The 72089-nt window shown below is 37.9% G+C and overlaps 1 long non-coding RNA gene and 1 pseudogene across 1 annotated transcript; both read right to left on the bottom strand.

The window, feature by feature from the left end:
* Window positions 1-18827: 18827 nt before the first annotated feature.
* LOC140835885 (uncharacterized) lies at window positions 18828-27713 on the bottom strand (annotated as a pseudogene).
* A 10249-nt stretch (window positions 27714-37962) lies between these two features.
* LOC140836218 (uncharacterized) lies at window positions 37963-39434 on the bottom strand. Its single transcript, XR_012119033.1, has 3 exons — window positions 39298-39434; window positions 38870-38927; window positions 37963-38169 (listed from the first exon to the last, which is right to left on the bottom strand). It is a non-coding gene; the product is annotated as an uncharacterized lncRNA (long non-coding RNA).
* Window positions 39435-72089: the final 32655 nt, after the last annotated feature.

The following is a 72089-nucleotide window of genomic DNA, read 5'->3' as shown; positions in this document are numbered from 1 at the left end:
ATTGTGTTTTTTGCCCCTTAAATTTCGATAATTATGTTTTGGCCCCTTAATTTTGGAAAATTTCACTTTGGTCCTTATATGCTCGAAATTTTTCTTTATAGCCCCAAATGTTTTGGAAATTATGATTTAGTCCCTGAATTTTGGTTATATGCAATTTAGACCCTTAATTTTTTGGAATTTTACATTTTGGTCCCCATAAATCTCGAAAATCACAATTATACCCTCATCCTTGATTATTTCTCAATTTTAAGCCTTAAATTCTTATTTGGATTTAATCATCTCCTTCGTATAATTAAGGCTCATAATTCATTCTCAATTTTCCATAATTTCTAATGTCACCCCTTAAATCCATCTATTGTATAGCATGCATCCTATTTTTCTTCTAGGTTCTTCTTGATCCCAAATCAATTATCATAACAATTTAATATTTCATGCAATAAACATAATATAAAAACATTAAATAACTAGGTTACCGGTGATTAGGGTCGTGTATGTCTCCTCCTCACTTTCCTCAACATGCATAATGTAGAGCCCAAAATCATTACACGTATAACCCATGCATTTATTAAAATTGCTAAATTATTTATTTCAGTTTAAAATGATTTTTAGCAATGCATGACTTATTTCTTTGCATTATTTTAAATTATTTATGTATGTGTGATGCACGTTAAAATATTTCTCGATTTTCATGTTTAAGTCGATTATTCGATGCGGGATTGAAGAAAAGAGACCAACGACGAGTTTGGAGATTTAAAATGTGGTATTTTATTTTAAGTTAAGAATGAGACATTTTAAATGATTTATTTAGTTGTAAGCATTTTTTAAGCCTAATTTAATTATTAGGTGAATTTAACTTTTTAAAACTTTTAGATATTTTCAATTGTGTATTTTAATTTTATTGGCGGTTAATTAGTAAAGTTAATAGTGGGTTCGCAATTTATTAGCATTTTAACTAGCATTTTAAGTGGCAATTTAATTAGCAATTTTAATTAGCATGTTAATAATTTATTGAATCTAATTATTCCCCCTAAATACACTCAACTCACGCACACACCCTTTTTCCCACACACACACTCACGTAAAACACACACACACACACACACATTTCTTTATGTTTCATTCCATTTGTTTGGAAGAAATAATTTAGGGTTCTAAGAAACAATAGCAGCCGCCCCCTCCCCTTCCAAATTTCTAGCAATTTTCGTTGGGTTTCTTCAAGAAAATCGTGCCACGTTTGTCCTGGATCAACCCTCGCATCTTTCCTGCTTCGTTGTCGTCGTTTTGGTAACGTTAAATATCAAAAGGCATGTATATTCTATTATTCCTTCGTCGATCTCGTCATATTATGTGTTGTGATATTTATTATGCGTAAAACTCCATGTATGATGTACAAAGTTTGAGCAGAAATTTGTTGGATCGATTTTTGAAACGTTTTTGCATTTAAACTAGAAATTCGCTTTCATTTTAATTACTACGACTTTTCGGTCGATTTTCTAGGAAAACTTTTAAAATATAAAACGTAGAACATTTTGATACCTTCGATTTGACAGTAAATTCGAAATATTTGGATAAGAAATGAGTGAGTTATTATCTTTTTTGTGGGACCGCTCAAACTGCATTTTTTTTTTAAAAATGCGTTCTTGATATGTTCTTGAAGTTCTATTGTTTCAGGCTTTGTTGAGGATTGACGAGTGTTCGCTGATGCGTTTAAGTATGTTGAGTATGATGTTGGGATGATTTTTGGTGTGTCGGTTTGCTTCGATAAGAATTTGTTTGCATTAGAAGTCGTAGGATGCGTTTTGATGTCAAATTTCGTGTTCACGGATTGGGTTGCGTTGTTTGTGATGCGTAGTTGTTTTGGGGCGTTTGTTTGAGTTTGAATAAGTGTCATAGCATCCTAGGATGGGTCTTGAGGTGTTGGTTCCCGGTCCTTATGATCGAGTGAGTAGGATTAAGTCAAAAGTGTAGGGAATTCCGTTTGTTCAAAATTCCAGCACCTACACGGACCCGAAGCCGGAATCTTACACGGGGTCGTGCCATTTTTCCTTCGAAATTTGAATTTCCAGCACTTACCCGGACCCCTATCCGGGGTACGTGTACTCCTTTAAATTTTTTATTCTGGGATTGTTTTGGGGTTTGATGTAATGATTTAGTACGATGGTTAAACGAAGTAAAATCCCTAGAGATTTAGAACGTCATAAGGAAATTTTTTATTTTGGGTGTGAGCATGACTATTATGTCTAAGTTATGAAAGATAAGTGTTTGAATTCATGTTAGTACGTGCAGGATTGGCCCCAAGCGAGATCCAACGAATCTCTCAATGCCAAGTAAGTATGTTTGACGTGCAAAAGAAAATATTTTATATTTCTTAGGTATGCTAAATGTCTTGTGACCAAATTACGAATGGGTTTGAAATTCAGTAAACGTGGCCAAGGACCTCTCGCCCTGGTAAAGCATGACCAAGGTTAGATAAGGACTGGAAAGTGCTAAAGCATGACCAGGGACCAATCCACCCAGTAAAGCATGACCCGGGATCTCATGTATGTGGCAGTGGATTTTCCCTTCAGCCCAGTACTGTGGTTTTGTCTAATCAGGCGCATTTATGTATGGGTCACTTGCTTTGAAACATATCTCTACGCAAAATGATATTATGTATGCTCAAGTATATATGATGCAAGTATGTTTAAGAAAATTTTTATGATGATGACACGTCTACGTTTATGCTACTACTTTCAATTTTCAAGTATGTTTATGCTATTACGTTCAAGTTTCAAGTATGTAAGCCCTACTTTAAAGATGCATGTGGTTTTATTATGTAGTATTTGCTATTTCCAATTTATACATGTTGAGTATTTAGACTCAATAGACATGATCGATGCAGGTGAGGATGACTTTGAGGAGACGAGGGGTGGGGACCAATGAGCCGATTGGACTGCTCAGGAGGCTAAACTCGAGGACCGCCCATGTTTTTATGAATACTTTTGTGAATGTTGTTTCAAATACTCTGATTTTCATGAAGTGGTTTATGATCTTTAAATGATTATTACTTTTGGCAAACTTGGTTGTGGATGTTTTTATTGCAAATGTTTTTAGACTAGTATGTTATTTTAATGCAAATTTGAAATTTTATTTTGTATTTAAGAAAATTATTATTTTTTCGCAAATATTAAATAATTTAAAAGTACGGTACGTTACAGTTGGTATCAGAGCCGTGTTCTTGTAAAGGATTATGCCTACTGCCAGTTGGGAGAAGCTCACGAAGTCACACCTCAAGTCTGTAAGTTTTGAGGTTTTAAATTATTTTATGTAGTAAGCATCAAGTCACGATTTCAGCATGTCCATGTTTGAGTTCAAATTACGTGAATCTTATGATATTAGTGTTATTTTCATGCATGTTGGGTTTATGTGTGGGGCAAATTTTGGAAAAGTATGCCTCCTAGACGCATGGTTAACCGTGGAGCAAGGGATGAGGATAGAGAACCTCAGGATGGGGCGAGGGCCACTCCTCCTTGTTCACCCCCAGTTATGCAGGCTAAGATGCTTGCAGGATTGACTCAGTTCTTCGCACAGTTTGTGGGGAATCAAGCTGTAGTGGAAACAAGGGCGAGGCCAAGACCGGAGGCAGTCTATGAGAGGTTCAGCATGTAGTGGACCCAAATGAGTTTTCGGGGACCATTGACCTGATGATTTCCGAGGGATGGATTAAATCCATCGAGGTGATTTTTGCATTTATGGAGCTGCAGGATGCAGACAAGGTCAGATGCGCCACCTTTCTACTGACAGGAGACGCTAGATTGTGGTGGGAGAGAGCTTCTGTATCGGTGAATTTGCAGACCCTTTCTTGGGATGGCTTCAAGGAAGTCTTCTACTCCAAGTAATTCACTGAGGAAGTACGCTCCAGATTGGCTAGGGAGTCCATGACTGTAATGACCCGAATCCTTGTTTTGAATGAAGTATTAATTAAGAGATAATTATGAGTTGTTAATTAAGTTTTAAGGAATTGATAAATCAGGATCAAGTTGTTGGTATCCACCGAATTTAAAAAAGGATAAATCGATCTACTTCAGATTACATTATCTCGAGAAATCCAACTAGACCAATGATATTCTGATATGTGGCAGATAAGATTGGTTCGGATTTTCTGAAATAGTTTGGATGCAACCTATAAATGGAAGCCGATTCTTTTTTTTCCTTAACCGCATTCTTCAGAAAGAGTTCTAGTTGTACCATAATTTCTAGTCAGTTTCTAGGGCACTTTGGTGTCGGGAAGTTTCGGAGCTAGTATCGACTCGAGGAGGGGTCGGTGAACTGAGATCGAGACATCATCAGCGGGCTGATGACGGACGTAGGTATAATCCTAAATCCTTAGATAGTGATTTAAGGATCATTAGGGAGATCTTTGTAGCATGTTTGATCTGGTTTGTTAGTGATTTCATTATGTTGGTATTGTATAGGTTCAGAGCTTTCTGTCAGATTGTTTTAGTGAGGTACGTTATGTACTGACTGAGATATCCAAACGTAGTATACACACTTATATGCTGCATATTTATCTGTTGCATGATACATGTTTTACTGCTTTGAAATATTATGCATGATATTGAAAGAGGATCGATTAAGGTGCCCGAAAGCGCAACGGAATTTTTAAAATTTTCGAAAATCATATTTTCAAGGGCAAGAAATACGAACACCTCATATACTAGTGTGTAGAAAATACGAGTACACCAAGATGTCATACATAGAATGTTTAGAAGTTTTTACCTATCAATCTCAAAGATTGATGTTATGGCTCCAACTAAGGTGTAAACACCTTAGCTCTTGAAATTATGACAAATCTACAAGCTCTACTCCTTGTTCTTGGACTCCTTTCTTCAAAATTAGGTCCACCACTAACAAAGTAGAACCACCCTAATTTTGCACTAGAAAAATTGGGGTATTTTTCATTAAGAAGTGTAGGATTTCCTCAACCAAAAATGAAGAAAAATTGGAAGAGGATGATCGTAAAATTTCGGCCATGCTCTTGTCCATGGAGTGAAGGGAGACTTTTCTTGGTTTAGCAAAAAGGTTGTGGTGTCCCAAAAGCATGCTGTAACGTCCGAAAAATCAATCCACGTAAACCACATGCATGCAAAAATATTTTAATTGTTTTATTTAATTGCTTTTAAATGCTAGCATGATGTTTACTATATGATTAAATGTAAAATTGTATGATTAAATGATTATATGACATGATTTCAAGAAAATAAGGATTTTACCCGAATATTCGATAATAGGCAGGGAAAAGGAGACCGGGGACGACCAAGACAAGGATATGTTTTTTTTATTAATTAATGGCAAGGCTTCCTAATATGATTAAAAATGATTTAATTTCTCTAAAAATGTTGGAGTTCGAATTATTTTACGAATCAAACTCGATTTTTTCCAGGGAAGCCGGTTTTGGGCAAACAAGGAGTTTTAAAAGATCAAAAATATTATTTTTGGGAAACTTATTTTATAAACTTTTATTATTTAATTAATTAAGTGTTATTGGGCCCAATTTTATTAGGTCCAATTACCCTTAATCATGCAAGCCCAAACCAAAGCCCATTGACATGTTAAATTAATTATAAATAAGTGTTTTAGGTCTTCAAAACTCCATAATTCAGCCTCCTTTCAGCCGTGCACTCCTCACACACACCACCATATTTTTCAAAAATATTTAGAGGAGAAAAGCTTGTATTCTTCGTCGTCCGGTCGTCCAAACGTCGCACCCTCGCCGAAGATCGAATAATCGAGCGTTATAAACGCAAAGGCATGTTCCTAAACTTTTTTTTAACATCATACAAATCATAATATGCTTAATTTAATTGTTTATGCATGAAAAATATGTGGGTTCGATTATTTTACGGTACTTTGCGTATTTTCAAAGTTTTAACGATTTCGTGCTTAATTTGAAAAACGATTTTTAATCCAACGATACGCTGCCAAGGTAGGATGATATATGATTGGAATATGATCAAAACATGATAAATTAATCAAGAGAATATGGTTTAACCGTAGGATAAATTTCAGGAAAAAAAATTGCCGTGGGTTTTTGGGTGGCTTGTTCAAGGTTCATGGATTGTTTGTATTGCATGGGGGTTTGGGGCTCGACCAGGGCTGGGGGTTGGGTCCTAGGGGTCATGGTTAGGTCATGGGTTGGGTCCTAGGGCGACTAGGGTTCGAGCTAGGGCCTGGGAAAGAGTCCACGCGAAGTGGGACTCTCCCCCATGTGTGGTGCGCTGCAGGGCATTCGGGAGAAGGAGGCTTGTGGCTGGCCTGGGCGCGAGCCAGGCTGGTCCAGTAGGGTCTTAGGGCGATGGGCAGGGGTCGGGCCAAGGGCTGGAGTGGCTGGGACGCTGCTGGCTCGAGGAAGAACGAGAAAACCGTGAGGGAGAGCAAGTGACGCGCAGCTGCTGGTTTTCTGATCAAGGTGGCTCGGGCGCGGGGTTCAGGGCTTGGGCTTGGGCTGGGTCTTGTCGTGGTCCAGGGATGGTGAGGGTTGTGTGGGCTCGGTGGTGGCTCAGCTGTAAGTGTCCTAGTTGGGTTAGGAGTTCTAGAGGCACTAGGAGACTCACGCTCATAACATCCAGAATTTTGGGGTCAAGTTTCAGATAGGTTTGAGCGATCTAGGGGCTGTGCTTGGTCATTAGGGTCCCTAGGTGGGTTGGCTATAGTTTGGCTCAAGGTGGCTCGGGCGTGGCTCGTGTAAATTGGGAGATGGCTCGGGTGGTTCGGTAAGGGATCAATTTCGAAAATTAAAGAACAAAATTGAATCTAAGGGTCCACGGGTGTGGCTCATGACTTGGAAGGGTAGAATAAATCTTAAAAATGCTATGTTTAAAATTTGGGATCAAAATAACGAGTTTGGATTTATTCGGAATTTAATCGCCGCACGAAACGCTAATTAATGCGTTAATTGAAACGCCTAGTTTTAAGCCTTATAAAATTATGAAAAATTAAGTTTAAACTTAAATAATTATTAGAATCATAAGTTTTAAATTTGGGAATTTTATATTAAGGTTTGGTTTAATTCGGGATTAAAACGCGTTAATATGTCTTATTTAAAGATTAATTTAAAAGTCATCGATTTAAGCCAAATAAAAATATGAGAAAATTCAAGTAAGATTAAATAATTATTTAGAATAATACCATGTCATTAAAAGTGAGAAAAAGATAAATTAGAGAATTTTTACGTCCAGGGGCAAAACGGTCTTTTTACACATAGGAAAATACTAAAACGCTTGGCAGCGTCCCGAAGGATCATAATGCTTATAAAATGATATTTTCTGATTTATTAGGATGATTTTGATGATAATATGTATTTTTTATGATTTATGGTAAAGCTGTGCAATTTATACTTTTTAAAATGTTATTTTTGGAAAGCTGTCTTATTTTATGATTTTTAAAGAAAAAGAAAAATATTTGAGGGATGTGAATTGACTGTGACAAAAGTTATGATATATGATATATGATTTGTGGTGGATCCGTTTATGTTGAGGACGGTGAACTTACATTTTTGTGGGGATGTCGTGAGGGGAAAAGACCCCAGAGGGAGCCCATTTACGGGAGAAGGCCCCAGAGGGAGCCCATTAATGGGAAAAGGCCCCAGAGGGAGCCCGTCTATGGGAGAAGGCCCCCGAGGAAGCCCCGACGATCGTATTTCCATGGTGGAGCCTAGTGCACACCCCCATGGGCCATGTGGAGCTAAGACTGCAGTCGACCAAAGGATAAATGCTAGTCACTTTCAAGGATCAAACTTCACCCAAAATGATTGAAAGTTTATGATAAAAATGATTTTTATGATATATGATTTATGATGATGATTAAAGCTATTTTTAAAAGGATTTATTTATGCTTAAGTTATTTTAAAATGATTTCACTATTTATGATTTATTTATGCTCAAATGATTTTTAATGGTTTATTTATGTTCAAAAGATTATTTTAAATAAAAATATGATTTTTAAATACATGGGAGTGTATATGTATTATTTGTTATCCATGTTTAGAACGTGTTGAATCTTTAGACTCACTAGGTTTGTATGATGCAGGATTTGATATTTTTGGAGGCGGTGACGATTGAGTCGATCGAGTGCAGCAGTACACACCCGAGGGCTTTTATGTTCCGCACTAGCTAGATAGATTTATGATTTAAAGATTTTGATAATGATTTTTATTAGAGATATTTTTATGCTTTATTTTTATTGTTAGCCGATCTTTTTAAAGGTCGATTTAGGAATTTTTGGTTAGCCGATGATTTAGAATTTTATTTCATGCACTTGAGATTTAAATTGATACAGTATTATGATTCATGATTATGTTAAATTATTTTATTTAGTAATTTAGAAATTAGGATTTAAGATTAGGAAAAAAAATCGAGGTCGTTTCACATGCCATGCCTTGGACCTTGAAAAAGTTGTCTCCCAACCTTTCAGCTCTCCATGCACATTCTATTTGGTCTTGTAACAATTACAAGGCCCATGGACTTTTATTTAAATGTCTCAAACACATTTGAGACCATTTAAAGTTTACTTGATTTTACTCAAGTCCACTAGTTTAATAATTATTTCTAATTAGGCTCTACAAGGCCCAATGATATTTAATTAATTCAACACTTGAATTAATTTAATTATTTGGACTCTACTAGGTCCACTAGTGTTTAATTAATTCAACACTTGAATTAATTTAATTAAGTCCATAATAATGTTTATGAAAATCACAATTTTCAAATACATTATTTATTTGGCCAACTTTTAATTTAGGAACACTTCCTCAAATTAAAAGTTACATTCTCCTTATAGAAGTCATACTTCTTTTTTTCCTTACGCTTATAAACTCCTTTATAAGCCATTCAACACATTGAACTATTTTACTTCTCAACAGGATCTAAAAAGTTAGCACTTGTGTGATCCTCATTGGTTCAATGATACAACTAGCCGTGAGTCACATCTCCATGTGATTCGGGACTAAACATATCTTTATACGAGCATATCCCAATTGCTCCATTCTTACTTATCAACTCCTTGATAATAAGAACGCCAGAACTCAAGTCTGATAGTACCCAACCAATCATGTTAAATGCCTAGCAGCATCGCTTACATGATTCCCTAGGTATCAAATGATAGTGCCTGCAAGAGCCATTCTATTATGGTTAGTGTATAGTACGGTCCCTTCAACTCATATATCCCGACCGATTCGACAACCATTGGTATATCGAGAGTTGTCAATGAATCGATACTATGTGTCATGTTGTAGTTGCATCGATGGTGTAATCTATGAAACCCCTTTCATAATTACCACCATACTCTGATCATGGATTTCAAACTACATACACATGATATCACATAGGATATCCATACCCGAAGGTAAGCGGTGAATCCCCGACTACAATCCATCGACTCCTATATGTTTCGACAGAACACCCAACCTTGCCACCTGATGACACCATGAGAGTCGGTAAACAAGTCAAAGTGTAATGCAAGCACATAGAGTCTCAATGTTGTCCCGGGTCATAAGGACTAATGGTGTACAACCATAAACTAGGACGTTTCCACTCGATAAGTGAGAACCACTTGGAAAGTCCTTTATGGAGGGTTGTTAAGTGCACTCTACCAGGAGCACCTATCTGCATGTTCGGACATCACAATGTCTCCTACCAATGAAACATGGTACTCACATCGCAGATACTAGTCTCCAACTCGAGCAGCCTATATCATTCTTAGCGGCGGCTGAATCGACTAGGAACTGTTTGGAATATACAGTATTCCAAATATGAGTTTCATGATACTCATCATATGAGCAACTCATATTCTTTCTATTATTTGTATAATCAAAGACTTTATCTATGCAACTAGCATGGGTATACAGATAAAGAAGTGCCAAAACAATAATTTCAAATATTATTAAAATAAAGATTGTTTATACATAGAGTTTCATTGTGAACACTCGGCCAACACTTGGCTCGACTTGCAACTACTCTAACAGACATATCATGTTGAGCTTGATATCTTTTGAGATATCCCTCGTTTGTTGGGGCCGCTCAGCCCTACTCTGTATTGTGGACCATGAGGCATCGAGAGCTACAGTGTCCGACGGGACCCGCGGGCTCTGATGACCTGGACATTGCAGGTCCACATCTTGATGAAGAGTGTGGGAGCCAAAACATGCCTAGGGCAGATCAGAGACTATACATTCAGGCGCCTCTAGACTGAGCATGAGATTCTTGACTTGATCCTTGATATCCGAGCATATTGCATTTCGCATGCATCATATCAGTTTGTATACTCGTACATTCACGTATTGGGCGATTGTCGCTCACATCCTTGTTTTCATCTTGGGCACCCCATTCCACGGGGCAGGTCTTAGGTTGGATGGTTCGGACGACCAGGGCAGTGGCTAGAGCAGTTGGGTTTTCGGTGGTGATCTAGTGGAGGTCTTCTGTGGTTTATCGTTTTCTCGTTCAGAATTATGTATTTGTTATGGTTGTATTAATGTTTAAAACTGTTGTTATTGTTTTGTTTTCATTTGGGTTGTAAGATGATTAAGTATTTGGTTTCCGCATTTTAATTGTTGGTATTAAGTTTAATGTTGCATGTTTATTAGTCTGTTTAGTAGTGGCTCGGGTAAGGGTGCTACATTTGGTGGTATCAGAGCATGCAAAGATTTTTGGGACATTAGTAATTTTGTTTTGAGGATTTAGAGGTTGATTTTGGTTTCCTTTCAGATGTCAAGAGATGGAAGCAGTCACGGTAGTGTGGGACATGGCCGTTATGGCGACGATGAGGCTGGCCGAGAACATCGTCGTAGAGATCGTGACGGAAGGCGTCACCGAGATCATGATGAAAGGAGACGTAGGAACCGTGTCAACATTATGGATTTCATAAAGATTGGACCTCCACCGTTGACCGGAGATGAGAATGCTGATGTTGCTGAAGCTTGGGTTGATATCATGGAGCAGTGTTTTCGAGTGCTGCACTATGACGAGGATGAGAAGATGGAGGTAGCTGATTTCATGATCCAAGGAAAAGCTCGGAAATGGTGGAAACCTGTTTCTGCCATTCTAGCTCAGCAGCATGGGCGGATTTGTTGGGAACATTTCCGTCAAGCCTTCATCAATCACCACTTTCCGCCAGCTCTTCGCCAGGCGAAGGAGATGGAACTGTTGACCATTAAGCAAGGAGATTCGAACATTGAGGATTATCAGAAGCGTTTTACGGATCTGTTGTCGTACGCTCCTCACATCAGTGAGAATTCTGCAGCAAAATATTCTCACTTTTTGAATGGTTTGAACCAGGAGATTTTTGATCGGGTTTCTGTCTGTGATGATCCTACTTCGTACGAAGGATTAGTGAATTGTTTTCGTCAAGCCGAGATCAGTATTGCTAGGAAGAAGGCTATGCAAGCTAGCAAAAGTTCTAGTTCGTTTGGACCAAGGGGTCAGTCTTTCAAGAAGTCTGCATCTTCTTCTTCTTCCGGTTCTGGAGTACACAGGTTTGGTAGGAAAAAGATGCAATGTGGCCACTGCGGAGGTAATCACCCGACGGAGAATTGTCGAAGAGCAACAGGTGCATGTTTCAATTGTGGTGGTTTTGTTCACATGAAGAGGGATTGCCCTAATTTGGAGAATCAGAGTGGAGGCGGAGGTTCTATGACAGAGTCTTATAGTGGAAAACAGTCTAAGGGCACTGTGCAACATAAAGGTTTTCCTGCTCGAGGTCCTCGTCGTGGAGGAATATCCCAAGGATCTCAGCAACGCCCACGAGTTCAAGGGCAAGTGTTTGCCCTAAACCAAGAGTAAGCTGAGGAGCATAACGAGAGAGTCATTGCAGGTAATTTTCTTTTATGTGGTATTCCTGCATATGTATTGATTGACACTGGGGCATCACATTCATTCATAGCATCAACGTTTGTTAAGAAGCGTAAACTACCCTACGTGTCATTAGATGTTTTGTTTCGGTGTCTACACCGATGGGACAAGAGGTTTTAGCTAAGAGACTTGTAGTAGACTGTTTGCTAGAGTTTGAGGGAAATTACTTGTCTGCCAATTTGATGATATTGGCTATGGAAGATTTCGATTGTATTATGGGAATCGACCTATTGACTAAGTATAGAACGGCGGTAGATTGTTATCAACGTCTCGTTCAGTTTCGTCCAGAAGGAGACGAGAATTGGTTCTTCTTCGGTGAGGGGGCTCGACCTCCATTGCCAGTAGTGTCTGCTGTAAAGGCACAACGGGCTTTAGCAAAAGAAGGAGAAGGATACCTCATTTATGCTGTTGACGTATCAAAGGATGTAATCGACATGAAGAACATTCCAGTTGTCGATGAATTTCCTGATGTTTTCCCCGATGAAATTCCTGGATTTCCTCCAGAGAGGGAAGTGGAAGCAGAGATATAGTTGGTACCAGGAACCGCACCTATCTCCAGAGCGCCTTATAGATTGGCACCAACAGAGATGAAAGAGTTGAAACAACAGTTACAAGATCTTCTTGACAAATGGTACATTAGACCCAGTGTGTCTCCTTGGGGAGCACCAGTGTTGTTCGTTATAAATAAGGATGGGTCTATGCGGCTTTGCATAGATTATTGACAGTTGAACCAAGTAACAGTCAAGAATAAATATCCGTTACCACGGATTGATGATTTGTTTGATCAATTGCAACGGACTTTAGTGTACTCGAAGATCGATTTACGGTCTGGATATCATCAACTTCGAGTTCATCAACGTGATATCTCTAAGACTGCATTTCGAACAAGGTATGGGAATTACGAGTTTCTAGTGATGCCGTTTGGTTTGACGAATGCTCCAGCAGTATTTAAGGATTTGATGAACCGAGTATTCCAGGAGTATCTTGACAAGTTTGTCATTGTCTTTATTGATGACATACTGGTATACTCTCGTAGCCTTGAAGAGCATGCACAACATTTAAGGATTGTGTTGCTAACATTAAGGAATCACCAACTGTATGCTAAGTTGAACAAGTGCGAGTTTTTGCTCGACAGAGTTGTCTTCTTAGGACATGTTATATCCAAAGATGGGATATCAGTGGATCCTAGCAAGATCAAAGCAGTGTTGAGTTGGGCACGACCGGAATCAGCTCAAGAGATAAGAAGTTTTCTAGGTTTGGCAGGTTATTACCGAAGATTCATCCCAGGATTTTATCAGATTGCCAAACCATTGACTCAACTGACTTGTAAGAATGTGCAGTTCGAATGGACTCATGATTGTGAAAATAGTTTCAATGAACTGCGTCAACGTTTGACAACTGCACCAGTTTTAGCTATGCCATCTGGATCAAGAGGGTACATGGTGTACACTGATGCATCACTTCAAGGAATTGGGTGTGTTTTAACCCAGAACGGTCATGTGATTGCATATGCATCTAGACAGTTGAAGAAGCATGAAGAGAATTATCCAGTTCATGATCTGGAATTGGCAGAGATTGTGTTTGCTTTGAAGATTTGGCGACATTATCTCTACGGAGAGAGATTTGAGATCTATACAGATCACAAGAGTTTGAAGTATATCTTCACTCAAGCAGAGTTGAATATGCGCCAAAGAAGATGGATGGATTTGTTAAAGGATTATGATTGCGAAATCAAGTATCATTCAGGATCAGCAAATCTTACAGCTGATGCTCTTATTCGCAAGGTGAGATTATCTGCATCAGACAAGTTTCATATCAAGTGTAATCCAAGATTGTTGTTCTCTGGGATTTCACTTCCGTCATAAGAAAGGAATGGAACACATTCGAGTAACGAGCATCTTATCTGAACCGATGTTGTATGCCAAAATCAGAGAAGCTCAGTTTTTTTATCCGAAGGTGGAAAAGTTAGCAAGGTTAGCTAACGGAGACAACGCATCTGGATTTGCGTTCCAAACAGATGGAACCTTGTGTCTGTCCGGAAGAATCGTAGTTCCAGAAGATTCTAAATTGAGGGACGAGATTTTATCTCAAGCTCATAGGAGTAAGTTGAGTATCCACCCTGGAAGCATGAAAATTTACAACGATTTGAAGACCAGGTTTTGGTGGAATGGTATGAAGAGAAGTGTTTACCAGTTTGTAGCCAAGTGTCGGTTTTTCAGCAAGTGAAAGCTGAACATCGACGACGAGGAGGATTACTTCAGAATTTTCCTATCCCTGAGTGGAAGTGGGAGCATGTAACGATGGATTTTGTCACCCATTTGCCGCTGTCTTCTAAGAATTGTGATGCAATTTGGTTTGTTGTGGACCGACTGACTAAGTCAGTACATTTCATTCCATATAGTCGGGAATATAGTTTCGATCGCATGGCAAGACTATACATCCAAGAGATTCTTAAATATCATGGTGTGCCAACAAGTATAGCCAGTGATATAGATCCACGCTTTACCTCAAGGTTTTGGGGAAGTTTTCAAAAAGCGTTGGAAACGACATTGAGTCTGAGTACTGCCTATCATCCATAGACCAATGGCAGTCTGAGAGGATTATTTAGACACTCGAGGACATGTTGCGTGCATGTGCTTTGGATTTTGGACCAGCATGGCATGTTCATCTTCCGCTTGTAGAGTTTGCATATAACAATAACTACTACAGTAGCATTGGTATGGCTCCGTTCAAAGCATTGTACGGTAGACGTTGTCGTACTCCATTATTTTGGGACGAAGTAGGAGAACGACAAGTGCAAGGACCTGAATTAGTGCAACAGGCGATTGATGTAGTGGAATTGATTAAGAAGAGAATTAAAACTGCACAAGATCGTCAATCGAGTTACGCGAATACCAAGCGTAGACCTCTACAGTTTCAGTCAGGGGAAAAAGTTTTCCTTAAAGTTTCACCATTTCGCAGGGTGATGAGATTTGGACTCAAGGGAAAATTAGCCCCAAGATTCATCAGACCTTTTGAGATCTTGGAATGTGTTGGAAATTTGGCGTATCGATTGGCTTTACCGCCGTATCTGTCCAGCATTCATAATGTCTTTCATGTATCGTTGCTACGACGGTATGTAGCAGATGATTCGCACGTGCTTAGTCCGACAGATGTTCAACTTGAAGAAGAATTGAATTATGTCGAGCAGTCGCTTTTAATCCTGGGTAGGATAGAGAAAAAGCTCAGAAACAAGACCATTCCACCTGTTCTAGTGCAATGGCAACGCAGAGATGCTGCAGAAGCGACTTGGGAGTTAGAGAGTCGTATGCCCTCAGAGTATCCACATTTGTTTTAAGATTGTATTTAATCAGTTGTATTGTACTTCAGTTTTGATTTCAAGGACGAAATCTTTGTAAGGAGGGGATGATGTAATGACCCGAATCCTTGTTTTGAATGAAGTATTAATTAAGAGATAATTAACGAGTTGTTAATTAAGTTTTAATGAATTGATAAATCGGGATCAAGTTGGTATCCACCGAATTTAAAAAGGGATAAACCGATCTACTTCAGATTACATTATTTCGAGAAATCCAACTAGACCAATGAGATTCTGACACGTGGCAGATAAGGGATAAACCGATCTACTTCAGATTACATTATTTCGAGAAATCCAACTAGACCAATGAGATTCTGACACGTGGCAGATAAGATTGGTTTGGATTTTCTGAAATATTCCGGATGCAGCCTATAAATGGAAGCCGATTCTTTTGTTTCCTCCACCGCATTCTTCAGAGAGAGTTCTAGTTGTACCATAGTTTCTAGTCAGTTTCTAGGGCACTTTGGTGTCAGGAAGTTTCGGAGCTAGTATCGACTTGAGGAGGGGTCGGTGAACTGAGATCGAGACATCATCAGCGGGCTGACGACGGACGCAGGTATAATCCTAAATCCTTAGATAGTGATTTAAGGATCATTAGGGAGATCTTTGTAGCATGTTTGATCTGGTTTGTTAGTGATTTCATTATGTTGGTATTGTCTAGGTTCAGAGCTTTCTGTCAGATTGTTTTAGTGAGGTACGTGATGTACTGACTGAGATATCGAAGCATAGTATACAAACTTATATGCTGCATATTTATCTGTCGCATGATACATGTTTTACTGCTTTGGCATATTATGCATGACATATCATGTTGAGCCTGATATCTTTTGAGATATACCTCGTTTGTTGGGGCCGCTCAGCCCTATTCTGTATTGTGGACGATGGGGCATCGAGAGCTACAATGTTCGACGGGACCCGCGGGCTCTGATGACCTGGACATTGCAGGTCCACGTCTTGATGATGAGTGTGGGAGCCAAAACATGCCTAAGGCAGATCAGAGACTACACACTCAGGCGCCTCTAGACTGAGCATGAGATTCTTGACTTGATCCTTGATATCAGAGTATATTGCATTTCGCATGGATCATACCAGTTTGTATACTCGTTTATTCTCGAATTGGGCGATTGTCGCTCACGTCCTTGTTTTCATCTTGGGCACCCCATTCTACGGGACATGTCTTAGGTTGGACGGTTCGGACAACCAAGGCTGTTGCGACTTTGATTGTTGCACTCCCAAGAGCAGGTGGTCCACAAGTAGTATAATTTGGTGAGTCCGATATCGTATCCACACGGAAGCTAAGGTAATTACAAGTCAACTACAATGTCTTTTTGTTTTGTTTTTGTTTTTGTTTTTGTTTTTGTTTCTTTTTAATTTTAATTGTTTGAATCTTTAATGGGTAAATTTTAATTGTTCAAATTTTAATTTAAGTAGTTGAGATTAAAGGATCCACTCTTGGTATTTTAATAAAGTTAACATTAACGAACAATATTAAAATCCACTTAATAAAATGATTCCAATATATTAAATAATCATATTTATATTATGTTATATATTATTATCTTATAAGTATATAATATATACTAAAACCTATAAATGTGGTCAAGTATTTATTGTGCTATATATATTTGTAAACACTAAATCAAAGTTTCCACTTTAAATGGTTGGTAAAACCAAACTAACATTTAAATGGTACCAAGAAATTAATATTATGATATATTTATATGTAGTAAATCAAGGTTCCCACTTTAAATGGTTGGTAAAACCAAACAAACATTTAAATGGTTCCAAGAATTTAATATTATAATATATTCATATATAATAAATAGAGACATCCACTTTAAATGGTTGGTAATACCAAACTAACATTTAAGTGGTTCCAAGAATTTAGTGTAACATATAGCAACAATAAATCAAAACTCCCACTTATAAGTAAGGTATAAAAATACTTAAAGAAATAAATATAACATAAACAATAAATAATGATTAAATAATATAAAACATAGATTCTTACTTTTTAGTAACCTTATTATCATGCCAAGAGTTTCACCTTTTCATCTCAACTTTAGGAAGTTAGCTATTCATTATTCAAAGTGTAAAACTTTGAATATGAAATTAACATGCTAATTATATTTAAATGAAGAAATAAAGGAAAAATATAGAGAGAAATATTATGAACTCAAAGGTTTGTTCATAGAATGAGAGATATCTCAATACATTACAATGAACCCCTATTTATAGCCAAATTTGGGGAGACAACCACAAATAAAATATTATTTTTTTACACAAAAGTCTTCATTGGTGTTCCAAGATATTATATTATATTACATATCACTTTTGAAAATCTTCTTCTCCGAATTTGCTTCTTCACATAAAAAGAAACACGTGGATAATTGAGTTGTCTAGTTGTGGTATTTTTTTCAAAACATTTGATCAAGTAATTTGAGAGATATGGTCAAAATACTAGAGCATGGTAAAACTGCCACTCCTTTGGTAACTTTATTTGTTGCTTAATTTGATCCCACTTGTGAGAAGATTTTTATCTCATGCTTGCCATCAATAATGTAGATATTAACATCAACTTTCTACAGGTCCAAGAATCATCGTAATCCCATTTGAAACTCCAAGTTTATTCTTGTTTTGTCGAACCTGTAAAAAATAGTAAAAACTTGTAATTACACAACAACTTATATTTTATACAATTTATTATAAAACATATAATATTTAAACATTTAATAAAACAAAAACTATATATTTATATTATAAAACTTTTAATTAATGTACAATTTTTATGTTTATCAGACCTCCCAACCAGCTTATTGCTAATCCCTCGCAATTTAAGCGTTAATAGCAATACAAAACATATTGATTAATTTAAATAGAAATGCAATCAGAACTATCTAAGTGTTTAAATTAAATTTGAAAACTGTCAAAGTTATATCAAGATCATCATAATTATAATTTATGAAATAATTTGAGATGATCAATTCAAAGCTTATTTCCGGTAGTTAAATGTACACGGCCTTCAGAAATTCCTAGTAAGAGTCTCAACTCCATATCTTCACAGGTTAATAAATGTTTCAATTTATGGCAACGATTTCTCTCATGGAGTTGGAATACTGATAAATGCTCCGAAAATTGGTTTACAGAATGCAGACAGACAGACGAGCCAAACTAATCAAAAGATAGAAAATCCATTGATTCAAAATCTAGTTGTTCTCATTATATATTTTTTTCCTGATATATTTTTTTCTTTTTTTTTTCATAACATCATGGAATCAGACTAAGTTTATGCTTCTTGACCACATATTTATTTAATTTGTACAATAAATTTCTCTCTTTCTTTTTTTTTATTTTTTTATGAGAGATATATGGGTCGTAGCATATAACTTAAAAATTACATAGATCTTCAATATCTTTCTTTTTGTATTTTTCTCCTCTTTTCTTTTTTCAGGAAATATCATTTTTTTTTTCAAAATAAGAACTCAAGAACTAAACAATAGATAGTCTCTCTCATGATCAATAAAGTCTCGAAAGTTGTTTTCTCAGTCCTCTCCACTCACTCACAAAATATGTGTGAGTTTAAAATTTTAGGCACTCTTATAAGGTGTATCTTGGACCATATACTTTAATACCTTATTTTATCACAATGGTTAATCACTCAAAAAGATTTCATAAATCATATTTTTATATTGATCAGAATATTAAAATTGACTTTTTTTTCAAATAAAAATTAAACATCCTTAGATAGATTAATACATTTTCTAATTTAAACCTTTCAAATATGTAATGTATGATATTTTTGTAAAAATTACAAAGATACAAGCAATAAACATGATTTTATTATAAAATAATATATATATTTTTATATATTTTTTTTAATTTTTTTTTAAATTTTTTTTTATAAGTTTGTTCTCCCCCAATCAGAATATGACATTGTCCATAATGTCAAAATAACTATTAATAAAGAGTACATAATGAAAGAGATATCACTTGGAATTTTATTGAAGATAACAAACTGAAACAAACGCAAATCAATCCACGACTTTTGAATCAATTATTCAACTTTCTTTTCTTACTGGTTGATTGCGACCAATTGATCTTTGTTATCATCGGATCATTATTATGAACAAAAGCTTCCAAATTATCAATTAATTGGTCGGCAGTCGAAGTACAGATGAGCATCCGTCGTGAATTTTCTGAAATGAAATTTTGTTCCACAGCTTTATCAAGAAATGTCAACAAACTGTCATAATAATTATTGATATTCAACAAGCCCACAGGTTTATTATGGATATTAAGTTGTGCCCAAGAAACAGTGTGAAAAATTTCTTCTAATGTACCAAAACCACCTGGTAGTGCGATAAAAGCATCAGAATTTTCAATCATTTGAGTGATTCTTTCATACATAGAAGAAACTTTTAATTTCTCCCCAATCGTAACACCTGTAATATTTCCTTCAGCTAAAGCTGTAGGAATAATACCCAAAACCTGACTACCTCCAAGATGAGCAGATGTTGAAACAGATCCCATTAACCCAATATTACCTCCCCCATATACCAAGTGAATTTTTCTCTCAGCCAATATCTTTCCAAGATTATTCGCTGCTTCTACAAACACTTCATTTTTTCCAGGACTCGACCCACAAAATACACAAATATTTTTCAATGTTTGTGTAGAGGATCCAGCCATGTTTTTACTTTCTTTTTTGGTCTGCGAAAATAGAGAGAAATATGAGAGATTTTATAGGGGTAATATGTTATCATAACAAAACTATGGGTCACAGCTGTAAATAGAATAAATATTAAAAACAATAATGACACACATGCATATAAACAGTAGTGTGATTGTGGCTCACAATTTTCCTCTGGTTTTACGTCCAGAAACGGCTTCAACACCTTCTATGAGTCGAGGATATGCTTCCCATCCAATTTTCTTATAAATTGGCAAATATGGTCTTTTTTAGTCGGATTCCCAAGACTATGACGCTCATCTTGGAATTGTATTCATAAACGGAGAAGTCCAATATGCACATGTCCACTAGAATGCGTCTCAAGAGTCAATAAGATGTTATCTAAAGACTCCTTACTCAGCCCATTCTTAATGAAACCAATTTTATCTTCTCTGTTATTGGAAACACATCCCAAATATCTGCATCGTTTGTCACAAGTGCATCTCGCACACTTATGACAAACCCCTAAACTTTTGGCCCTACGTTTTTTCGCATAAGTGCTTTTTCCTAATCCAGACAAATACCGAATGAGCAATGATTGTGGAACTTCTCCTCCTAATCGGACCTTAGCTTCTATCACAAGACGAATATCTTCTGGAATTCCTTTTTGTATTAGCAATCTCAATCTTTCACACCTTCCTGCATAAATTTTTCTTAGAACATTTTCAGAAACAGAGGGAAAATGTTTACAAATTTTTTAGAGAATTTCATCCATTTTGAAAAGAAAAGAAATGATTTTATTTTTAATTTTTTGTATCAGCAATTTTGGGAAACTGATTTAACCGACTATGAGAGTCACGGAGTACCGTTATACGCCATTTAACCGGGAAATAAAAAGATTAAAGAAACCTGAAATAAAAAATAACAAAATTAAATGCAACATAAAAATTTAAGGATCAGAAAGGGAAATAAACTCTTCTTGAAAGATTTCATTTTCCTAAAATGGTTTAAGCCTTTGTCCATTCACTTTAAAAACATCACCATTTTTAGGATTTTCAATATCCACAGCTCCATAAGAATATACATGCTTTACAATATATGGGCATTCCATCTTGATCGTAATTTTCCTGGGAATATGTGAAGTCGAGAATTATAAAGCAAAACTTTTTTACCAATCTCAAAAGATTTTCTAAGAATTGTTTTATCATGAAATGACTTGATTTTTGCTTTATAAATCCTTGAATTCTCATACGCGTCATTTCTGAGTTCATCAAGTTCATTAAGTTGCAATTTACGCAATTTGTTGGCATCATCCATGCTTGAATTTAAAGTTTTGATCGTCCAATAAGCTTTATGTTCCAATTCCACAAGCAAATGACAATGTTTTCCATAAACCAACCTATAGGGAGACATATTCAATGATGTTTTACAAGCTGTTCGATATGCCCAAAGTGCATCACTAAGTCGCAGAGACCAATCTTTTCTATTTGAGTTAACAGTTTTTTCCAAAATTTACTTTATCTCCCTATTAGCTAATTCAACTTGTCCATTTGTTTGAGGATGATAAGGAGTAGTTACTTTATGAGTAATACCATATTTTTTTTATTAATGAAGCAAATGGTTTATTAACAAAGTGAGTTCCCCCATCACTTATCATCGCTCGAGGAATTCCAAATCTGCTAAAAATATTTTCTTTTAAAAATTTGATGACGATTTTATGATCATTTGTTCGACATGGAATTGCCTCTATCCATTTGGAAACATAATCAACTGCAACTAAAATATACAAGTATCCAAACGACGATGGAAAATGTCCCATAAAATCAATTCCCCAACAGTCAAAGATTTCAATTTCAGTGATAGGATTCAAAGGCATCATGTTTCTTTTTGAAATCGCACCCAATTTTTGACAATTTTCACAGATCTTGCAGATTTCGTGGGTGTCTTTAAACAAAGTGGGCCAATAAAATCCACACTGCAAGATTTTTGCAGTCGTTTTCTTTGAAGAAAAATGTCCTCCGCATGCTTCTGAATGACAAAATTTAATGACACTACTTACCTCATTGTCGGGTATGCAACATCGAAAAATTTGATCTAGACAATACTTGAACAGATACGGATCATCCCAATAAAAGTTTTTTACCTCATTCAAAAATTTTCTTTTATCTTGGGAACTCCATTGCGGTGGCATTTTTCCTGTCACAAGAAAATTTACTATGTTAGCAAACCAAGGTGTAGTAGTAACTGAAATTAGATGTTCATCAGGAAAATTATCGTTAATTGGTGTCATTTCACAAGATGATCCTGTTACTAGTCTCGATAAATGATCGGCTACGACATTCTCGGTTCCTTTTTTATCTTTGATCACAATGTCAAATTCTTGGAGCAACAAAATCCATCGTATCAGTCGTGGCTTTGCATCCTGTTTGGTCAACAAATATCTAATAGCAGAATGATCAGTAAACACAATAGTCGTTGATCCAATCAAATAAGAACGAAATTTATCTAATGCAAATATTACAGCAAGTAGTTCTTTTTCAGTTGTGGAGTAATTCATTTGAGCATTGTTTAAAGTTCTACTTGCATAATATATCACATAAGGCTTACCGTTTCTTCTATGACCCAGTACTGCACCGACTGCATAATCACTCGCATCGCACATGATTTCAAATGGTAAAGACCAGTCAGTAGGTTGCATGATAGGAGCTGATGTTAAATGTCGAATGATTTTATCAAAAGCATTTTGACATTCTTGAGTCCACTCAAATGCAGTGTCTTTTGTTAAGAGATTACAAATGGGTTTAGAGATTAAACTAAGTCCTTTATAAACCTCCTATAAAATCCAGCATGTCCCAAAAATCAGCGAATTTCTTTAATGGTTTTTGGAGGGGGTAAATTGGCAATGACATCAACTTTTGCTTTATCAACTTCAATTCCATGAGATGACACGACATGTCCCAAAAAAATTCCAGAAGTAATCATGTAATGACATTTTTCCCAATTTAAAATAAGACCTTTTTCCTCGCATCTTTTTAAAACTTTTTCTAAATTTTCAAGACAATATCAAATGTATTCCCAAAGACAGTTAAATCATCCATGAAAATTTCCAAACAATTTTCAACCATGTCGCAAAAAATGCTTAGCATACATCTTTGAAATGTTGCTGGGGCATTGCATAATCCAAATGGCATCCTTCTAAATGCAAATGTTCCAAAAGGACATGTGAATGTAGTTTTTTCTTGATCTTCGAGTGCAATGGGAATTTGATAATAATCTGAATATCCATCAAGAAAACAGTAGTATGGATGACCTGCTACTCTTTCTAAAATTTGATCCAAAAATGGTAATGGAAAATGATCTTTTCTAGTGGCGTCATTTAATTTTCTATAATCAATACACATCCGCCAACTAGATGGGACTCGACTTGTTAACATTTCACCTTTTTCATTTTTTATCACTGTGATGCCAGATTTTTTTGGAACTACTTGTGTTGGGCTTACCCACTTACTATCAGAAATAGGGTAGATAATCCCAACATCGAGTAGTTTGAGAACTTCAGTTTTCACAACATCTTTCATGTGTGGATTTAATCTCCTTTGTGGTTGTTGAGATATTTTAGCATTTTCTTCTAAGTGAATTTTGTGAGTGCAAATTAGTGGATTAATGTCCTTAAGATCTTTTATTGTCCAACCAATTGCATTTTTATGCCTTTTAAGCATATCAATTAATTTACCTTCTTGATTACTTGATAGTTTGGAAGAAATTACCACCGGATATGTTTTATCTTCTCCAAGAAATGCATACTTCAATTCTTCTGGCAAGGGTTTTAACTCCAATATGGGTAGTTCGTCTTTGTTCTCATATTTTGCCTCAAATTCTTTTTCTGATCCTGGTAACGGGTGATACCTAATAAAATCATCAAGATCAATTTCAATATTTTCTTTAATAGTTTCAATTGAACAAATATCTAATGGATCACGAGTACTCCCTTCTTGAATGTTTTCTTCCACAAGAGTTTCAATAAGATTTTCATCTTCACTTTCATCTCCTTTGTCATGTGGTTTCTTACAAAGATTAAAAACATTGAGCTCCAAGGTCATGTTACCAAATGAAAACTTCATTATTCCATTCCTGAAATTTATAAGAGCATTAGAAGTTGCTAAAAATGGACGACCCAGAATTACAGGAATTGCATAACAAGATTCGATAGGTTGTGTATCTAAGACTATGAAATCGACAGGATATAAAAAGTTATCAACTTGGACCAACACGTCTTCTACTATACCTCTTGGCACTTTAACAGATCTATCAGCAAGTAAAAGTGTTACCGAAGTAGGTTTTAACTCGCCTAGATTGAGTTCTTGATAAACTGAATATGGAAGTAAATTCACACTAGCTCCAAGGTCAAGCAATGCTTTTTAAATTTTTCGTTCTCCAATAATACAAGAAATAGTAGGACAACCTGGGTCTTTATATTTCAAAGTATTATTATTTTGAATGATTGCACTTACTTGTTCGGCTAAAAATGCTTTCTTTTTCACATTCAATTTTCTTTTCACAGTGCACAAGTCTTTCAAAAAATTGGCATATGATGGTACCTGTTTTATTGCATCTAATAAAGGAATATTAACTTTTACTTGTTTAAAAATATCATATATATCAGAATTCAAATTTGATTTTTTTGTATTTTTCAATGCATGAGGGAATGGTGGTGATACTGTCTGTTGAACCTCATCTTCGCAAGTTATGGGTTCCACTTCCTTACCCTTTGAAGTTGATTTATCATCATCTTCACAAGGTTCAAGAATGGATTTTTCCACAACCTTACCACTTCGAAGGGTAATAACAGATTTTAGCTTATCCATCGGTTGAGTTCCAGAAGTTCCAGTTTGTGAATGATGATCCTTGGGATTAGGCAGAGGTTGTGAAGGAAATTTACCTTTTTCATGAACATTAAGTGCATATGAAAATTTAGCAAGAGTATCTTTCAAATCTTTCATTGTTTGAGCAGTTTGAGTATTGATAGACTCTTGCTTTGCAATGAAAGAATTCAATAAATCTTCCAAATTCCTTTTAGGTGGAGGAACATAAGGTGCATAATTTTGAAAATTTTGTTGATTTTGAAAATGTGGTTGCGGAAATTGTCCAGCATTATCATTCCTCCAACTAAAATTTGGATGATTTCGCCAACCTGGATTGTAATTTTGAGAAAATGGTTCAAAATTTGGCCTTTTGAAATTGTTCAAAACATTGGCTTGTTTATGGAGACATTCTTTAAAAGAGGGCAAAGTGGGACAATCTTTTGTAAAATGATCACTTGTATCACAGATGTGACACACAATTTCTTGAACAGATTTTAATTGACCATTCTTTTTCAATTCAAGTGCCTCAACTTTTCTAGCCAAAGAGGTAAATCTAGCTTGAAAATCATGTTCATCTTTGGGAGTGTACATACCTCCACCAGATGTAGGAGATTGAATCTTGTTTGATGGTTCGATTGTACCTATAGTGTCCCAATTTTGAGCATTTTCAGCTAATGAATCGAGATACTCAATTGCCTCGTTTGGATCTTTATCTTCAAATGTTCCATACACATAAATTCAATCATTTGCCTATCTTTAGGTGTTAAGCCTTCATAAAATTGAGAAACAACCCTCCAAATTTCAAAACCATGATGTGGACAAAGATTAAGCAATTCTTTGTATCTATCCCAACACTGATAAAAAGTTTCTCCTTGTTTTTGAGTGAAAGTGATGATTTGCCTTTTGAAAGAATTTGTTCTATGCGATGGAAAAAACTTTTTCAAAAATTGTTGTTGCAATTCATCCCAAGTTCGAATGGATCCCGATCTAAGATTTTGTAGCCAAGTTTTAGCTTTATCTTTTAAAGAAAAAGGAAAAAGCTTAAGTCGAATGGTGTTCATCCTACAATTTAGATCATTATATGTGTTGCACACTTCTTCAAACTCTCGTAAATGCATGTATGGATTTTCAGAATCTAAGCCATGAAAGTTGGGTAAAAGTTGGATAATATCAGGCTTAAATCGAAATGAGATGCATCAGAGGGAAAAACTAGACATGAAGGTGCACTAGTACGTGTAGGATTCATGTGATCTCTAAGTGTTCTTCGTCTATCATGATCATGTTGAGATTGAATTTCATCTTCATTTTCTTGGATGGGTTCTTCCGCCATGTTTTGTAAAAATAAAGGGTTATTTCGAATGAGTCGACCACTAAGTGTACGTGACCAAATGCTCATGCAAATGCAAATGGAAAGGAATAAAAACACGCAAAAGCAATAAAAATTAAAAAATAAAGAAAAATAAAATATAAACAAAATTAAATATACTTGAAATTAAATTATACTTCCCCGGCAACGGCGCCAAAAACTTGTTGCGACTTTGGTTGTTGCACTCCCAAGAGCAGGTTGTCCACAAGTAGTATAATTCGGTGAGTCCGAGATCGTATCCACAGGGAAGCTAAGGTAATTACAAATCCACTACAATGTCTTTTTGTTTTGTTTTTGTTTTGTTTTTGTTTTTTTTTTTTGTTTTTGTTTCTTTTTAATTTTAATTGTTTGAATCTTTAATGGGTAAATTTTAATTGTTCAAATTTTAATTTAAGTAGTTGAGAATAAATAATCCACTCTTGGTATTTTAATAAAGTTAACATTAACGAACAATATTGAAATCCACTTAATAAAATGGTTCCAATATATTAAATAATCATATTTATATTATGTTATATATTATTATCTTATAAGTATATAATATATACTAAAACTTATAAATGTGGTCAAGTATTTATTGTGCTATATATATTTGTAAACACTAAATCAAGGTTCCCACTTTAAATGGTTGGTAAAACCAAACTAACATTTAAATGGTACCAAGAAATTAATATTATGATATATTTATATATAGTAAATCAAGGTTCCCACTTTAAATGGTTGGTAAAACCAAACAAACATTTAAATGGTTCCAAAAATTTAATATTATAATATATTCATATATAATAAATCAAGGCATCCACTTTAAATGGTTGGTAATACCAAACTAACATTTAAGTGGTTCCAAAAATTTAGTGTAACATATAGCAACAATAAATCAAAACTCCCACTTATAAGTAGTGTATAAAAATACTTAAAGAAATAAATATAACATAAACAATAAATAATGATTAAATAATATAAAACATATATTCTTACCTTTTAGTAACCTTATTATCATGCCAAGAGTTTCACTTTTTCATCTCAACTTTAGGAAATTAGCTATTCATTATTCAAAGTGTAAAACTTTGAATATGAAATTAACATACTAATTATATTTAAATGAAGAAATAAAGGAAAAATATAGATATAAATATTATGAACTCAAAGGTTTGTTAATAGAATGAGAGATATCTCAATACATTACAATGCACCCCTATTTATAGCCAAATTTGGGGAGACAACCACAAATAAAATATTATTTTTTTACACAAAAGTTTTCATTGGTGTTTCAAGATATTATATTATATTACACATCACTTTATCACTTTTGAAAATTTTCTTCTCCGAATTTGCTTCCTCACATAAAAAGAAACATGTGGATAATTGAGTTGTCTAGTTGTGGTATTTTTTTCAAAACATTTGACCAAGTAATTTGAGAGATATGGTCAAAATACTAGAGCATGGTAAAACTGCCACTCCTTTGGTAACTTTATTTGTTGCTTAATTTGATCCCACTTGTGAGAAGATTTTTATCTCATGCTTGCCATCAATATTGTAGATATTAACAACAACTTTCTACAAGTCCAAGAATCATCTTAATCCCATTTGAAACTCCAAGTTTATTCTTGTTTTATCGAACCTGTAAAAAATAGTAAAAACTTGTAATTACATAACAACTTATATTTTATACAATTTATTATAAAACATATAATATTTAAACATTTAATAAAACAAAAAATATATATTTATATTATAAAACATTTAATTAATGTACAATTTTTATGTTTATCGAAGGCAGTGGCTAGAGTAGTTGGGTTTTCGGTGGTGATCCAGTGAAGGTTTTCTGTGGTTTATCGTTTTCTCGTTCAGAATTATGTATTTGTTATGGTTGTTTTAATGTTTAAGACTGCTGTTATTGTTTTGTTTTCATTTGGGTTGTAAGATGATCAGTATTTGGTTTCCGCTGTTTAATTGTTGGTATTAAGTTTAATGTTGCATGTTTATTACTCTGTTTAGTAGTGGCTTGGGTAAGGGCGCTACAATGACGCTGCAACAGGGAGACAACACGTTGCAGAGTTTGTGAGGAAGTTCGAGAGAGGGTGTCAGTTTGTGCCCCTAATTGCAAATGATGCCCGGGAGAAGCTGATGCATTTTATGGATGGTTCGCGGCCAATCTTGCGCCGCGATGTGAGAGTTGCTGGTTCAACTACCTATGTCGTTGCTGTGTCTAGAGCCTTGGCGGCAGAGCAGTAACAAAGGGACATAGAGGTTGATAGGTAGGGCATGAGGCCCTATCAGGCACCTCAGCAGCAGCAGCAACAGCAAACTCAGTTTAAGAGGCCTTTCTGAGGACAGTAGGGGAAGAGACCATTCCATGACTGCCGAAAGGGAAGGGCCCAATTCCTCAACAGAAGGCTCCTCAGCGGCCCGGTGAGTACTAAATGTGCCCGAAGTTCAACTGTCAGCATCCGTGACAATGTTTAATTGGATCAGGCAAATGCTTCAAATGCAGAGCCAGCGATCATATGCTGAAGGACTGCCCACAGTGGAGGCAGCCGACCCAGGGGAGAGTGTTCGCCATGCAGGTAGAGGAGGAAAACCCAGACACGACCCTGTTGACTGGAAATATTTTCATAAAGAGAGTAGCCACGAAGGCCTTGATAGATTCAAGGGCCACTCACTCTTTTATTTCAGAGACGTTTGCTAATCATCTGGACATCAAGTTTATTGGAATCGACGTGAGCTATTTAGTGACAGTCCCATCAGAGGAAGAATTATCAGCTATTAGCCTCGTCAGAGACATCGATCTCGAACTATAAGCCCACCTGGTGTATGCTAATCTGATCGTGTTGCCGATGCCAGATAGATGGAGGAGTTTCCCTCGCATGATCTCTTGCATACAGGCACGGAGACTTATTCACAAGGGTTGTCAGGCTCTCTTGGCCAGCATTGTTTTAGTGCCTGATGCACCCACTCCGTAGATATCTGATGTACCAGTAGTCAGAGACTTTCTCGACGTCTTTCCAGATGACGTCACAAGCCTTCCACTAGAGAGAGAGAGGTGGACATTCCCATTGACCTTGTGCCAGGCACCGTGCCAATCTCTAAGGCATCGTACCGGTTAACTCCAACTAAGATGTTAAAACTCAAACAACATACTCAGGAGCTCCTAGATAAAGTGTTCATCTGCCTAGTTTCTCACCATGGGGCGCACCAGTGCTCTTTTTAAAAAAGAAATATGGGAGCATGAGACTATGTATCGATTACCGAGAATTGAAGAAGGTAATGATCAAGAACAAATGCCTACTTCCAAGGATCGAGGACTTGTTCGATCAGTTGCAGGGAGCCACAGTGCTCTCTGAGATAGATAAGCGATCAGGGTATCATCAGATAAAGGTAAAAGACGCAGATGTTCATAAAACAGCTTTCAGGACCAGATATGGCCACTATGAGTTCTTAGTGGCGTTGTTTGGACTGACGAATGCTCTAGCGATATATATGGACCTCATGAATCGAGTATTTTAGCTCGACCTAGATCAATTCATCATAGTGTTCATTGACGACATTCTCATATACTCGAAGAGCCATAAGGAGCACCGTCAGAATTTGGATACAGTTTTGCAAATTTTGCGGAGTCGCAAGCTGCTTGCAAAATTCAGTAAGTGTGAATTTTGGTTGGATAAGGTAGCATTTTTGGGTCATGTAATTTCTAGCAGTGGCATTGTGGATCCAGCAAATGTAACAACAGTGCAGGAATGGGTTGAGCCTAAGAATGCTTCAGAAGTTCACAGTTTCCTAGGCTTAGCAAGCTGGTATAGGAAATTCATTCGGGGATTTTCTTCGATAGCAGTGCTACTCACTTCATTGACTAAGAAGAATGCTAAATTCATATGGGTTGATTGATGCAAGAAAAGCTTTGATACTTTGAAGCAAGCTCTTGTTACAACACCAGTTTTAGCCATGCCATCATGGCAAGGCGATTTTGTGTTGTACACGGATGCATCTAAGTTCGGGTTAGGGGCAGTTTTGATGCAGCATGGTCGGGTTATAGCTTATACCTCCAGACAGTTGAAGGTGCATGAGAAGAATTATCCGACTCATGATCTTGAGTTAGCTGTCGTTGTCTTTGCGCTGAAGAATTGGAGACATTATTTGTATGGCGAGAAATGCGAGATATTCAATGATCATAAAAGTATCAAGTATTTCTTCACGCGGAAAGAATTGAATATGAGACAAAGATGATGGTTGGAGTTGGTAAAAGACTACGAGTGTGAGATTAGCTACCATCCGGGGAAAGCTAATGTTGTGGCAGACGCCTTGAGCAGAAAATTTGCAGTCGTAGCATAGTTGTCAGTGCAGAGATCTCTTCATTCAGAGATTTGGGTTAAAAGTTTATCCTAAGAGCAGAGCTCCTAAGCTGTCTAATCTGACAGTCCTGCCTACCTTGCTAGACCGAATTCGTAGAGGTCAGCCTTTGGATGAGCAGTTACAGAAATTGAGACTGAAGGATGAAGCCAAAGGCAGTGTACTCTATATTGTGTCTGATGGTATTGTAAAATATAGAGAAAGGATGTGGGTACCTAGTGTTGATTCGATCAGAGGGGATATTCTGACATAGGCACATACATATCCGTATTCTATCTATCCAGGATGTACAAGGGTTTTCAAAACCTATATTGGTGGCCGGGTATGAAGCGGAACATCCGCCGATTTGTGTCTGAATTCCTCACTTGTCAACAAGAAATAGTTCGATTGCACGGGATCCCAGTTACTATAGTGTTCGACATAGACCCGAGATTTACATCGTCCTTCTAGAAGAGTTTGCACGCAGCCATGAGTGATTCAAATTTTGGAGGATTTGTTGAGAGCTTGTGTGATTGATTTCCAAGGGAATTTGGAATCGAAGCTACCTGTTGTGGAGTTTACATACAACAACAGCTTCCAATCACCTATAGGTATGGCTCCCTACGAGGCATTGTATGGGAGGAAGTGCATATCGCCGATTCATTGGGATGAATTCGGTGAGAGATCAGAACTCGGCCCCGAGATTTTTCAGCAGACTATAGATGTGATGGTCAAGATCCGAGACAGGATGAAGATCGCCCAGATTCGTCAAAAGAGTTATGCTGACAAGAGGAGAAGGGATCTTGAGTTTGCCGTAGGCGATCATGTTTTCGTAAAGATAGCACCTATGAAGGGTGTTATGAAGTTTGGGAAGAGAGGCAAGCTTAGTCCGAGATTTATTAGACCGTTTGAGATTCTTGACAGAGTTGGGACACTAGCTTATCGTGTAGCCCCACCGCCAAATCTAGCCGGTGTACACAATGTGTTCCAGGTCTCGATGCTGAGGAAGTACCTAGCCAATCTTTTGCATGTTTTGATCTTTGAGCCATTGCAGTTGGTTCCATCTTTGTCGTATTAGAAAAAACTTGTCCAAATCCTAGACCGACAGGAAAGGGGACTTCGGAACAAAGTGACCAAGTTGGTCAAAGTCCGGTGGCTGAACCAAGTAGTGGCAGAGGCCACTTGGGAGACCGAAGCAGATATGTGGAACTGTTGTCCGGAGCTGTTTGGTAAGACTTAATTTGGAGGCCGAAATTTATTTAAGTGGGGGAGGAACTGTAGATACCAAAATATTGCACGTAAAACCCATGCATTTATTTAAATTGCTAAATTATTTATTTAAGTTTAAAATTATTTTTAGAAATGCATTATTTATTTGTTTGCATTATTTTAATTTATTTATATTTATGTGATGCACGTTAAAACATTTCTCGAGTTTCATGTTTCAGGCGATTATTTGATGCGGGATCGAGGAAAAAAGACCGGCGACGAGTTTGGCGATTCAAAATGTGTTATTTTATTTGAAGCTAAGAATGAGGTATTTTAATTTATTTATTTAGTTGTAAGCATTTTTAAAGCCTAATTTAATTATTAGATGAATTTAAGTTTTTAAAACTTTTAAAGATTTTCAATTGTGCATTTTAATTTTTTTTCGGGTTATTTAGTAAAGTTAATAGTGGGTTAGCAATTTATTTACATTTAACTAGTATTTTAAGTGGCAATTTAATAAGCAATTTTAATTATCATGTGTGGGGACCCGGACGCTAATCATTTCCTTAATCGTCATTGGGACTAATTAATCAATTATAAAACAGGGTCTAAATTTTTTTTCTTTTTAAAGTGCGGAACGTAGTGAAATCAAACTAATATACATATCAGTATAAAATACAATACAAGTCCTGTACTGCATACATTCAACTAAACTAAGGTTTAACAACTAATGTCAAGTGTTCTAACCCTATTATACATCATACTCAAAGTCCGGAATCTCCACTCTAATCACGATCTTTCTTCATCTTCTCAACCCTGTACCTGTCCCACCTGTTGTCATGTACACATACAGACAAGACAACAGCCGGATAACTCCGGTGAGAATATAATCCCAGTATAAATCAACGAAACATGCAATCATATAAACAAATATAAAGCATGTAATCAGGTAACAGATATATGTAACAAAGTCTGAAACATAATCAATATCAAACTGTCGACAATACTCGTAGATCTACAGTTCAGACTAGACTCAATCCTAGTCTAGGGATCCCGGTTTCCAGATGTGGTATTCCTATATCGAATTCCGTAAAGGATGGAACCATAATCTCTATTACTCGATATAACCAGTGCCCCGGTATTCCTATATCGAATTCCGTAATAGAAGAATTCCAACCCCTTTACTCGATATAACCAAATATGGTGTTCCTATATCGAATTCCGTAATAAATTCCATTACTCGATATAACCATACATCCAGTGTCCTGACCTAACCGTCATGGACTGTAGCTCTATCGCTAGCATCCTATCTTGTGTGACATCGTGCAATGTGCCGTGGCGATACCACCACTATCCGTCACAGTGTGTCACAAGACAATTCGACCAATACCTGTTGTCTAAATATCAAGAGAACAAGTATATTAATCAAATCAATGCAATATATCCATGCAATAAAGTAAAGTATGTGATTTAGGGAAACCCAAGTCTAAACCGACTCAAGTCCATCTCCCAATACCACATTGACTTATACCTTCCGTTTCTTCGGGTTTTGAAGCTACGATCTCAAGTCCGAATCTTCTTCACCAATTCTGAACAAGCACAATTCGAACTTCACATTATCAATATCAAACTCAACTCAAGACATGAAATTGATTAACTTCATTCTATATCAAATTCGGCGACATAACTACGACATCCGATAACCAATCCGTTTACGGCGTTATGATCTCTAGCTACTCAAGAATACATATCCATAATAAAATCACAATTCCTCCAACATCTAGATTTTGAAACATGCTGGAATTCAATGAAACTTACATCCTCCAGTAGCTCTTGATGAGAGGAGCGCGAAACTATGCTCGAATCAAAAATCGGATGGCCGGATCTTGCAAAATCAATTTTTTTTAAGATACAAGAAAGCTTGGAGGTGTCAACCATGGAGATTTCGGTTTTCATGGCTTAAAATTGTGACAAGGATGAAGGGTTACACGTTCTCAAGCTTGGCAAGACAAGTGTCCAACCAAAGTTTCCATATTTGCACTTTAGTCCCTCAACTTTCCAATATTTGCAATTTGGCCCCTATTCAATCTTTTCGATTCAATTTCAATCCTAAATACGTTCAAACATCTTGGAATATAATTCAACACTCCATAATTCTCTAATTCAATAATCTCGGTTTAAAATAATATCATTTCTATAATCTCGGACCTTACAATTCTCCCCCTCTAAGATATGATTTCGTCCTCGAAATCACAGGTAATCAAGTCCGATATCAACACGAAACGTATACAAGAGGTAAATCAGAAAACTTATCTCAATGAATCAATTCTGAAATTCAATCTCATATCAGATTCTGTCTTTCAGATATTCTCATTGACCTACTGACAATCTTACTGTGTTTTCAACAACAGGATAATCTTCATTCTGAATTCTCTTACTTCTACTGATTCTGATTCCAATCTGGAATAAGAATTCACTAAGTACAAGGTCATAATACTTCTCCAATCCTTCTGACAGAATCAATCTCGTATTACTGGCTATACAACGTTCGTATAAACCAATCCACAGCTCATCACATATCAGGACCATCAGCTATTATCAAATCTGTTTATCTCAATCAAGGACATATACTGTCTTTAGCTTCAAATACCAATCGTCATCATCCGGCGTTGGTTTCTTAAATCTGTCCATTCTGAACTGTCTTAATAATTATTGTCATACAGGAATTCATACAGTGACAATAATTCATAACAACTAGTGCTAACATCCAGCACTAAAGCTGTATAGTGCTAATATCCAACACAAAGCTGTACCAAAATCTTCCAATATCTGGCTAGTACATTCTGACTGTCTGTCAATCTGTAAAACAATCTAAGAGAAAACTCCTGATATACTCTATTACAAGTACCAAATCAATCAAAAGTCACAATCTGATATAATCTACTGTGGCATTCTGATTTTTCTGACCACTTTTCTGACATCGATCTGTGTCAGTTGGTCATGTTTGTACGTTATCTGGTACAAACTAATAGCTATAGATTGAACAATCTGTCAATCATAATCTTAGCATATCATATCTGGAAAGTATTGAAGTAATCTCATTATGAAATTCATCGAATTATACTCCTCATTTCTCGTCAGAACTATACAATTTCTGTAATAAATCTTCTGATTTCTATCTTTCTGTCTTTTCTGTTATCGATTCAGACATATCAATACAATTTCTGTCAACATTTCAATACAAATTCTGTCATAGCTGATCTAATCTGTCTATATCAACTCTATCTGTTCGAATACCATACATTCTCAATCATCAAACTGAACACTGAATTCATTACTGTAAGTTTCTGACAATATCTGTTCTTTCTGATCCGAACTATTTGATATACACAAATCAGTTAATAACATAAATTAAAGAGGAAATACTTACCTGATATTCGGCTCTGACTATCAATATCAAGATTTGCTGTACAATTCTGATACGTCTGACATCACAGAATAATCAATCTTATACAAAATACAAAATCACATATCTGTTACATTCTGATCACATTCTGAACTGCTGTAATTCTCGAATTTAACTCTGATTCGGTCGAAACTGTATATACTCCCTCAAGTTCACACTAATCTGTAGCATATACGGATTCAAAACACAGTAATATCAACTCAGACACGAAATATCAATATCCTATACAGATCTAGTGAGTTCAGTGAACTCATAAAACAAGGATTTCTGATAAATATCTTCATGTCATTCTGATCAACTGGTATATCTCATCTGCAAATAGAATATGCTCCCCAAAACAATATAAGATGTCTCAAATACTGATTTAGAGTAATCACAATACACAAGTAGATACAAAACAACAGTTGAATGAGGTAATTTGCCAAATCAGACAAAATACATTTCTGCCAATTCTGCACTTTCTGGTTTTTCTGATATCGGTTTCTTATCAATCCCTGATCGAAATCTCAACTGTATCAAGATCAATCGGTATACTAACTGCAGGTATCGCATATTCTGAATACAATCTGTTTCAAGCAGGATTCATATCTGAATAATTTATTTATACAATAATCCTTATTCTCAGAATAATCAATACAGTCTTCCGATAGTCGATTCGATCAATCAAATGCTGCAATTATATCAAAATCTCATAGATATAACAAGCATAGAATTATCAGAACATCTCTGAAGATACTGACACATGCCAAAGAGAAACACTAAATCAGATGTAACTCCTGGTCAGTACTCTTCTACTAATCTTTCAATTTATTCTGTATCATTCTGTACATACAATATTATTCTGTACTGAATTCTAAAACAACAATCAGTATCTGATCTGTATTCAATTCTGAAATCTATCTTTCTGATATAAAGCAAATCTAAAATCTTATCTAGGCAAACATCTGTCAACTCGTATATCACTGGCAAATCTGCCAATTTTAAGCTCGATTTCAGTACATCTACTGAGTACATAAGGAAACCATCTGTTCCTTTCTGTGACAATCGAGTCATATACGAAAATATCAAAGGAATTCTAAATCTAGAATCCTTATTGCAAAATCTCTACTCATTAGCTATCTCTAATCTGAATCTTACCATGTCTGGAACAGATTCTACAATATTTCTGTCTTTCTGTACTTGATCATTATATCACCAATATCAGTAATGCAGTCAAATCAGACAATACAAGTACACCATACTCTGTCTCGATTCTCATTCTCATCTTACTGTAGTATACAATATATCACAGAAATCTCTGAGATCAATCTTTCTTTCCCCAGAAGGTACAAAGATTAATACTACAGCAATACAGACCCAACAGATAATGCATATCTCCATGCAACTCATTCCAGGATAATCTTAAGAAATGCATTAGTATATAGCAATACATATGCAACATAATCATAAAAGATCAGTACCTGTCACTATGTCATCAAGTGTGCCCTGTGTCTGTTCCTCAATCACATATCCAAATGGTCTAGCCCTCTAAGATCTTCGGGGACCTCTTTGTGGACAAACCTTAGAAAAAGGCCCTGGTTGTTTACAGATATTGCAACGACCAAGCACTCCTTGGCAATGTCCTGTGGGATGTCTTCCTCCGCAAGTTCTGCAGTACACTCCAGTGTAACTCGAACTAGAATCACTAGAACTAGAGGAACCACTCCCTAACTTCTTGAATGGCTTCTTTTGAGCTTTCAGAAGATCTTGCTTTCCACTCGTGTTGCCACGATCAACTCGAAGAGGGGATTGCTGTGTCTGGGGTTGCTTCACACACAACCTTGTTAATTGTCTAATCAAACTCGCCTCCGCTCTCTTCGCTCTACTCAAGACATCAGCAAAATGGTGAGGTCGCTGTATGTTCATCAGTGCAACTATCTCCGAATTCAATCCTCTGATGAACTGATCCGCTACAGCTTCATCATTCCCAATTACATTCCGAGCAAAACGCAGTAGAGTAGAGAATTTAGCAACATATTCTTCAATATTAAGTTGACCTTGTCTCAAATTCTCAAACTCTGCTTTCTTGTCCTCTCGGTACGAAAATGAGAAAAATCTTCGATAAAATTCAGTTCTGAATATTTCCCACGAAATCACTGTACCTCTCTGTTCTAACAATCTTTTAATGGTAATCCACCAACTCCTGGCAGTCTCTCGTAACTGGTGAAATATCAGTTTAATTCTCAGTTCATCTGAATAATCAAGTAAACCAAACAGTATTTCTATGTCATCAAATCAGTTCTCACACTCTTCAGACGTCTCGATACCACTCAGAATCGGCGACTGAAATAACTGAAACTCTTTCAACTACATTTCTATCTGAATTTTCTGATGCATCTATCTGTTCAGACGAAGTACTACCCCTTTCTGGAATTCTCCGCGGAGGTATATCTGATTACCAAAACATTAGTAACCCAAATACAACAAATCTGTTGCAATCTTTCTCTGATCATCTTACTGCTGATCATGAATCAGATCTGATTCATACTCAATAATACATAGTACCAATTCAAATCATATACTCAGGTAACATGTATTTTAAAGCAGTAACACATAGTGTCATGCTAGCATACACAATATCAGTCAACATTATAATAAATCTCATGCTAGCAAACTCATGCAAGGTAAGAAAACTCAATCTACCCCGCTCATTCTCTTCTATCTCAGTCTAAAGGATCTATCGCTCTGATACCACCTGTTGTGGGGACCCGGACGCTAATCATTTCCTTAATCGTCATTGGGACTAATTAATCAATTATAAAACAGGGTCTAAAATTTTTTTCTTTTTAAAGTGCGGAACGTAGTGAAATCAAACTAATATACATATCAGTATAAAATACAATACAAGTCCTGTACTGCATACATTCAACTAAACTAAGGTTTAACAACTAATGTCAAGTGTTCCAACCCTATTATACATCATACTCAAAGTCCGGAATCTCCACTCTAATCACGATCTTTCTTCATCTTCTCAACCCTGTACCTGTCCCACCTGTTGTCATGTACACATACAGACAAGACAACAGCCGGATAACTCCGGTGAGAATATAATCCCAGTATAAATCAACGAAACATGCAATCATATAAACAAATATAAAGCATGTAATCAGGTAACAGATATATGTAACAAAGTCTGAAACATAATCAATATCAAACTGTCGACAATACTCGTAGATCTACAGTTCAGACTAGACTCAATCCTAGTCTAGGGATCCCGGTTTCCAGATGTGGTATTCCTATATCGAATTCCGTAAAGGATGGAACCATAATCTCTATTACTCGATATAACCAGTGCCCCGGTATTCCTATATCGAATTCCGTAATAGAAGAATTCCAACCCCTTTACTCGATATAACCAAATATGGTGTTCCTATATCGAATTCCGTAATAAATTCCATTACTCGATATAACCATACATCCAGTGTCCTGACCTAACCGTCATGGACTGTAGCTCTATCGCTAGCATCCTATCTTGTGTGACATCGTGCAATGTGCCGTGGCGATACCACCACTATCCGTCACAGTGTGTCACAAGACAATTCGACCAATACCTGTTGTCTAAATATCAAGAGAACAAGTATATTAATCAAATCAATGCAATATATCCATGCAATAAAGTAAAGTATGTGATTTAGGGAAACCCAAGTCTAAACCGACTCAAGTCCATCTCCCAATACCACATTGACTTATACCTTCCGTTTCTTCGGGTTTTGAAGCTACGATCTCAAGTCCGAATCTTCTTCACCAATTCTGAACAAGCACAATTCGAACTTCACATTATCAATATCAAACTCAACTCAAGACATGAAATTGATTAACTTCATTCTATATCAAATTCGGCGACATAAATACGCAATTTTGGTATCTCGATAACTCAGACAACAATCTACTAACATCAACCACTCAATATCCACAACAATACCAATCCAAAACACAATAATTCAGCACTATATGATTTCGGCCCACATGCTGAATTTTTCAACAATTGCATACGACATCCGATAACCAATCTGTTTACGGCGTTATGATCTCTAGCTACTCAAGAATACATATCCATAATAAAATCACAATTCCTCCAACATCTAGATTTCGAAACATGCTGGAATTCAATGAAACTTACATCCTCCAGTAGCTCTTGATGAGAGGAGCGCGAAACTATGCTCGGATCAAAAATCGGATGGCCGGATCTTGCAAAATCAATTTTTTTTAAGATACAAGAAAGCTTGGAGGTGTCAACCATGGAGATTTCGGTTTTCATGGCTGAAAATTGTGACAAGGATGAAGGGTTACACGTTCTCAAGCTTGGCAAGACAAGTGTCCAACCAAAGTTTCCATATTTGCACTTTAGTCCCTCAACTTTCCAATATTTGCAATTTGGCCCCTATTCAATCTTTTCGATTCAATTTCAATCCTAAATACGTTCAAACATCTTGGAATATAATTCAACACTCCATAATTCTCTAATTCAATAATCTCGGTTTAAAATAATATCATTTCTATAATCTCGGACCTTACATCATGTAAATAATTTATTTATCCTAAATTATTCCCCCTAAATACACTAAACTCACGCACACGCCCTTTTCCCACACACTCACGTAAAACACACACACACACACACATTTGTTTGTGTTTCATTCCATTTGTTTTGAAGAAATAATTTAGGGTTCTTAGAACCAAAAGCAGCCGCCCCCTCCCCTTCAAAACTTCTAGCAATTTTCGTTGGGTTTCTTCAAGAAAATCGTGCCACGTTCGTCCCGGATCGACCCTCGCATCTTTCCCGCTTCGGTATCGTTGTTTCGGTAATGTTAAATATCAAAAGACATGTATATTCTATTATTCCTGAGTCGATATCATCATATTATGTGTTATGATGTTTATTATGCGTAAAAATTTATGTATGATGTACCAAGTTTGAGCAGAAATTTGTTAGATCGGTTTTTGAAACATTTTTGGATCTAAAATCAGAATTTGCTGTCATTTTAATTACTGCAACTTTTCGGTCAATTTTCTGGGAAAAATTTCAACATATAAAATGTAGAACATTTTGATATCTTCGATTTGACGATAAATTCGAAATATTTGGATAAGAAATGAGTGAGTTATGATCATTTTTGTGGGACTGCTCAAACTGGGTTTTTCTGAAAAATGCGTTCTTGAGGTGTTCTTGAAGTACTATTGTTGCATGCTTCTTTAGGGATTGACAGGTGTTCGCTGCTGCGTTTAAGTATGTTGAATATGATGTTGGGATGGTTTTTGGTGCGTCGGTTCGCGTCGATAGGCACTTGTTTTCATTAGAAGTCTAGGATGCATTTTGGTGTCAAATATCGTGTTCACGGATTGGGTTGCGTTGTTTGTGATGCGTAGTTATTTTGGGGCGTTTTTTTGAGTTTGAATAAGTGCCATAGCATCCTATGATGGGTCTTGAGGTGTTGGTTCACGGTCCTTATGATCGATTGAGTAGGATTAACTCACAAGTGTAGGGAATTTCGTTTGTTCACAATTCCAGCACCTACACGGACCCGAAGCCGGATCCTTACAAGGGGTTCGAGCCCTTTTTCCTTTGAAAATGTGAATTTCCAGCACCTACCTAGACGCCTACCTGAACCCTTACACGGGGTCTGTGTACTCCTTTAAAAAAATAATTTTTTTTATGGATTGTTTTGGGGTTTGATGTAATGATTTAGTACAATGATTAAACGAAGTCAAGTCCCGAGTGATTTAGAACGTCATAAAGAAATTGTCATTTTGGGTGTGAGCATGACTAATACGTCTAAGTTATGAAAGATAAGTGCTTGAACTCATGTTAGTACGTGCAGCAGTGGCCCCAAGCGAGATCCAACGAATCCCTCAACGCCAAGTAAGTATGATCGACGTGCAAAAGAAAGTATTTTTATTTTTTTGAGGTATTCTAAATGTCTTGTGACCAAGTTATGAACGGGTTTGGAAGACGGTGAACGTGGCCGATGACCTATCCACCCGGTAAATCATGACCAAGTTTAGATCAGGATTGGAAAACGGTAAAGCATGACCAGAGACCCATCCACCCGGTAAAGCATTACCAGGGATCTCATGTATGTGGTAGTGGATTTTCACTGTCAGTCCAGTACTGTGGTTTAGTCTGATCAGGCGCATTTATGTATGGATCACTTGCTTTGAAACATATCTCTATGCAAAATGATGTTATGTATGCTCAACTATGTATGATGCAAATATGTTTAAGAAAAGTTTTATGATGATGACACGTCTAAGTTTATGCTACTACGTTCAAATTTCAAGTATGTTTATGATATTACATTCAAGTTTCAAATATGTGAGTCCTACTTTAAAGATGCATGTGGTTTATTATGTAGTACTTGCTATCTCCAATTTATACATATTGAGTCTTTAGACTCACTAGACTTGATCGATACAGGTGAGGATGACTTTGAGGAGACGAGGGGTAGGGACCAATGAGCCGGCTTGGACTGCGCAGGAGGCTAAACCCGAGGGCCGCCCATGTTTTTATGAATACTTTAATGCATGTTGTTTCAAATACTCTGATTTTCATGAAGTGGTTTATGATCTTTAAACGAATATTATTTTTGGCAAACTTGGTTGTGGTTGTTTTTATTCCAAATATTTTTAGACGAGCAAGTTATTTTAATGCAAATTTGAAAGTTTATTTTGTATTTAAGAAAATTTTTATTTTCCGCAAATTTTAAATAGTATAAAAGTACGGTACGTTACACATAACATAAGCTCTCCCAACAGTTGGTGCTTTCTTCTTCGGGCAATCCACAGCTCTATGTCCTTCTTCTTTGCATGTGAAGCATTTGTATACCCTCCCCATGCACTTGCCAAAATGTAAGCGATTGTACTCCTTGCATAGCAACCTCTCAACAGGTTTTGGTGTTCCAAGTTGTGGTGGTTTTGGTAGTCCTAATGATAAGTGCAATTTATTGTATTTTTATTACTTGTTTTTAATTTGGAATTTTGTGATTCTTGAGCAGGTTTTATGTGATTTGTTGTTGTTTTTGTTATTGTAGTTTGGAAACTTAGAATGAGAATTTGGAGTAGTAAAGTGATGAATTATAAAGTACAAAGGACAAAACTTGCCGAAGCAAGACCGCACCCGCGGTCTCATCAGCACCGCACCAGCGGTCTCCTTTGCTTGAAGATTATTTTTTCCCCGAAACATGACCGCACCCGCGGTCCATCTTGCACCGCACCCGCGGTCATGCACAGACAGAGTCCGGAAATTCTGAAATTTTGGTGTGCTCGCATGGGAGTTGATGACTTTTGTGTTTTGCGTACAAGACTTGTCTAGGACTATAAAAGGCTTCTATTATTCATCATCTAGGTCATTGGGGAGCAAAAGGAAAGGCTGGAGGCTACAAAGAAAGGATTGAAGCTCAAGTTCATCATCCTTAGGAAATCTTTTGCACACTTTTGGACAAAAGTTTCATTGCACTCCAAATCTCTTGTTCTAAGTTCTTCTTTCTTTATTTTTACTTTTATTTGATATGTTTTGTTTAAGATTTATGTGTTGTTGTGTTATTTTTATTATGAACTAATTCTTATTTCTAGAGGAAAGATGGAACAAAACTAGAAACCATGTGTTAGGATTTATGAATTATACTATATAAGTTTTCCTTATTGTTCATTTGTATTTTTCCAATCTTAATGCTTTCATTTTATTGGCCATATCTTGAATGATTCTTATGTTTATAATTTATCACTTGGAAAAGGAAATTTATAAACAAGAAAGGAAAAAAATACATCGATGGTATTTATATAGTTCGGGAGGACATATATTGCTATTGAAGCCATTAAAAGAATTTATTGCTTATTGTGTTATTTAATTGTAGATTGTTGATGGGAACGTTACAATATTTTGTTAGATAATTAGTATATATCTACTTAGCACTCGGGAGAGGGAGTAGATAATTTAGAATTCTTGGCTAATGTATAATAAGCACATTTATAATATAGCTACACAAAATAACACATGGTGGATAGTTGCGTGAAATCGGACCTCTAGATCTTTTATTCCATAGTTATTTGTTATAAAAAGTTTGGTGTTATAATATAATTAAATTTATTTTCAATCTAGTTATTGGTGCAAACAAATCTGTCAATTGATTTTTCTAAATAAAATTGAGACTATTTTAATTGCAAGTATTAATATACATTTAAATACATACTCCTCGTGGGATCGACACTTGTACTCAAAAATACATTTTATTACATCTTGACGTTGTGCACTTGCAAGCAATTAAGAAAACACGCGACAAGTTTTTGGCATCGTTGCCGGGGAGTGTATATTTTAAATTTATATTAGTATTATTACCAATTAGTCTTTATTTTAATTTAGAGCTGTTTTTATTGTAATACATTAAACATTGATTTGTGTCTTATCTTTGTTTGACAGTGCATGCGAAGATCGCAAAATCTTGACTTGCTTATCTTTGATCCTGAAATCGAAAGAACCGCAAGAAGATTAAGAAATGCAAGAAGATAAGAGATTCGAGCAATGGCTGAAAACAGAGATAATGAAAATCCACCCCCTGCAATACCCATCAGAGATCATTTTAGGCCAGTACTGAATGCTCATTACTCGGGCATAGCACGAGGGACTATTAATGCAAACAACTTTGAGCTTAAGCCAGCATTGATAAACATGGTTCAACAGAATCAGTTTGGGGGAGCCGCTACTGCAGATCCTCATTTACATCTCAGAACATTCCTTGAAATTACTGGCACGGTAAAAATAAACGGTGTTTCTGATGATATAATTCGATTGCGCTTGTTTCCTTTTTCTCTTAGGGACCAAGCAAGATGATGGCTTCAATCGCTTCCTTTGGGGAGTATCACTACATGGCAGGAGTTAGCAACCAAGTTCCTTGCTAAATATTTTCCACCTGTGAAGTCTGCACAGTTGAAGATAGAGATAAGTACTTTTAGGCAGACTGACTTTGAGCAATTATATGAGGCATGGAAACGTTATAAGGTGTTGTTGAGGAGGTGTCCAAACCATGGTTTTGAAGATTGGGTACAGATTAAATTGTTTTATAATGGTTTGAATGGACAAACAAGAGGCACTGTGGATGCAGCAGCTGGTGGCACGATATTTGCAAAATCACCTAATCAAGCATATGATTTGCTTGAACAGATGACCATTAACAGTTATCAGTGGTCGTCTGAGAGGTCAGGAGTAAAGAAGCAAGTTGGAATTTATGCCATAGATCCTATTACATCACTCACCGCTCAAGTTTTAGCTTTAACAACTCAAATTGCAGCAATGAATAAGGCTAGTACATCAGAGGTTGAAAATGCATCGGTTGTTACTGAAGAACCACATATTCCTGATGAGGCTCATTATATCAACAATAGGAATTGTGGTGGCTACGGAGGATATCGAGGTAACCCTCCCCCTAACACTTATCATCCTGGTTTGAGAAATCATGAAAATTTTTCATATGCCAATAATAAGAATGTGTTGAATCCTCCACCGGGGTTCAATACATCAAAGGGGGAAGGAAAACCTTCGCTTGACGATCTAGTTGGGACATTTGTTGTTGAGTCTAGTAAAAGGATGGCTAGGACTGAATCTCGTCTTGATGGCATGGAAACTCACATGGGAAATATGGGTGCCACAATGAAATCATTGGAGACACAGATTTGTCAATTGGCTAATGCATTGAGAGATCAAAATAAAGGTCAATTCCCAAGTAATACTGAAGTGAATCCAAAGGAGCAATGCAAAGCTATAACTTTGAGAAGTGGAAGAGAACTTGAGGTTAAAAATTCCAAAGAGAAGGATGAAAATGAGATGACAGTTGAAGAAGTTGAAACTGAGGGATCTAAAGCTGAAGTTGAAGTTGAACAACCTCCGATATTTAAGCCAATTCTTCCATATCCACAGAGGTTCAAAAAGAAGAAATTGGATGATCAATTTGCAAAATTTTTGGAGATTTTCAAGAAAATTCACATCAACATTCCATTTGCTGATGCTTTAGAGCAAATGCCAAACTATGCAAAGTTCATCAAAGATGTGATGTCAAAGAAGAGTAAGTTGCATGAGTTCGAGACAGTAAAGTTGACCGAAGAGTGTAGTGCCATACTCCAAAGGAAACTACCACAGAAGCTCAAAGATCCAGGGAGTTTTACTATTCCTTGTGTTATTTGTGGTTCTAGAATCAATAAAGCTTTATGTGATTTAGGTGCCAGTATTAATTTAATGTCTTTTTCTATTTACAGGACTTTGGAGTTTGGCGAGGTGAAGCCTAGCACTATAACCCTGCAGCTGGCGGACAGATCACTTACATATCCACGGGGGATAGTGGAGGATGTTCTGGTAAAGGTAGACAAATTTATATTTCTTGCTAATTTTGTCATTCTAGATATGGAAGAAGATCAAGAGACTCCGCTTATCTTTGGAAGGCCGTTCTTGGCCACCGGAAAAGTTTTGATTGATGTGCACAAGGGCGAGCTCACATTGAGAGTAGGTGGAGAAGAAGTCATGTTCAACATCTACAACACAATTAAAGAACCAAATGAGGTAAGTACTTGTAAAAGTATTGATGTAATTGATTCATGTGTATCTCTTGTTGGTGCAGGTAGGATGACGAAAGATTCCTTAGAGAGATGTTTGTTGGAATCGGCATCTGCACTGGATGAAAGTGATTGGGATGTGCAAGAGGAGTTACTTTCTCTCAATACATTGCCTAAAGAAAAGAGTGATGTGCATCATGTAGAACTACTTGAAGATGCAAGTAAAGAGGTACCAAAAGCATCTCCTGAATTGAAGGAACTGCCAGGCCACCTTTGTTATGCATTTTTAGGTGAAAATTCGACATATCCGTTAATCATCTCTTCTTTTCTTACTTGTACTGAAAAAGAGAAATTGTTGAGAGTGTTGAGGAAATTTAAATCTGCTTTGGGATGGACAATTGCCGATATAAAGAGGATTAGCCCTACTGTTTGTATGCATAAAATCTTGATGCAGGAGTCATGTTCACCCTATGTTGATCATCAGAGAAGGCTTAATCCAGAAATGAAAGAAGTTGTGAGGGCTGAGGTATTAAAACTGTTAAATGCTGGTGTTATTTATGCTATATCTGATAGCTCGTGGGTTTCGCTAGTACAAGTAGTGCCTAAGAAGGGGGGAATAACTGTAGTGAGAAATGAGAATAATGAATTGATTTCAACTTGTCCAGTGACTGGCTGGCGAGTATGCATAGACTACAGGAAATTGAATGATGCGACAAGGAAAGATCACTTCTCTCTTCCCTTTATTGACCAGATGCTTGATAGAGTGGGTGGTTATCATTATTATTGCTTTCTAGATGGTTATTCAGGTTACAATCAGATTGTCATAGCACCGGAGGATCAGGAGAAGACTACCTTCACTTGCCCCTATGGTACATTTGCTTTCAGGAGAATGCCATTTGGTTTATGCAATGCACCTGCTAGTTTTCAGAGGTGTATGATGGCCATATTTTCTGACATGGTAGAGGAAATAATGGAGGTTTTTATGGATGATATCTCTGTGTTTGGTTCATCTTTTGATCACTATTTGCAAAATCTAATGCTTGTTTTGCAGAGATGTCAGGCGAAGAATTTAGTTTTGAATTGGGAAAAATGTCACTTCATGATTCCAGAAGGTATTGTGCTTGGGCATAAAATTTCGGCTAAAGGAATAGAAGTTAACAGAGCTAAAGTTGTGGCAATTGAAAATCTCCCACCACCGAAGAATGTGAAAGGGATCAGAAGTTTCTTGGGACATGCCGGGTTCTATCGTCGTTATATCAAAGATTTCTCTAAAATTACTAGACCTTTATGTAATTTGTTAGAGAAAGATTCGACATTTATTTTTGACGATGATTGTTTGCAGGCGTTTAACAGGATCAAGAAAGCACTGATTTCTGCTCCCATTATGATAGTGCCTGATTGGAAGGAGCCCTTTGAGCTCATGTGCGATGCTAGCGACTATGCTGTGGGAGCAGCATTGGGACAGAGGCGAGACAAGATGTTCAAGGCTATATACTATGCAAGTCGTACACTTAATGCAGCCCAACAGAACTATACAACTACTGAGAAAGAGATGCTAGCAGTGGTGTTTGCATTTGACAAGTTCAGAACATATTTTATTGGCACCAAGGTAACTGTTTTCACTGACCATGCAGCTCTTCGTTACTTGTTTGCCAAAAAGGATGCCAAGCCCAGGTTGATACGATGGATACTTCTACTTCAAGAATTTGACTTTGAAGTAAAAGACAAAAAAGGTTGTGAAAACCAGGTGGCAGATCACTTGTCACGACTAGAGCTGGAAGAAAGAACTGACGGTGGAGTTATCAATGAGTCGTTCCCAGACGAACAATTGTTTGAGGTAAATTCTAAACTCCCTTGGTTTGCTGATATAGCTAACTTCTTGTCTTGTGGTACTCTTTCTCCAGATCTAAATCACCATCCGAAAAAGAAGTTCTTCCATTATATCAAATTTTTCTTATGGGATGATCCTTGTGTGTATAAGAGATGTGATGACCAAGTGATTAGGAGATGTATTGATGGTGACGATGCAAACACAATTCTGGAACAATGTCATTCATCACCTTATGGTGGACATTTTGGAGCAACACGAACAGCAGCTAAGGTATTGCAATCAGGTTTTTTTTGGCCTACTTTATTTAAGGATAGCTATACCTTAGTGAAATCATGTGATAAGTGCCAAGGTTAGGAAACATTTCTAGGCGTCACGAATTGCAACTGACAAATATTTTGGAAGTGGAATTTTTTGATATATGGGGCATAGATTTCATGGGATCCTTTCCCCCTTCTTTTGGTCAATCTTATATTTTATTAGCTTTAGATTATGTTTCGAAATGGGTGGAAGCAATTGCCACCAGTACTAATGATGCTCGTGTTGTAGTAAAGTTTGTGCACAAGAACATCTTCACCAGGTTTGGAACACCGAGAGCCATCATAAGTGATGAAGGTACACATTTTTGCAATAAAATTTTCAACTCACTTTTGGCTAAATACAGTGTGAAGCACAAAGTGACACTAGCATATCATCCTCAATCGAATGGACAAGCTGAAATATCCAACCGGGAAATCAAACAAATATTAGAAAAGACTGTCAATACAAACCGGAAGGATTGGGCTATAAAGTTGGATGATGCACTGTGGGCTTATAGGACCGCATTCAAGACGCCTATTGGGATGTCTCCCTATAGGCTGGTTTTTGGTAAAGCCTGTCATTTGCCGCTAGAATTGGAGCATCGAGCATTTTGGGCAGTTAAGAAGTTGAACTTTGATTTGAAAGAATCTGGCGATAGCAGAAAACTACAATTAAATGAAATGGAGAAGTTTCGCAATGATGCATATGAAAATGCCAAGATTTACAAAGAACATATCAAGAAGTGGCATGATAAACTCATTGTACGAAAGGAGCTCAAACCAGGACAACAAGTACTATTGTTCAACTCCCGTCTGAAGTTGTTTCCTGGTAAGTTGAAATCGCGTTCGTCAGGTCCATTTTTGGTGGAGACAGTGTACCCTCATGGGGCGATTGAGCTAAAATGCAGTGATGGGAGAACCTTCAAGGTGAACGGGCAGCGAGTTAAGCCGTACTATGGGACTGAAGTCAGGAATACCAACAGTGTCAAGCTGAGCGAACCAAACTGATCAGACAATTGACAGTCAGGCTGAAGACGTTAAACCAAGCGCTTATTGGGAGGCAACCCAAATTGTTGTTTTTCTTTTGCATTTTGTTTTCGGTTTTGATTTTATTTTTGTATCGTGATTATTTTTGGTTGTGCATTTTTAGTATAGTGTGTGCTTATATCTTCCCAAAACTAATGAATTCCACGTGTTTTATTTTCAGGTATAAAAAAATATATGAAGAAGAAATTTTTTTTTTACCGAAACAAAACCGCACCCGCGGTCAAGAAAATTTTTTTTTTAAGAAAACTTGCCAAAGCAAGACTGCACCCGCGGTACATTGCTTACCGCACCCGCGCTTGTCGAGTATTCAAAATACAAGAACTGCCGAGAGCACACCGCACCCGCGGTCTTGTAAACACCGCACCCGCGGTCTCCCTTATACCGCACCCGCAGTCGAACACTTTTAAACCAGAATTGGGCAGATTTTGACATAAACGAAGAACACATCTCAAATATTTCCTTCTCCATTTCGAAATTCTTCCTCAAAAACACACTTTTCACACTAAATTTTTGTTATTCCTTCAACAAATTTACCACTCCAACATAAATAGCTTCACTCATTCCATCAAATATCACTTTTCTTTCCACAAAAATCAACACCAAACCTAGGGTTTAAAAGGGGGCTCGAAATTTTCTTCAAGATTGGAATGGATCTTTGATTTTGTTCTTCAAGAAACATTTCAACAAACTCAAGGTGAGCAAATCCATTGCATATTTGTTGAAGAATCAAAATTATTGGTGTTAGTTTCTATGGAAGGAAATTACATTTAGTGAAGTCTATTCTTTATCTTGTGGATATTGTTGATTGATTGTTGGGTATATTGTTGAGGTGTGGATATTGTAATACTAAGTTTGGGGGAGTGCTAGAATCATTGAAGTTTGTGAATTGGATTGAGGAGAAGTTGGTAATTGAAAGGTGTTCGATAAAATGCCTCCAAGAAAAAAACAGTCAAAGGGTGCATCTTCATCATCTGTAAATTACGATGCGAGCAGGTTTTGGGACGAGAAGGCGGAGGAGCAATATGGAAAAATTTTGAATAAAAACATTGTAAAAGAGAGGGGATTTGATATGAGTTTTCCTCGATCCGAAAATGGAATAATGCTTACTGCTCGAGATTGGGAGGATTTTGGCAGGCAGCCACAAGATGCTGTCATTTCATTGGTGAGAGAATTTTATGCTAACCTCAAGGTTAGATTTGATCAATTGACGGTGTTTGTGCGAGGAAAATGGGTAGCCTTTGATGCACATACGATTAATATGTTATATGGTATCCCTGAAATAATGCACGATGAATATGAAGAATACCGGAACGAGCATGTTGATTATAATAGTATTCTTCAAACAATTTGCATACATGGAGCAGAGTGGAGAATGAGGGATGATGTGTATGTCAGCTTAGCAAAGTCTGATCTGAAAACTGTTGCAAAAGATTAGTATTCATTTATTTCTGCTAGGATTAAGCCGACCGAACACACCACCACCGTCATCAAGGAGAGAGCTATCCTTACTTTTTGCATTATGACAGGGAAGACAATTGATTTAGGTCAATTGCTTCAGAATTCGATACTTGACTATGCAAGAGGTAACTCTCCTAGTGGACTTCTCCATCCTTCTCTTATCACGGCATTATGCCAAAATGCGGGAGTGAATTGGGCAACGAATGAAGAATTGTTGAAGCCAAAAAATGAAATTATGGTAATTCAACCATATGGGGCAGTCAGAAGTGATCATGCTGCAGCACGTCGAGCTGAAAGGGAATTCAATAGGAGAGCTGCAGAGAGACGTGCCCAGGCTCAAGCTCAAGAACCACAACCGCAACAAAGGAATAGGAGAGATAGGTTGACCCAGTTGGAAGAAGATATGCGAATTCAACGCCAAGAAATGGATGCGTTTCGGTTTAGGACCGACACATTTATGGGATACATGATGGATTTTACATCGGTCTTGGCTCAGCAATTTCCATCGGCTTCAACTTCTGGCAATCCATTTCCACCTCCTCCACAGTGGCCACCCGTATACCACCCGCCGGAGTTCCAACCACCACAGGATAACGAAGATGATGAGGATGGCGATGACCACTGAAGGTCGTTGCCCGAGGTATGTGCATTATCCTAATTTTCATGCTTATTTACATCGAGGACGATGCACATGTTTAAGTTTGGGGGAGATTTGATTTATTTTATTTTATTTTGTGTGTTTATTTATTTATTTAGTTTATTTTGCGTGTTTATTTAATTTTTTAGTTGTTTGCTTGTGTGTTTGTAGTGTTTTAGTCATGAAATTTTTTATTTTAAATTGGCCAATGATGAAAAAAAATAAAAATAAAAAAAATAAAAGAAAGGTCATGCATTACATTCATGTTAATCGAACAATTTGAAAAATTTAGAGAACAATCATGAGATTTGGTAAATTTGAGACTTATAATTTCTATACAACTCGGTGATTTTCATTTGACATCGAAATAAATTTTGCAAACACATAGATGATTGAGGCAATCTTTGATTTTATTTGGGCCATTTATATTGTTCATAAATATTCATTTGAAGCCCTCTTGAGCCTATATGAGAAAAGAATTGCGTTCTTGAAATTTCTTGGAAGCCAAAAACTTTTCTTTTGAATATATATGTATTTGGTTGATGCAATAAGACACCATTTTCATGATGATTAGATTCTACTCTGTGTTGGTGAATTGAGATTTTGTCTAGAACTATCCAAACATCATTCGAGGCGAAATACGGACAAATTATGATTTAGGAATGATTTAGGTGATTTTTGGATCGATTGAGCCTTTCAAGCTACCAAATAAAAAAATAATTTATCATTTGTCACCTCTTTGAGCTTATATGAATTCGAATGGCACACGTAAAAATGTGTAAAAGATCCTCATTCGAATATTCTTTCAAGTATCCCATTTTTACCAACCTTTTGAATATCTTATACAATTAATTTCCTACCTTCTCAAGGGAGTAAGAATTCAAAGGATCAAAGAAATGAAAATTCTCCTACAAAAGAAAAGAAAAAAATGAATGATGTTACATTGATGAAGTTGGAGAAAAAGGGGAGAAAAAGAGATGAAATGAATAAAAAAAAAAATAGAGATAAAAGAAAAAGTGGAGTTTGCAAAAGAGATAAAATTCAAGTTACTCCCTTATTTGAACTCCTACTCTTTATTTGTAGCCATGAACCAAGGCCTAACATTAAAACCATTGAAAATCCTATTAACCTAGTTGTGGGGACCCGGACGCTAATTCATTCATTAATAGTCTTTAGGAATAATTAAACAATTATAATAAACAGGGTCTAAATTTTTTTTTTAAATTACTCAGCGGAAACCATAATGTAATTAAGTTCAAATTACATATTAAACATAAACATACAAATCTGATGTTATCTACAATACTTCAACTAGGTTCAATTACATATCAGTACTGAATCCTAAGTTGCTTCTGAAGCCCGGATCTCCACGCTATCTAGTCCAGCCTCGTTCTCTTCCTGACCCTTATCATGTCCCACCTATTGTCATGCACACATACAAACAAGACAACAGTCGAATAACTCCAGTGAGATATAAATATCCCAGTATAAATCATGTATACATGCAATCATATAAACAATATAAAAGCATATAACAGAAAATCATATCATATATCACAATCATGACATGAATCAATAACAAGAATAAATCTTATTCTAAACCTGAACCCTAATCAGGAACATAAATCAATATCAAGAATAACTCCTATTCTAAGCATGTACCAATATCAGGAATTATACCCCTGTAAGAGCCCGGGTCATGGATGATCCGGAATATCAAATGGATTCCCAAATCCGAGTGAGTCTGCAGATGGATTCTTCTGGAGCCGGGCAGGTGAAGGCCCATGCTCTACTCTCCGGGCAGTCATAGGCCCGGGCTCTTGTAATCTCCCGGGAACTTTCTACCCGGGACACCTCGATATGAGCACCGCACTCGAGTATACTAGCAGAATAGGATGTGGGCGAATGTCCCATCTCTGACACCGTACCGATGAGTTGACATGTCAGAATATAGGGTGTGCTAAGCCGTCCTACTATAATTAGTAGGTAGCACGGAGAACGAGGTCATCATTACTCCTCATACTATAAATACCAGGTTCTCTCTTTACATTTACATTGGATTGGATTGGATTCATTCACACCAATCACCACAACCATCACTTGGTTACATTGGTTTTCTTGCTTGAGTACTCTGCTGACTTAAGCATCGGAGTGGTCACGCCGGACACCCCTCCGACGCCCATTCACGAGTTCCTCTCCTTGTCTGCAGGTCATAGTGGAAGCTATAGCTCACAAGTTCATCTACTTTGCTCATTTTCCTGAACAACATTATAAATTATTGATTCGATCCGGTGGAGCACCCGACCCAGCTCACCCATTTCACTAGGATCGCATCATTGGCGCCGTCTGTGGGACATTGAGCTCAAGACGTAGATATGGTTTCCATTCAAAAATAAGCCCAACTCTGCTTGGCAAACATACAAGTCCGACCAGCTCGGCACTCAAATCTTATATGTGGATTTTATATGGGCTCAAAGTTCAGCAGCTATCCCGGATTGAGGTGGAAGACCATTTGTTGTGCACTCAGCAGCATACATCTATATTAGTCAACTAATATAGCTCAACCAGAGAAGTTTCACTCTACCGAAAATGAATTCGGATTCAGTATTTCCAGGTTAGTGATTTCGTTTTTAATAAAACTAATACAGCAGGAGAAACAAAATCTATTAAATCCGGGAGGTATGAGGCCCCGGCACATTCTATTAAGTCCAGGGATCCGTACCCTGGCCCGGGGACCCGTACCTCGGCCATATATTAAGTCCAGGGATCCGTACCCTGGCTCGGGGCTCCGTACCTCGACCATTCATGAAGGCCAGGGCTCCGCACCCTGGTTATCTATTGAGTCCAGGGATCTGTACCCTGGCTCGGGGCTCCGTACCTCGACCATTCATGAAGGTCAGGGCTCCGCACCCTGGTTATCTATTAAGTCCAGGGATCTGTACCTTGGCTCGGGACTCCGTACCTCGACCATTCATGAAGGCCAGGGCTCCGCACCCTGGTTATCTATTAAGTCCAGGGATCTGTACCCTGGCTCGGGGCTCCGTACCTCGACCATTCATGAAGGCCAGGGCTCCGCACCCTGGTTATCTATAAAGTCCAGGGATCTGTACCCTGGCTCGGGGCTCCGTACCTCGAACATTCATGAAGGCTAGGGCTCCGCACCCTGGTTATCTATTAAGTCCAGGGTTCTAAAACCTGGCTCGGGGCTCCGTACCTCGACCATTCATGAAGGCCAGGGCTCCGCACCCTGGTTATCTATTAAGCCCAGGGTTCTCAAACCTGGCTCGGGGCTCCGTACCTCGACCATTCATGAAGGCCCAGGCTCCGCGCCTTGGTTATTTATAAGCCCAGGGTTCTCAAACCTGGCTCGGGGCTCCGTACCTCGACCATTCATGAAGGCCAGGGCTCCGCACCCTGGTTATCTATTAAGTCCAGGGTTCTCAAACCTGGCTCGGGGCTCCGTACCTCGACCATTTATGAATGCCAAGGCTCCGCACCTTGGTTATTTATAAGCCCAGGGTTCTCAAACCTGGCTCGGGGCTCCGCACCTCGACCATTCCCAAGTCCCGGGACACGCTCCCCGGCCCAAGGCTCCGCACCTTGGTTATTTATAAGCCCAGGGTTCTCAAACCTGGCTCGGGGCTCCGTACTTCGACCATTCCCAAGTCCCGGGACACGCTCCCCGGCCCAAGGCTCGGCACCTTGGTTATTTATAAGCCCAGGGTTCTCAAACCTGGCTCGGGGCTCCGCAACTCGACCATTCCCAAGTCCCGGGACACGCTCCCCGGCCCAAGGCTCCGCGCCTTGGTTATTTATAAGTCCAGGGATCCGTACCCTGGCTCGAGACTCCGCACCTCGACCATTCCCAAGTCCCGGGACACGCTCCCCGGCCCAAGGCTCCGCACCTTGGTTATTTATAAGTCCAGGGATCCGTACCCTGGCTCGGGGCTCCGCACCTCGACCATTCCCAAGTCCCGGGACACGCTCCCCGGCCCAAAGCTCCGCGCCTTGGTTATTTATAAGCCCAGGGTTTCTCAAACCTGGCTCGGAGCTCCGTACCTCGACCATTCCTAAGTCCGAGAGATATGAGGCCCTGGCATCTTATGCAAAGACCGGGAGGCACAAGGCCCCGGCATCTTATCTCAAGTCCATGAGACACGAGACTCCGGCATTTCATCTCATTTCTGGGAGACATGAAGCCTCCGATGCTTTTACAGAACAAGATTGATTATCTCTTTGGGAATCCAAGCATGACTGATCGGGACAGCGAGTATGACTGTAGCCCGACTATTTAAGGGATGTGTGATGATACCCCTGTAAGAGCCCGGGTCATGGATGACCCGGAATATCAAATGGATTCCCAAATCCGAGTGAGTCTGCAGATGGATTCTTCTGGAGCCGGGCAGGTGAAGGCCCATGCTCTACTCTCCGGGCAGTCATAGGCCCGGGCTCTTGTAATCTCCCGGGAACTTTCTACCCGGGACACCTCGATATGAGCACCGCACTCGAGTATACTAGCAGAATAGGATGTGGGCGAATGTCCCATCTCTGACACCGTACCGATGAGTTGACATGTCAGAATATAGGGTGTGCTAAGCCGTCCTACTATAATTAGTAGGTAGCACGGAGAACAAGGTCATCATTACTCCTCATACTATAAATACCAGGTTCTCTCTTTACATTTACATTGGATTGGATTGGATTCATTCACACCAATCACCACAACCATCACTTGGTTACATTGGTTTTCTTGCTTGAGTACTCTGCAGACTTGAGCATCGGAGTGGTCATGCCGGACACCCCTCCGGCGCCCATTCACGAGTTCCTCTCCTTGTCTGCAGGTCATAGTGGAAGCTATAGCTCACAAGTTCATCTACTTTGCTCATTTTCCTGAACAACATTATAAATTATTGATTCGATCCGGTGGAGCACCCGACCCAGCTCACCCATTTCACTAGGATCGCATCAAGGAACATACTCAATATCAAGAATAACTCCTATTCTAAACATGTACAAATATCAGGAACAACAAGGAACATGAACCATATTCAGGAACATAATCAACATCAATAAATATACATCAATATAATTGTCACTCAGACTCGTGACTCCACGTTTTAGACTAGACTCAGTCCTAGCCTAGGGATCCCGATTTCCAGATGTGGCATTCCTATATCGACAAACAGTAATAGAAAAGACTCCAGTTCTATCCAAGTCGATATAACCAAACATCCAGTGTCCAGACGCATCCGTCATAGACTATGGTCTATCACCATATCTTGTGACATCGTGCAATGTACCCGTGGTTACCTGCCACTATCAGGTACTTCTGTCACAAGATTACTCGTCTAATGCATGCTCCTATAACTCCATAGAACAAGCATATCAATCAACTCAATGCAAATATCAATGCAATAAAGTAAAGTATGTGATTTAGGGAAACTCGAGTCAAACCTCACTCGAGTTGTGCAATCCCAACTCAACATTAATTTATACCTTTATCTTCTCGCTCAGAAGAAGAAGAAGTCCCGACTCTATCTCGGTCCATTCTCAATGTCCAATTGTAGATGTCGTCGCTAGGAACACGGTACTGAAGTCAGATTTGAAATCAGACGGACGGATTTCTCGCAAAAAGGCGTAAGGATTTTCAACCCATCTGCATAAGCTTTTCTCAATTTCTTCCGCATGAATTTATCAATGTTTGTACATATATATATCTATATACATACACGTTTGCATGTAAGTGACCAAGTGGAAATTTCTCCTTTTGCATGACTGGCGCTCGGGCGGTTAAAATGTACCGCTCGAGCGCGGAGCTTTCTATGCGGAACTACACTTATAATCTATTGGCGCTCGGGCGGTAATTCTTTACCGCTCGGGCGCCACATGTTCTGTCCCAATTTTCCACTTGTGGGACAATGGCGCTCGGGCGGTAACTTTTTACCGCTCGGGCGCCAGACTTTCTGTCCAACTTTCCCATTTATGATGCCTTGGTGCTCGGGCGGTCTCTTTCTACCGCTCGGGCGCCAACGATTCTGTCTTAATATCTTGGTGTAAAATGCACCAACGCCCGGCTTCTTCATTTGAGTTCATATACCCTTCATCTGTTTTGGCCAATCTGGTCTCGTAATAGCCCGTATATAATTATATCAATTCATAATCAATAATCATCTCAGATTACGATAATTAATTTCTCGGGCATTACACTAGTCATAGTTGTCCAATATACTAGTGGAGAGTGATTGGGAGGATCTAGCTTATGGACAATCGATAAACACTTTCATTGAGTAAGAATCTTGATCAATTTTACACACACCTCATTGCATCAAATATTTATTGGGTATCCCTTTCTTGAATGAATATTGCTTTGAACCCAATCTTTACCGGAAAAGACCTCTTGATGTGTGTTTGTAAAAATTTGAAATCAATTGAGAATGATTTGAAACATGAGTTGAAGAGATTAGAAGTTAAGAGAATTAACCGATAGCATGATTTTATCCGGATGAACAAGTGGTTGGATTGATTTGAATTGTGAATGCATGAAGGGTTGTAAATTTATCTTGAGGCCAAATTCTATAAAATATTTCATGATTTGTTTGTTTGTGTTGTTTTGTTTTGCTCGGGACTAGCAAAATCTTAAGTTTGGGGGAGTTTGATAAGTGCAATTTATTGTACTTTTATTACTTGTTTTTAATTTGGAATTTTGTGATTCTTGAGCAAGTTTTATGTGATTTGTTGTTGTTTTTGTTATTGTAGTTTGGAAACTTAGAATGAGAATTTGGAGTAGTAAAGTGACGAAATTAAAGTGCAATGGACAAAACTTTCCGAAGCAAGACCGCACCCGCGGTCTCATCAGCACCGCACCCGCGGTCTCCTTTGCTTGAAGATTATTTTTTCCCCGAAACATGACCGCACCCGCGGTCCATCTTGCACCGCACCCGCGGTCATGCACAGACAGAGTCCGGAAATTCTGAAATTTTGGTGTGCTCGTATGGGAGTTGATGACTTTTGTGTTTTGCGTACAAGACTTGTCTAGGACTATAAAAGGCTTCTATTATTCATCATCTAGGTCATTGGGGAGCAAAAGGAAAGGGTGGAGGCTACAAAGAAAGGATTGAAGCTCAAGTTCATCATCCTTAGGAAATCTTTTGCGCACTTTTGGACAAAAGTTTCATTGCACTCCAAATCTCTTGTTCTAAGTTCGTCTTTCTTTATTTTTACTTTTATTTGATATGTCTTGTTTAAGATTTATGTGTTTTTGTGTTATTTTTATTATGAACTAATTTTTATTTCTAGAGGAAAGATGGAACAAAACTAGAAACCATGTGTTGGGATTTATGAATTATACTATATAAGTTTTCCTTATTGTTCATTTGTATTTTTCCAATCTTAATACTTTCATTTTATTGGTCATATCTTGAATGATTCTTATGTTTATAATTTTATCACTTGGAAAAGGAAATTTATAAACAAGAAAGGGAAAAATACATCGATGGTATTTATATAGTTCGGGAGGACATATATTGCTATTGAAGCCATTAAAAGAATTTATTGCTTATTGTGTTATTTAATTGTAGATTGTTGATGGGGACGTTACAATCTTTTGTTAGATAATTAGTATCTACTTAGCACTCGAAGAGGGAGTAGATAATTTAGAATTCTTGGCTAATGTATAATAAGCACATTTATAATATAGCTACACAAAATAACACATGGTGGATAGTTGCGTGAAATCGGACCTCTAGATCTTTTATTCCATAGTTATTTGTTATAAAAAGTTTGGTGTTATAATATAATTAAATTTATTTTCAATCTAGTTATTGGTGCAAACAAATCTGTCAATTGATTTTTCTAAATAAAATTGAGACTATTTTAATTGCAAGCATTAATATACATTTAAATACATACTCCTCCTGGGATCGACACTTGTACTCAAAAATACATTTTATTACAACTTTACGTTGTGCACTTGCAAGCAATTAAGAAAACACGCGACACCTGGCTTCTTCACTTGCCCTTGAGGCTTTTACTGCACTTGAGCTCTAGGGGGTCCCATAAATGGCTTCTTATTTGGCTGAGAGCTCTGTTGGTTTTTCTGCCTCTTGTGCTGCATCTCATAATCAATATCTTTCAAGGCTTGCTCTGCTTGGAATGCATAGGCAGTGGTAGCTGCATAGTCCGCCGGTCGCATCATCATAACATCACGGCGTATGGTAGGTCGAAGGCCATCCATGAAGTGCCTTAATTTCTCCGCAGCATCTCTAGCAATGAGGGGCACAAAGTGACAACCTCTATCAAACTTTCTCACAAATTCAGCCACAGTCGTGTCTCCCTGGCAAAGACTCATGAAATCTCTCTTCAGACATCGACAGTAAAGTACTTCTTGTAGAATATTTCCTTGAATTGTGCCCAGATAAGTCTAGGAAAATCAATCTCATGTTCTGCCCCTTCCCAACAAAGGGAAGAATCATCTCTAAGCATATATGTGGCACACCTAACATGGTTAGCGTATTCAATATTCAGATATCGAAAGTGCACTCAAGTGATCAAATCCAACCCTCAACATCAAATGGGTCGGTGGTGCATGAAAATTACTTCGGACCTAGCCTCTGGAACTGATCAAAAACGTCAAGCTCTGGCCGCGGTGCATATTGAAACTGCTACTCAAAGAAACGAGTCATGCCCTCTAGTGCACGAATAGCAGCATCCCCATTAGGAGGTGGGAGTGCATTCCCTTGACGATGCTCAGTATTCTCAGCTTGCCTATCAGTATAGGTGTGCATCTAGGAGACATTATATCTGAACATTTTCCAAATTTCTAAACGTAACCAACATGCATTTAAATATAATTTTTCTAATCATGCAACATATACTAATCCTTTTTTGAGCAACTTTATGCATATATAACATTTTATCCTCAAAAAGTCTATTAAACATGTAACGTAATCGTATAATCCATGTAAACAAGCAGGTATCATCATAAAAATCATGTACAACAATTAAATTTACAGATTTGAGACTTGACGACTAAGCTTTCTGGCACTGACGGTGGCACAACCCTTTGCAGGAACATTACTCTGATACCAACTGAAACGTCCACTACTTTTTTTCTTTAAATATACTAGAAATTTTTTTCCTTATTACACTATTCGGCCGAACTACCATACACATACATATATATTTTAAAAATACTTTTGCACCATTTAAAATAAATTCACCAATTATTATTTGAAAATCCAAAGGAAAATAATTCAAAACATAAAATCGTCAATCGTTTACTAAACCTAAATATAGCAAAATAACAAAATAAACTAACTCTAACATCCTTTTAAAAGCCTCTCAAAAGCATCATAAAAGTCATAAAATCTTTAATGTAAACTTAAATTGTAGTGCCCAAATTCAGTACACGTATAACTCTTGAATTTATTTAATTATTAAAGAATTTATTTAAGTTAAATTGAGTTTTAACTATGCATGATTTATATAAATGCAATAATTTAAATTAATTATGTTTATGTGATACACGTTAAAATGTTTTCGAGTTTCATGTTTCAGGCGTTTATTCGAGACGGATAGAAGAAAAGACCGGTGACGATTTTGGCAATTTAAAACTTGGTATTTTTATTTTAAGATTGAGGATGGGGCATTTTAAAGGATTTACTAAGTTTTAGTATTTTAAAGTCTAATTTTATCACTAGGTGAGTTAATTATTTTTAAAGAATTAGTATTGGGACATTTTATTTTAAAATTATAATGAGTTAGCATTTTATTAGCATTACAAATGACATGTTAGGTGGTATTTTAATTAGCCTTTTTATTAGTAATTTTACTAATTATTTTGCACTAACTATGCCCTAATTGACTACCTATCACACACACACACTTTTACACACACTCCTCACGTAAAACACACAACACACACACACTTTTTATTTTCAGATTTTAGCATTCTTAAAGAGCAAAACCTAGGGCTCTTGATCAAGAGAGCAGCCGCCCCTTCCCTCCCCTTTTTCCATCAGATTCTCGTGAGTTTTATTGCAAGATTTTAGTGCCACAATCGCCCCGGATCAACCTCGCTTCGATCTCCGCTTTGTTGACGCCGTTCAGTAACGTTTAATATCAAAAGGCACTTATAATCTTTCTTTTGCTGCATCGATCATGTCATATTACGTGTTACGCTGTTTTATGCGTAAAAATATATGTGTGATGGAGAAGTTCGAGCGATAAATGCATCGAATGCGTTTTGAAATATTTTTAGATCCAAAATTTCGTAACTTTCTGTTCTGCTGAAAACTGCGACTTTTCGGTCGGGATTTTGAGGAAACATTCAACGCAAAAAATGTAGAACTTTTTGATACCTTCGATTTAATATAAAATTTGAGTTATTTGGAAAAAAATTGAGTGAGTTATGGCATTTTTGTGGGACTGCTCAAACTTCATTTTTCAGAAAATTATGGGTTAGTGCGTTTTTGAGATTTTATTATTGCAGGCTTCGTTGGGCATCGATGGGTGATCGTTGCTGCTTCTAGGTATGATTAGTATGATGTTGGGTTGTTATTCGTTATGTCGTTTGGTGTCGACAGGCACTGGTATGCATTAGAAGTCGTAGGAAGCGAGTTAGTTAGTGTCAGTTGCCACGTTTTTGAATTGTATGTGTCGTAGGGTGGACGTTGTTGCTTTGGGTGGTATGAAGTCGGTTCGATGTTATGGTATGTTAGGCTGGGTCTCGGGGTGTCGGTTCATGGTCCTTACCATTGAGTCTGGAATGATAAGCATCGCGTGTATTGGAATTTCCTGAGTTTGCACTTCTCGAGCCTACACGGACCCCCACACGGACCAGGGCACGGGGTCCGTGTCTTTGTTTCCTTCGCGGTGCCAAATTCTAGAGACTAGACGGACCCTTAGACGGACCCTAGCTCGGGGTCCGTGTCCTCACTTATTTTCGGTGTCTTTTTACAGAGTCTAGACGGACCATTGGACAGACCCTGACACGGGATCCGTGTTCTCCCTTTTCTTCGAGTATACACATACCGTACCTACACGGACCCGGAGGGGTGCACGGGGTCCGTGTACTCCAGTCTTTGGGAATTATCTTAGGGATCAGTTGAGATTTCATGTCATGGTTTAGTGCATTGTTTAACAAGGTCGAGTCATGGGAATTAGAACGTCCTACGGAAAATATTTAACTTGGATTTAAGCCAAAATACCTACGTCTAAGTTATGCTAGTTAAGCAGTTAAATTCATGTTAGTATGCGCAGCAGCGACGGCCCCGATCGAAGTCCAACGAATCCCTCAACGCCAAGTAAGTATGTTCGACGTGCAAAAGAAAATATTTTAAGTTTTTGAGGTATGCTAAATGTCTTGTGACCAAATTACGTTTAGGATTGGAAAGCGTTAAATTATGAACGGGGACCGATCCACCCGTTAAATTATGAACGGGTTTAGATCGTGATTGGAAATCGTTAAATTATGAACGTGGAACGATCAGCCCGTTAAATTATGAACGAGGATCTCATGTATGTGGCAGTGGATACGTCCCTGTCATCTCAGTACTGTGGTTTAGTCTGACCAGACGAATTATGTTATTGGTCACTTGGTTTGAAACATCCTCTACGCAAAATGATGAAGCTATGTATGTTTAAGTATGTTCAAAGTATGCAAGCATGTTTAAGAAAAGTTTATGTGATGGCACGTCTAAGTATGGATGTACGTAAGTTCAGTTTTATTATGCAAGTTCAAGTTTTTCAGTATGTATGCACTTATTTAAAGTTGCATGTGATTTTATTATGTACTACTCGTTACTTCCAGTTTATACGTGTTGAGTCTTTAGACTCACTAGACTTGATCGATGGAGGTGAGGATGATCATGATGAGACGAGGGGTGGGGATCAAGGAGCAGTCTTGGACTGAGGAGAAGGCTAGACCCGAGGACCGCACACGTTATTTTAAGATTTTAAGCAGGAAAATATTAATAATCTGATTTTATGTTTTGATACGAGAGGTTTTGACCAAGCTTTTCTTTCAGCAAAATTTTTATTGGTGATGGATGACTTCAAAGATATAAATTTTATGAACGATGAGTTGACGATCGTATGGATGTTTATATTTAAGAAAATTTTGAATTTTTCCGCAAATTTTAAGTAGCAAAAGTACGGTTCGTTACATTTGGTATCAGAGCGGTGTTCTTGTAAAGGGTTACGCCTACTGCCAGTCGCAAGAAGCTCACGAAGTCACACCTCAAGTCTGTAAGTTTAAACTTTTAAATTCATGTTATGTAGTAAGCATTACGTTTGATTTCAGCATATCTATGTTTTAAGTTCGAGTTACGTGCATCTTGTGATATTAGTAGTATGCTCATGCATGTGGGTTTACGTGTTGGGTAAATTATTGGAACAGTATGCCTCCTAGACATGTGATTGACCGTGAAGCAAGGGACGAGGATAGAGAAGCTCTTGAGGAGAGGAGAGACGCTCCTCCACCTCCACCTCCACCTCCAGACATGCAGGCTCAGATGCTTGTTGGTATGACGCAGTTTTTCGCGCAGATTGCGGGTAACTAGGCTGCAGCAAATGCAGGGGCAAGGACTAGACCAGAAGCGGTGTATGAGAGGTTTCAGAGGATGAATCCTAAGGAGTTTTCGGGATCTACGGACCCAATGGTGTTAGAGGGATGGATTAAGTCCATCGAGGTAATCTTCGACTTCATGGAACTGGCTAATGTAGACAGAGTCAGATGTGCCACGTTCCTTCTGTCAGGGGATGCCAGGCGTTGGTGGGACAGTGCGTCGGTGGCAATTAATTTGCCGACCTTGTCTTGGACTGGATTCAAGGAAGTGTTCTTCGCCAAGTACTTCACTGAGGAAGTACGCTCCTGCCTGACCAGGGAGTTTATGACACTGAGGCAGGGGGACAGCAGCGTGGCAGACTTCGTCCGGAAATTTGTGAGGGGGTGTTACTTCGTACCCCTCATTGCAAATGATGTTCAGGCAAAGCTGAGACATTTCATGGATGGATTGCGGCCAATCTTGCGCCGTGATGTGAGGGTAGCTGGCCCTAATTCTTATGCAATCGCCGTATCTAGGGCTTTGGCGGCAGAACAAGACCAGCGGGATATATAGACGGACAGGCAGGGCAAGAGACCCTACCAGGCACCACCGCACCAACCGCCGCAGCATCAACATCAGTGACCCCAGCACAAGAGGCCTTACCAGGGGCCACCAGGGAAGAAACCTTATCAGGGACCGCCGAAGGGCAAAGGTCCAATTCAGCAGCAAGGGGCACCTCAGAAGCCCGTTATTTTCCCAGTGTGTCCTAAGTGCAACCGCCAGCATCCAGGGCAATGCTTATATGGATCAGGCAAGTGCTTCAAATGTGGAGCCAGTTACCACATGCGAAAGGAGTGCCCGCAGTGGAAGCAACCAACTCAAGGGAGAGTTTTCGCCATGCATTCTTAGGAGACGAACCCAGACACTACACTACTGACCGGTAACTTTTTTTTACCTAAGCTCAGTATCGTTTTGCCTTGCATGTGGAATCTTTATTTGGGATTATTAAGGTGTTAGTATTATTTTATTTTGGGCGACGTGGGATAGTAATTTTTTCTGCTATGCTTGAGGTTAATATTAGTAATTTGGGATGTAAGTTTGTGTTGTGCTAACTACTCTCAGGGAATATCTTCATTAAGAGAGTAGCAACAACGGCACTGATAGATTCAGGAGCCACTCACTCCTTTATCTCAGAGACTTTCGCTAATCATCATGAAATCAAGTCCATTGGCCTAGGTATAAATTTTTCGGTGACAGTCCCATCCGAGGAAGAACTGTTAGCGACTAGCGTGATCAGAGACATTGATCTGGAATTGCAGGGCCATCCAGTATATGCGGATTTGATTCTATTGCCGATGCCAAAGTTCGACATTATTTTAGGAATGGACTGGCTGACGAGGAACAGAGTTCTGATTGACTTTCAGAAGAGGTCAGTATTGGTTAGACCACCGGGCATGGAGAAATTTATTCTTGAACCAGCCAGATGGAGAAGTTTCCCTCGCATGATCTCTTGCATGCAGGCTAGGAGACTTATTTCTAAGGGGTGTCAGGCCTTCTTAGCCAGCATTATTTCTGCACCCGACATACCTACTCCATCTTTATCCGACGTTTTAGTAGTCAGTGAATTCCCAGACGATGTCTCAGGTCTTCCACCAGAGAGAGAGGTGGAGTTAGTTACGATCTTATGCCAGGCACAATGCCAATCTCTAAGGCACCGTACCGATTAGCTCCAGCTGAGATGTTAGAGCTCAAGCAGCAATTCAGGAGCTTCTCGACAAGGAATTCATCCGCCCTAGTTTCTCACCGTGGGGCGGGCCAGTACTCTTTGTGAAAAAGAAGGATGGAAGCACGAGACTTTGCATCGATTATCGAGAACTGAACAAGGTAACGATAAAGAACAAGTACCCACTTCCTAGAATCGAAGACTTGTTTGATCAGTTACAAGGAGCTACAGTGTTCTCTAAGATAGATCTTCGATCAGGGTACCACCAGCTGAAAGTGAAGGATGCAGATGTGCACAAGACAGCCTTTAGGACCAGGTATGGCCATTACGAGTTCTTAGTAATGCCATTTGGGTTGACGAATGCTCCAGCAATTTTCATGGACCTCATGAACCGAGTATTTCAGCCCTTCCTTGACCAGTTCGTAATAGTATTCATTGACGATATTCTCGTATACTCGAAGAGCCATGAGGAGCACAGAACATTTGAGGATAGTGTTGCAGGTCTTGCAGAGTCGCAAGTTGTTTGCGAAGTTCAGTAAGTGCAAGTTTTGGTTGCAGAAAGTAGCGTTTTTGGGACATGTAGTGTCTAGCAGTGGTATTGAAGTGGATCCGGCAAAGGTAGCAGCCATTAAAGAATGGGTTGAGCCAAAGAATGCATCAGAGATCCGCAGTTTTCTGGGCTTAGCCGGTTACTACCGTAAGTTCATTCAGAGATTCTCTTCTATTGCAGTGCCACTCACTTCACTCACCAAGAAAAATGCTAAGTTTGTGTGGAGTGAAGAATGTCAGAAGAGCTTCGACACTTTGAAGCAAGCTCTTATTTCATTGCCAGTGCTAGCCATGCCATCTGGGAAAGGAGATTTTGAGCTTTACACCGATGCATCTAAGCTCAGTTTAGGCGCAGTCTTGATGCAGCAAGGTCGGGTGATAGCTTATGCTTCCAGAGAGTTAAAGGTGCATGAGAAGAATTACCCGACGCATGATTTAGAATTAGCCGCAGTCGTCTTTGCGTTGAAGATTTGGAGACACTACTTGTATGGCGAGAAGTGTCAGATTTTCACTGACCACAAAAGTCTGAAATATTTCTTCACGCAGAAGGAACTGAACATGAGGCAGAGACGGTGGTTAGAGCTAGTGAAAGACTATGATTGCGAAATTAGCTACCACCCAGGAAAAGCTAATGTTGTCGCAGATGCCCTGAGCAGAAAAGTGGCAATTGTAGCACAGTTGTCAACGCAGAAACCTCTTCAATCCGAGATTCAGAGGTTTGATTTAGAGGTTTATCGTAAGGACAGAGCTCCTAGACTGTCTAATCTGACAGTCAAGTCCGATTTACTAGACCGTATCCGGACTAGTCAGTCTTCAGATGAGCAATTACTGAAATGGAGACTGAAAGACGAAGCCAAGGGCAGTGTTCTTTACACAGTGTCAGATGGTATCGTGAGATACAGAGGTAGAATGTGGGTGCCTAGTGTTGATTCGATCAGAGAGGATATTTTAGCAGAGGCACACACATTTCCGTATTCTATTTACCCAGGAGGTACCAAGATGTATAAGGGCCTACAGATTTTGTATAGGTGGCCAGGGATGAAGAGAGACATCCGCAGATTTGTGTCTGAATGCCTCAATTGTCAGCAGGTGAAGGCAAAGCATAAGAGGCCTGCAGGATTGGTTAATCCACTCCCCATCCCAGAGTGGGAATGGGAGAACATCATGATGGACTTCGTCGCTGGATTGCCTAGATCAGTCAGAGGCTTTAATGCCGTTTGGGTTATTGTGGATCGACTCACGAAGTCAGCGCACTTTTTGCCAGTGAAGACGACTTTCTCTATAACGCAGTATGCGGAGCTTTATATCAGGGAGATAGTCCGTTTACATGGGTTCCCAGTTTCGATTGTGTCGACAGGGACCCGAGGTTTACATCGTCCTTCTGGAAGAGCTTGCATACAGCCATGGGGACAAATTTGCTGTTCAGTACAACTTTTCACCCGCATACAGATGGCCAGTCTGAGCGAGTGATTCAGATTTTGGAGGATTTGCTAAGAGCCTGTATGATCGATTTCCAGGGGACTTGGGAATCTTAACTACCTCTAGTGGAGTTTACCTACAACAATAGCTTCCAATCATCGATAGGTATGGCTCCCTACGAGGCGTTGTATGGAAGGAAGTGCAGATCACCAGTTCATTGGGATGAAGTTGGTGAAAGAGCAGAATTTGGCCTCGAGATAGTTCAGCAGACTGCAGATGTGGTGGTCAAGATCCGAGACAAAATGAAGGCCGCCCAGAGTCTCCAAAAGAGCTATGCCGCTAAGAGGAGAAGAGATCTCGAGTTTGCCGTAGGTGATCACGTTTTCATAAAGATAGCACCCATGAAGGGTGTTATGAGATTCGGGAAAATAGGCAAACTGAGTCCGAGGTTTATTGGACCGTTCGAAATTTTGGACAGAGTTGAGACACTAGCTTATCGTGTTGCCCTCCCGCCGAATCTAGCCCGGGTACATAATGTGTTCCATGTCTCAATGCTGAGGAAGTACCTAGCTAATCCTTCGCACGTATAGAGCTATGAACCGTTACAGTTGGCTCCTGACCTATCTTATGAGGAGAGGCCTGTCCAAATCCTAGACAGACAAGAGCGGAGGCTTCGGAACAAAGTGACAAAGTTGTTCAAAGTCTGATGTCTAAATCAATCAGTGGAGGAAGCCACTTGGGAAGCCGAAGCAGATATGAGACTTCGCTACCCGAAGTTGTTCGGTAAGAATTAATTTCGAAGACGAATTTATATAATTGGGGGAGGAACTGTAGTGCCCAAATTCAGTACACGTATAACCCTTGCATTTATTGAATTATTAAAGCATTTATTTAAGTTAAATTGAGTTTTAACTATGCATGATTTATTTAAATGCCATATTTTAAATTAATTATGTTTATGTGATACACGTTAAAATTTTTTTGAGTTTCATGTTTCAGGCGTTTATTCGAGACGGGATCGAGAAAAAGACCGGTGACGATTTTGGCAATTTAAAACTTGGTATTTTTATTTTAAGATTGAGGATGGGGCATTTTAAAGGATTTACTAAGTTTTAGTATTTTAATGTCTAATTTTATCACTAGGTGAGTTAATTATTTTTAAACTTTTAAAGAATTAGTATTGAGACATTTTATTTTAAAATTATAATGAGTTAGCATTTTATTAGCATTACAAATGACATGTTAGGTGGTATTTTAATTAGCCTTTTTATTAGTAATTTTATTAATTATTTAGCACTAACTATTCCCTAATTGACTACCTATCACACACACACTTTTACACACACTCCTCACGTAAAACACACAACACACACACACTTTTTATTTTCAGATTTTAGCATTCTTAAAGAGCAAAACCTAGGGCTCTTGATCAAGAGAGCAGCCGCCTCTTCCCTCCCCTTTTTCCATCAGATTCTCGTGAGTTTTATTGCAAGATTTTAGTGCCACAATCGTCCCGGATCAACCTCGCTTCTATCTCCGCTTCGGTGACGCAGTTCAGTAACGTTTAATATCAAAAGGCACGTTTAATCTTTTTCTTGCAGCATAGATCATGTCATATTACGTGTTGCGTTGTTTTATGCATATAAATATACGTGTGATGGAGAAGTTCGAGCGATAAATGCATCGAATGCGTTTTGAAATATTTTTAGATCCGAAATTTCGTAACTTTCTGTTCTGCTGAAAACTGCAACTTTTCGGTCTGGATTTTGAGGAAACTTTTAACGCGAAAAATGTATAAATTTTCGATACCTTCGATTTGATATAAAATTTGAGTTATTTGGACAAAAACTGAGATTTTATTATGTACTACTCGTTACTTCCAGTTTATATGTGTGGAGTTTTTAGACTCACTAGACTTGATCGATGCAGGTGAGAATGATCATGATGAGATGACGGGTGGGGACCAAGGAGCAGGCTTGGACTGAGCAGAAGGCTAGACCCGAGGACTGCACACGTTATTTTAAGATTTTAAGCACGAAAATATTAATACTCTGATTTTATGTTTTGATACGAGAGGTTTTGAGCAAGCTTTTCTTTCAGCAAAATTTTTATTGGTGATGGATGATTTCAAAGATATAAATTTTATGAACGATGAGTTGACGACCGTATAGATGTTTATATTTAAGAAAATTTTTAATATTTCCGCAAATTTTAAGTAGCAAAAGTACGGTTCGTTACATAAATCATAATCTTAATTTAAATGCGGAAAACTATTGCTGGTCCTCGGGTTGTGTGCACCAACAGTCCTTCAACAACATCAATATCATGCTCACCTGAATTGATCACATCTAGTGAGTCTATTGACTCAGTAAACCTTAACCATGATAGCAATTAATACATATACAATCACAAGCAACAATAAAAATACTTTTCATGAACATATATAAACTTAAACATTTTTCCTTTCAACATATACATTTTTCTTTTTATTGAATTTGGATCGTTAATTGTGAATTTCGTATCAGCTGAAGGTCGATGGATCTATCTACGTGTAATCACAGTACTGGGCGGCGGGGACATCAGCGACACTCTCACCCATCAATTGAGCTTTGGCCTTACATATCATCGTATAATCATAATCATTGTATCATCGTATTAGTCACAATCACTTCACCTCCTTCAAATTTTCATATTTTCATCACTTATAAAAATTCATGCACCTCTAAATTATTTTTCTTTTAAACTAAGCATGCAACATGTCTTTTAGCATCAACGTTTTATCATAAAATTTCATAAACATTTAAACTAATCATATTATCATTATTTAGAGAATTCAGGGCATTGCCAGAATGTCTATCATTTTTAGGTGTAAAATGACCGTTTTTTCCTTAGAATTTGGTTTTTTCTTACTATCATTGACTCTAGACCATCCCAAATAATAATTTTAGCTTCAATTAAATTTCTCATATTTTTATTTAGCTTAAATTCGATGTTTTTTATTTAATTTCATATTTATTATTTCGTAGAGCATTTAATTCCCGAATTAATTCAAATTTTAATATTCTTCTCAAATTTAAAACATAGACTTTTTATTTCTAAATTACCCTCGTGAACCATGAATCGACCCCCGTGGACCATGGTTCACCCCTATAGCCAAATAAATCAAGCACCCAAACCCTAGCACTAATTTTCTCGAGCCGTCTGATTTACTCGATCCTTGCCCAAGCCACCTCGAGCCATGCTCTGACCAAATCACCTATGGACCCTGGTGACCAGCCCTGACCCCTTGAACCATCCCCTAGCCCGTGCCACAGCTTCCGGCACGTGAATCGCGGTCGATAGTGCAATACAAAGCTCTAACTCGACGAGGACTCCTCACTCGAGCCACCACCCAAGCCTGAACCATCATGACCCTCACTGGACCACCCTCGGACCTAGCCTGGACCTCCTGGCCAAGCCGTGACCCTTCGCACAACTGCTATAACGGGAACACACCGAAAGAACCCTAACTCGCAAGGACTCTTCCTAGCTGATGTGCCTGAGTCCTAGCCATGCTAGTCCTCTTCCTCACACCCAACCACCTCTAGCGCGAGCCCTAGTCAATCCGCACGCTGAGTTTCCACCTAGCCGAACCCTAACTCACGAATCTTCAATAATTTCGTGCAAGATTCCCCCCAACCCGTGCAGCCCTTTTCTAAGCTTGTCTACGCCCTCAAACCCTCTTAAACTTCACACTTTTTATTGTCCTAGGATGTCAACCCCTTTATGAAACATATACATGAGTTTTGAATCACCAAAGAATGAGCTATATGCATGTATGTCTATAAAAGCGAAAATAAAACTTGTGCTACATATTTTTCATGCAAAGTTAATCAAATATACATAATATGGTGTAAAAGATGTTTGAAAGAAAGTTAAGGCATTCCTTTGCGTATATTACGCACGGAAACATTTTGGTGATTCGGGGGACGTTGACGGAGAGGAAATGCTGAATTTTTCCTCAAGCTTTTTGGGGCTTTCCCCTTAAAAGTTACGTGTGGTGTGTGTGTTTCGGGGGAGGGGAGAGTCCTATCAATTATTTGGGGAGAGGGGCATGTGATTGTAAGGGTTTTGTGGTAGGGTTTAGGCTTTTATTTTAATTAAAACACAAGGTGTAAGCCTAGGCCCATTAGTTTAATATATTAGGCCCATTAAGTAATATTTAAAATATTTTTTTAGGAAAAATTGTGAAAATATTAGCCAAATTCTCATAAGTTCATATTAAAGTTGAAAATCGAATACCATTAAAAATTACTACTCGACGCATAAAATCAGCTAAAAAAACTTATTCTCAAAAATACCATATAGCATAAACATTATTTTAAATAACTAAAAACATTATTTAATAAACATATTTTCCTTTTTTCAGCCATCGGTCTTCGTTCTTCGATCGCATTTCGAATAAACTTTAAAAATACAGTTTAATGCGTTGTAATAATTAAACCCTATTTTTAAAATGTAATCATGCATATCATAATTAATGCATGCCATTAAAAACATTTAATATTCATGCCCTTAAAATCATTTAATTAGTCAATTTCCATTTTCCCTAGATTTGCATGCACTTGGATTACATTATCTGACTTTACAGAAGAAATAGATAATGGGCCTAGGTTCAAAGTATTAAAGGGAAAGGAGCTTGGCCCAACATCCTATTAAAATAGGATCATTAAGCCTATTAACAAGTACGTAAAATATTTCGTTTCGATACGTTTTCAAAATATTACCCGAGCCTTTAAAAAGTCTTCCATTTGGCTTAAAATGGAATATCAGTTTAAAATATGGTTCAATGCGTAAAAATATCTTAAAAATTCTCATTTTCAAAAAATACA

This window comes from Primulina eburnea, chromosome 7 (genome assembly GCF_022965805.1).
Source record: "Primulina eburnea isolate SZY01 chromosome 7, ASM2296580v1, whole genome shotgun sequence".
In the NCBI taxonomy this organism is placed as follows: Eukaryota; Viridiplantae; Streptophyta; class Magnoliopsida; order Lamiales; family Gesneriaceae; genus Primulina; species Primulina eburnea.
The sequence above is the reverse complement of the archived record's forward strand: the minus strand, read 5'-3'. Positions and strand labels throughout refer to the sequence as shown.